Source organism: Ruditapes philippinarum, unplaced genomic scaffold (assembly GCF_026571515.1).
Source record: "Ruditapes philippinarum isolate M1 unplaced genomic scaffold, ASM2657151v2 ctg9_1_1_1_1, whole genome shotgun sequence".
NCBI classification, from domain to species: domain Eukaryota; kingdom Metazoa; phylum Mollusca; class Bivalvia; order Venerida; family Veneridae; genus Ruditapes; species Ruditapes philippinarum.
Window position 1 is genome coordinate 7,568 of NW_026865571.1, and position 72,089 is coordinate 79,656.

General features: G+C 33.6%; 6 protein-coding genes across 6 annotated transcripts in view; 5 read left to right on the forward strand and 1 right to left on the reverse strand.

Moving 5' to 3' along the window:
- LOC132729564 (tetratricopeptide repeat protein 13-like) overlaps positions 1-4,983 on the reverse strand; it is a gene marked incomplete at its 3' end in the record, with an annotated part of 12,549 nt that extends 7,566 nt beyond the window's left edge. The window contains 5 exon segments of the mRNA XM_060715346.1: positions 430-522; positions 1,147-1,283; positions 2,263-2,338; positions 3,478-3,578; positions 4,665-4,983. Of these exon segments, the coding sequence (XP_060571329.1) occupies positions 430-522; positions 1,147-1,283; positions 2,263-2,338; positions 3,478-3,578; positions 4,665-4,941 (684 nt within the window).
- A 411-nt stretch (positions 4,984-5,394) lies between these two features.
- Positions 5,395-7,989, forward strand: LOC132729589 (jerky protein homolog-like). The gene is made up of 2 exons (XM_060715371.1): positions 5,395-5,552; positions 5,800-7,989. The coding sequence occupies exons 1-2, from the start codon at positions 5,433-5,435 to the stop codon at positions 7,594-7,596; spliced, it is 1,917 nt and encodes a 638-aa protein (XP_060571354.1). The 5' UTR covers positions 5,395-5,432; the 3' UTR covers positions 7,597-7,989.
- Positions 7,990-14,990: 7,001 nt separating this feature from the next.
- Positions 14,991-17,194, forward strand: LOC132729567 (carboxylesterase 5A-like). Its single transcript, XM_060715348.1, has 2 exons — positions 14,991-16,670; positions 16,984-17,194. Exons 1-2 carry the CDS (start codon positions 15,472-15,474, stop codon positions 17,192-17,194), a joined length of 1,410 nt encoding a protein of 469 aa, XP_060571331.1. The 5' UTR covers positions 14,991-15,471.
- Positions 17,195-18,672: 1,478 nt separating this feature from the next.
- On the forward strand, positions 18,673-33,875 carry LOC132729573 (peripherin-2-like). The gene is made up of 4 exons (XM_060715356.1): positions 18,673-19,318; positions 20,051-20,285; positions 32,554-32,671; positions 33,248-33,875. The coding sequence occupies exons 1-4, from the start codon at positions 18,756-18,758 to the stop codon at positions 33,796-33,798; spliced, it is 1,467 nt and encodes a 488-aa protein (XP_060571339.1). The 5' UTR covers positions 18,673-18,755; the 3' UTR covers positions 33,799-33,875.
- Positions 33,876-37,052: 3,177 nt separating this feature from the next.
- LOC132729574 (uncharacterized) lies at positions 37,053-47,516 on the forward strand. The gene is made up of 4 exons (XM_060715357.1): positions 37,053-37,733; positions 38,529-38,760; positions 39,348-39,462; positions 45,280-47,516. Exons 1-4 carry the CDS (start codon positions 37,174-37,176, stop codon positions 46,215-46,217), a joined length of 1,845 nt encoding a protein of 614 aa, XP_060571340.1. The 5' UTR covers positions 37,053-37,173; the 3' UTR covers positions 46,218-47,516.
- Positions 47,517-51,409: 3,893 nt separating this feature from the next.
- LOC132729568 (hematopoietically-expressed homeobox protein HHEX homolog) lies at positions 51,410-58,364 on the forward strand. The gene is made up of 4 exons (XM_060715349.1): positions 51,410-52,212; positions 53,937-54,122; positions 56,897-57,084; positions 57,820-58,364. Exons 1-4 carry the CDS (start codon positions 51,687-51,689, stop codon positions 58,132-58,134), a joined length of 1,215 nt encoding a protein of 404 aa, XP_060571332.1. The 5' UTR covers positions 51,410-51,686; the 3' UTR covers positions 58,135-58,364.
- Positions 58,365-72,089: the final 13,725 nt, after the last annotated feature.

The following is a 72,089-nucleotide window of genomic DNA, read 5'->3' on the forward strand; positions in this document are numbered from 1 at the left end:
CCTGTGAAGTTTGGATGAAATTGGCTTAGTGGTTTATGAGGAGATGTCATTTAAAGTAAAAGTTTACGGACGGACGGCCGGACGACGGACGGACGGACGCCGGGCGAAAAGCGATCACAAAAGCTCACCCTGTCACTTTGTGACAGGTGAGCAAAAAAAATCACTGCTTGAGGAGAACTTGGTAATCACTTTGGTTATCCAGGAAAGCCGGTCAGGTGGATCAACCACCGAGATATTACCAGAAAAGAGTTAAAATCATCACATAAAAACACAGAAAGAAAAACAAGCAAACACAGAAAATAGTGATGCACTACATTGCATATGTCTGCACATAAAAACCATTTTTACCAAACAATAAAATCTTTAAAAAAAAACCTTCATTATTAATATATAAATATTGACACTGTTAGCAGACGAAGGATGGCTTACCTCTGCTCTTCTTTCATAGGCTTGTATAAATTTGTTATCTCTTTCTATTGTTTCTGTAAAGTCATCTATTGCTTTGTCAGCATTATTCTGGTCCTGTGTTAAAATGGAAATGAAATTTACATTATCAAAACAACAACAACAACAAAACCTAAAATACTAGCATACACACAAAAAAAAAAATGTACAATACAATAGCTATCATGTTACTTAGTGTCATCAATGGACCATGGTCCCATTCTAACACTGTTTGTTAATAACATTGCTTATTCCATTTTGACTGCTTTTGCTGAAGTTTATGTTACTCCAAAACTAATAGTAGTACTCGTATAATTGCTTTCTGGCTAAAGAAGACCTCGCAGAATTATTCTATGCATTATTTAAGGCACAAATGGACACCAGATTAAAACAGGAGACTGTCAGACTAGCTGGACAGCTTTCTGACATGAAAGAAGTTAAAATTCCCGTGCATGATTCCAACCCAAAACTATATAATGAAACATTGCAGTACTTTTTTTGGTTTATATAGAATTTATTTTAGTTTGATTGTGTAGGAAGTTATAAGCTTATTGACACTCCTTCGAATTTGGAACCAACCAGCACTGAGCAATGAGTGAAGTTTCTTGCTCAAGAAAACAACAACTTGCCCTTGCTAACATATTGACTTAAATATCTCATTTTAAAAGAAAATATCATAATAAAGTTATACTGTAAGATTACCTTTAAACCTTTTCGTGAATAAGCCACACCTCTCATGAAATAAGCAGCAAGTGTATTTGGTCTGTTACCTATTAGGCCATCATAGGTATCAATTGCTGCATCAATATTACCAGAGTTCAGTAACACAAGACCTAACCCTGAAATAAGAAACATATTTTATTAAAAATCATTTAAACAAAACATCTGTAAGTTTTAAATTAAGATTTCATTCCAAGATAAATCACAACAAAAGTGTAATCTATAGGGGACTGGAGGTCTTGGGTTTAGAAATTTTGTGTTTAGAATAAATCAAAAGGGGAATTTAGCCTGTCACCAATGATACTAATAATTCTATGTAGTATATATTTCATTTTGCAAAACACAGATTAAATTAGCATTTAAAGGGTTTCATGCTAAAATTAAACAAGAGCTGTCGGTAGGACAGCAACGCTCGACTATTCTTAGTGCTTGATAGTAAAAGAGCCTTGATAATGTAAAATTTTCTATGTTAACAAAAGGGCCAAATTTTCCTTTAAATCAATGTTACTGTTATAGGCTTTGAAGAGAGTCCTATTATGCTCTAAAATAAGAGTATAAAATTTCAACTTGTTTCAAAGCCAGATGTCAATAGTATATGAAAAAATCTGAGGTGGTATGCAAACTTTAACGTAAATTGTAAGTCAGAAAAGGGGTACAATTCTGTCAAAATACTTGATACAGTTATCTCCTCCTGTCTACAGGATAGGGTCATGATTGTGAACAAGTGTGCAAAGTTTCAAAGCCATATGTCAATTGACTTTGAAAATATTTGAGGTATTACAAAAACTTTAACATAAGTGGTTACGCCGACGCTCAGGTGACTACAATAGCTCTACTTATTCTTATCGAATAGTCGGGCTAAAAAATATAGTGAGGGGAACTTTTTCAAAAAATAGGAGAAAAACATATATTCAATGGTAAGAGGTATGGACACAAATTACAGGCTCATAAACATGAAATGAGGGCCCAGTATCTTTTGTATAAAATCCTACAAATCTCATACTTTTCTTTTTCATAATATTCAACATGGCACTAAAATAATCATATCATCTAATATAGACATAAATGAATTCTTAAAATAGTACAATTCAACTTTACCTAATGTTTTGTCAATGTCATCATCTCCAGTTGCAAAAGGGAGCACTTTTCTTTGAACCAAATCTTCTCCAAAATTCTAATGAAAACAAAGAAATAAATATATTCATATTAGTTACAAATGACATCTAAAATCTATGCCTTTTTCTTTCATCAAGTTATTCATAGGTTTCTAATCGAAGATTAAAAAATAATCATTTAATTATTTGGTAAATACAGTAGAACTTCTGTAAGTCGAAGTTGAACGGACTTGCGTAAAAACTTCGACACATCGGGACTTCGACTCATGAATCGCTGTCAATTCCATGACACAATTTTGACCCGCGACTAGTCCTAATTATAAGATCTATAACGAAACCTATTTCATGTTTTTCCATCATTAATCTGATATTTTCATTTTACAATGATAAATATAGCATGTTAAATAACGTTTTTCACGGCTAATTATTTGGATTACCCCTAGACGTATACAATAGAGTTACAAAAGGCGTAACAATACGAAAGGGCGATAACTAAACCAGGTTATAGTAAAAATTTTGTGTGTTATTCTCACGCGACACCGGGTCAAGGATGTTTTCAAATGAAAGTAGTTCCAAATACCACTACAGCAATTAAAATTGTAACGATTAAAGCATTTTATCACACATTTTATCGCAAACAAAGGCTGTTTGAACACACAGCTGTGTCACAATAGTTGAATGGAAATCGTCTTCACAACAAGATAAGGTGTGAAAAATGTCTCGACGGATCGAAGGTGTCAAATAATCGAACGACTTCGATTTACTTGTGGTAAATTGCACTAGATTTACTTGATACGGACAACGGAAAAACTTCGACACATCGAAAAATTTGACACATAAATTCTCGTCTCATAAATAGGTTTTTATAAGGAATATATAGGGAGAAAAGTTGGGACTTTCATTTTTTTTCAACACATCGAGGAAATCGACTAATCGAGGTTCGACTCAAAGAAGTTCTACTGTAAATTAACAAATTTTAGTTTCATATGATTAGTAGCTCAAAATGACATTAAATGAAACATTTTTATTTGTTATCACAAACTTGATTTCATAGAAGCCAAAGCTTGTTGCTGTCTCTTTTATATGGTCATGACTCATCAAGCACAACCATTACATATCCCTTACTTCTGCAATGTCATTTGCTTCAAATTCATATTTTGTATTCTTTTAGGTTATCTTGTAATATGATGTCCAATACCTCTGATATTTGGTAACAATGATCCAGTTCATGTTTCTGACATGTACTCAAATCTGAATGGAATGTACAGAGACCCAATGGCAAGTCATCTCTCACAGGATCTGAAAGATAATAATAATTAAAGTGCCTATCAAAATATGTCACAGAAATACGAAGACCTATGGATAATTTACTGAACAAACTTACATGAAGAAAGAAGGGCTGATCAGAACCAAGTGCCACACTGAGCAATTTATCAAGACCTTAAAAAGCCATTCCGAAGTTGTATGTTTATACGGGGAAGTCAAAGACCGGGCCCGCTAAGCGGGTCCGGGCTTTGGCTTGCCCGGCTATAGACTACACGTGTATATTTAAAAGAAAATCAAATAAAAAAACAATAAAAAAATATGTAAAATTATATACCTGTCAATGAAATTTTCAGTGTCAGTTCAAGTCGGGTGCCGCCATTTACAATGTAACTCAATGATAATAGGCGGGGTATTCCGATAACGGAACAAATCTCAACTTTTCGGATTAATAATAATCGCCGAGTGTTCCGAGTGTAAACGGAAGCGATCCATTAAATACCGAATGATACCTTTAAAACGGAAAGAATGAAAATATTTTTTTAACGGCTTCCCCGTTCACAGGCTTTGCCTAATTTCATATTAGCTTAGGTAATTTTCAACCATCTACTTTCTCTGCAAAACTTTCTCTTCAGAATAGTGTGACACATGGAGGTATCATCATTTTGAGCATGCAACCTATGCCGGTAGTGAAATGCTACAATAGTGAATCACTAAATGAAATTCTATTGCTAATTTACTTAAACATGTGGCCGCAAGTGGATAACGACTCGGACTAGTGATTGCTAGCTGCATTGGTTCAAACCCTGTCAGGGGCAAGTTGTTGTTTCCTTAAGCAAGAAACTTTACACTCATATCTCAGTACTGGTTGGTTCCAGGAATGGATTCAAGTGTGCCTATAAGCTTAAAGCTTCCTACACAATCGAACTAAAATAAATTTTGTATAAATCAATAAATCAAACTATGAGCATTTTCAATATAAAGTTGCTTTGCCAAGAAGTAAAAATATTTTAAAGCAACCTCATAAATTTTATAGGAATAGGCCCTTGCCTGATAAGAACAGATTAATTCTAAAAATTAATGAACGAGTTTATACATTCTCAAAATCAAAATTTTGTTCACCACAATCAGGAGAAAGTTCTTTCTCAGATATATAGAGGGTCAACTGTGACTTTAAAGCTGACAGTTCAGGTGCATTGTTGACAGCGGGGAATGCGCATAGAGAGCAAGCCTCCCCCTTTACTGATTCAAGTCTCTTCATCTCAAACGTCTGCGTCCTGCCATCTTCACTTTCCACTTTAACATTTGCAACTTCGCACATTAGTTCCACCTGTGATGTTAAAGCGAATGCATAGTTTAAAAGTATAAAAAGAGTTGTTAAGCGTTTGACCCGCGCCATGTCATCGTCTGTAACCGTTTTCTACCTCCGAGATAGAAGAGTATTCCCAGATAACCTCCCTTAGTAAAGGGAAATAATCAAGAGGCCCGTCCGCAAACGACTAAACTGCTCTGGGGTAGGGAGTATGGCTACTGGTTCCAGTGGTATACCGTCCTAGGAAAGAATGAGTATTTATAATAGTCTGAGGTTGCTGTGAATAACCTATAACATAAGGGATGGCCATGGCGTGATGTTCGGGAGAGGGGTGTCAAATATTCTTCTATGGGGACCCAGCAGTGTTGGGATAGTGTAAAAAAGTAGAAAAAAATATATACTGTATATATAATATATAGAAAGTAATTCTAGAAAAATATATACTGTATATATAATATATAGACTATATATTATGTATACAGTATATATATATTTTTTTCTAGAATTACTTTTCTAATGAAGCTAAATTTGTTTATATCCTACCGTGACCCAAATTCGGCGTTCTCCTAAATTCGGCGATGTTTTGTTTTTCGTCATTCACGCGAGATTTCAGAGGTGAAGGTCAATCATGTTTATTTCCCACGGTCAATTTTTACAACTCGAGTGATTTTTCTGCGCTAAAGATGGAGATACGGCAGGTAAACATTAAAAATTGTATGACATGGAGAAAAATGTGTGTTTTACCTGATTCAATTTCAAGTTTATCTATACCTTCCTTTATTTGATTGATATTGTTGCTTAAAATAATTTGACAGTCGTCGTCTGTTACCTTACTATTTTTACTGCCGATCTAGGTCAACATACTACGTCACACTCCCGCCAAAATGAAAAAGTACGGAAGCGTAAAAGAGACATCATATTAAAATTATTTTTTTTTTATTTCAGAAACATGATTCAAAAAGAGGTCCATATCGAACGGGCTATGACCAGACATCCATTGAGAATGCTTTTATTGAAGTAAAATTAAACAAAGTATCTATTCAAAGAGCAGCCAAGTCTTATGGTATCCCTGTATCAACTTTGAAGGACAGAGTATATGGTAATGTTCCTGTCCATAATGCAAAGTCTGGTCGAACCCAGCTGTTTTCAAAAGAGCAAGAATCTTTACTTGCTAATCATCTTAATACAATGGCTGAGATTGGGTATGGATATTCCCGAACAGAGACTATAAATCTGGCATCTGATTATGCTGTCCATTTGGGACTCAGAGACAGAGAACACCCACTAAGTTTGCGTTGGCTTTACAAATTTTTGAATAGATTTCCTGAACTGTCTGTCAAAAAGCCAAGAAGTCTTGAAGCAGCTAGAGCTAGAAGTGCTACAAGACAAGCTATCACAAATTACTTCAAAGAGCTGAATAAAATCATAGTTGATAATAATCTTCTTAAAAGACCTGAGGCCATATATAATGTGGATGAAAAGGGACTATCAACTAACCACAAACCCCCTAAAATTGTAACTGGTGCAGTATATAAAGCTCAAGCTGTAACTTCTGGTAAATCACAAACTGTAACTGTTATAGGCGGGGTAAATGCTATGGGGAATCAAGTGCCACCATTTTTCATATTTCCAGGCAAGAGAATGCTACCTGAATTACTGGAAGGGGCTTCTGCAGGGGCAACTGGAGTTGTTTCAGAATCAGGATGGTCCAACACTGATATATTCACCCAGTACATGAAAGAACATCTTGTAAAATACTTACCAGAACACAGTGCAACAGACCCAGTTCTTGTTCTATATGATGGACATAAGAGTCATATCTCATTAACACTTATTGATTGGGCAAAAGAAAATCATATAATCCTATTTGTTTTACCACCACACTGTAGTCATTTGCTACAGCCTTTAGATATCAGTTGCTTCGGACCCTTTGAAGTTTCGTGGAACTCAACATGCCACAACTACATGAGGGAATCTGGTGGAAGAGTAATAAGTAGGTATGATGTTTGTAAACTTGCATGCAAGGTATACTCAAGCACACTGACACCAGCAAATATCCAGGCAGCTTTCAAGAAGAGTGGTATATACCCTTTTAATCAAGATGTAGTGAATGATTCTGATATTGCACCATCTTTGAGTTTCCCTGCCAGAACAGTTGAAAAGCAATGCATGTCTTCTCCACCAGAAAAAGCCTCTAGTAAAGAGAATTCTGGTTCTTCTGTAAAATTCCTTGAATGCAGAGGTGGTGAAGTTTTGAAAAATGTTCAAACAGCTAAAATTAGAAACACATTAAGCAAAGTTGTTGGTGGCAAAGCTATAACAAATGAAGATGTTAGTGAAAAAATAAAAGATCACATTGAAAAGCAGACAAGCTCCAAAAAACGAAAATTCATCCCACCTCTAAAAGTAAAGGTACCTGAAACACAAAACATACCTGAAAAACAAAACAAAGGACAGTCAAAATTAAACAGTTCAAAATGCAAACAACCAAAAGTTAAATCAAAGCAACCTAGACTTGAACTTTCTGAAGATGTCTCTGATGAAGATTCTGAAACAGAAGAAGAAAAATGCAGTGTTTGTGGAAAATTTTTCCCAGACAAACAGATTTGTGATGAAATTAGAATTGTTCAGTGGGGTCAATGTGACAAATGTGACCTATGGGTTCACCTCAAATTCTGCTCCCCAGTGAAAGTGTTGCGCAGAGGTGACAGTTTTCTCTGTCCAACCTGTAGCCAGTCATAAATTAAAACAAACAAAAAACAATTTGTAAATATGTTATCAGTTTAAACAGTTTAAAATGTTCCAGTTAAATACTTTCTTGTCAGTTTGGAATTCAAGTAACATTTACATTATTATGACACTTTTAAGACACCATACTTAATGATATTTGTGATGATTTACTGCAACCAATCAAATCGCCGAATTTAGGTGACGTGTTCAGATCGAGGTAAGATTTTACATCCGCCATATTTGTTTATGTTTGGCAACTCTGAACGATAACATTGTTTGAAATTAACTTAAAGTAACTTTTAAATAGTTGTAGTAAAATTATATCAAGTATAATTATAGATTACTGTAGTTTATTGAAAATGCCATTGACATTTGTTCTTATATCGCCGAATTTGGGTTACACCGGGATATATCTGTGCTTTTTTACACTATCCCAACACAGTGCTGGGCCCCTGTAGGGATAACAACCAGACCATGGTGAATCTTATAGAAAAGGGATAACCTAGCATCTGTACCTCTGAAGGGAGTGAAACATGTCCGTGACGCTATCTAGAGGTCTGACCATAATCTAGCTTAATCCATCGGGCTGCTCTTCTTTGGACATTTTCGATTTGATCTATTTGTGTTTTGGTGTGGGGAGACCTTACTTCAGAACCATATTCAAGCTGGGGTAAGCAATAGACTGGTAAGCATTGGACTTAATGGATTTGGATTTAACCTTTATGTTTCTACGCAGGAATCCTAAGGTTTTGTTTGCTTTCTTGGATGTCCAGTCTATATATGGGCACCCCACGTGAGGTTGCGTTCATTGAACGCCGCCTTTCCTTGTTGATCTTGTTTATCATACTTTCTGATATATCCACGCCTAGGTATTTAGCTGAGGTAACCAATTCTAATTGAACTCCATGAAGGTATATTTTGTTGGGATAGGATGTTTCCTTTTTGCGACGTGGATAACTTGACACTTGGATGGGTTAAATTCCATATCCCACTCCAACTCCCACTCTTCTAACCGATTGACGGACCAAGTGGGAGACTCTATGTACATTTAATCAATGATGTTATATTTTTGATCCTTGAAGATCGTTCAGCACGACATTATTGTTGTGCTTGTGGTATTTTTAGTTTCAACTTTTCGGCATTTTCTAGTTGGGTGGTTCCAATATTCCTACTTGAATAATGTTGAATCACCCTTAGGATATGTTGCCTGCTTTTTAAATTTGTCTTTTGACGTCTTATCTGTGATACGCAGGCTTCATAACCTCTGATCCCCTTTCAAAATTCCATTTTATTTAGTTCCGCCCATTGTTTTCTCGTTTAGGGCACACGCTTTTTATTACTTGGGGACCTTACGCCGCTTTTCATGGAATGGCACGGAAGTGTCACATTGAAGGTTCCATGATAACCGCCGTATGACCACATCTGCGGATGTTTCTAAATTCAAAATTTTACTATTTCATGTTTAAATGTTGAATTCTGCTTAAGCCGGTGCTAGGGGGCGTGGACGGTAACTTGCACTTTTCAGTACCGTCCATGAACAGGCTCAATCAAACCGAGCCTGCAACATTTTCAATTTTGCCGTGTTGGGCTTTCTTTAGGGATTCTGTATTTATCTATTTGAAGATCACATCCGTGTTATTTGTGCCGTGTGGCGGCTGTAAAAAGTCTCCCCGTACATTTAATCAATGATGTTATATTTTTGATCCTTGACGATCGTTCAGCACGACATTATTGTTGTGCTTGTGGTATTTTTAGTTTCAACTTTTCGGTTTCGGCATTTTCTAGTTGGGTGGTTCCAATATTCCTACTTGAATAATGTTGAATCACCCTTAGGATATGTTGCCTGCTTTTTAAATTTGTCTTTTGACGTCTTATCTGTGATACGCAGGCTTCATAACCTCTGATCCCCCGTTCAAAATTCCTTTTTATTTAGTTCCGCCCATTGTTTTCTCGTTTAGGGCACACGCTTTTTATTACTTGGGGACCTTACGCCGCTTTTCATGGAATGGCACGGAAGTGTCACATTGAAGGTTCCTAGGGGGCGTGGACGATAACTTGCACTTTCCAGTACCGTCCATGAACAGGCTCAATCAAACCGAGCCTGCAACATTTTCAATTTTGCCGTGTTGGGCTTTCTTTAGGGATTCTGTATTTATCTATTCTATGATGGACAGTTCTTAAAGCCCTTTGAGATTGAATTGCCTTAATGTTCGTCTTCTGTCTTGCTTCGTCGGGCCCTTGTAGGTGATCTTCTTGTTGCTCTGCCTTCCTTTAAGACATTGAGTACTTTTGTTATGGTCATTGGGTTTTCTTTTGTATGTTTCTACATGAGCATTTCGATGTTTTACTTATTTCACCTTTTGTAACCATGACAACTGTTTGAATTTCACTTGGCGGGGATTCATTTTATTTACACTGTCTCGTTTATAGGAACAAGGTCGGGCTAAGTGTGAGGTTTGGTGCACCATTAAACTCCCCAGCAGTATTTATGCTGCTGACCGTTCCAAGGCAGCGCCCCTCTGTGTGCCTCAGATGTATGTCTATGTTGTGTCATACTGTTTTGGTGACACTTTTGTGTCCCTTGTTGTTTTCTCGTCTACGGCAAGTAATTTCCCCTTCGCCCCTAGTTTTTATTTATTTTATTTATTACCCCCCCCCCCCCTTCCCCGGGTCTCATTTCCCCTTCCCCTGTGCCCCTTGAGTTTATGGGCGTATTATTCAATCATTTGTTTTGTTTTTTTAGTTCCTTATCAGTTACATGTACTAATTATTTATTCTTATGTATGGTTTTAGTGGTTAGCCTGCCCATGCTCTTCCTTGTGTCCTGTCCTGTTTTTGTTTGGGGTCCTCCTGGGCTCCTTGCCACTGGCTCTTGTTACTGGGTCGGGTAGGGTTTGCGTTCATTGAACGCCGCCTTTCCTGGTTGATCTTGTTTATCATATATTAGGTCATTTTGGAGGGTGACTGGTTTGCAGATGTCAGAGCAATGTATGTAGCAGTGTCGTCTGCAAACAAGATTATGAGAAATGCATATCATATATGTCCGTGTTACCATATATGTATCCCCAGTATGACTAAATGATTCTGGATTGAGATTTTCTATCATCTGTTTTAATTTCATGTTTAGTTTATATAATAATTTGTATTTTTCTATTCTGTTTTCAGAGAAAGTTGACAAATATAAATCTTTGATAAGCTATGAGTCATAAGGATATATATAATATACGACATAGCACTTAAGTTCAAAAGGTCGGTGTAAAAATGAATTTAATAAATATAACGTGTATGAATGTTAGAAGAAAAAACATAAATTTATACAAGGTTTAAGTTATCCGACTGCATTTTTTCAAAAATCCCTTATATAGTGCCTTCATTTTATATTTCCCTAAGTGCCTTTAAATTCCTAAAGTAGTGATTTGTGTTTTTACATATTACGTTAAAGATGAAGATAAGATCCCCCGAAGCCGGAAGGGCCTCTTAATCTAGCTGACTTATTGATTTCATTTTTTGAAGAATAAGATCACAATAACTTCAATAAGGCTTTTTCATTGATTTTTTTTGTCCTTATATAATTATTGATTTCAGACCATTTATATAGTTTAGTTTACCATGAACATTGCGAAGTAAACACGTCTTAAGTAATCATTTTACATTAACTCTATATTTGCAATCTCTTAAACAAATACACTCTGTGTCCTCGTGTATTATTGATTTCAGAAGGTATTTGATAACTATGTTGAATGAAAGAAAACTGTACAATTTAGCTCGATTTCTGAAATGTAGCACTGATAGAATTTTGTTTTAAAATATGGAGATTCAGTAAGACATATCCTCTTTTTCAGGAATTCTGTTGAAGATTAGTTATAAAGAGACAACATAATAACTTAACTGGAGATTTATATTTTTCATATAACAGTTCGTAACCCATTAATTTTGTATTGTCTTTATGCAATGATTCACATGTCCAATGTCCAGTTTTTACATTCGACGTTTAAACAATCCCTCTATAGATTATGTAGCAACCAATTAAACTCCGAAAAAATAGTACGCCAATCACAGTTAAAAGGAATTACTATATATTAGTGTAGGTCTACATGTATTTGATATATAAAGTATGATTTACTAAAGTCCTCAACATGCAAAGTTGCGCAATGTTTTAATTCTTTTTCACGAAAAACATGTACTATACACCGGAATTGTGAATGTGTACAGCAAGCTAGATGTCAGGGTATGTAAATATTAATTATTAATACGCCCATGATGGTGTAAGACTGGAGATCTACTTTGCACGTAGAGTGACCATTACACTAGATAAACATAGTGATTACATAGTGACTGTATATCACCGAGTCCAATCGTTCACTATGTTTCCCAGGCGGAGAACGCATGAAGAGATCAATTTTACAGGTGGAAAACCGATACTGTGGTAAAAAAATTGTCTTCAATTTCTTTGAAAATGCATATTTCACAAAACTTTATAGCCTATTCTGATCTCGTATGATAACTTTATCCGACAGGCATCTCAAACTCGCCAAATCTTTGTTAACTTATTAGATCATTATCGACAACTGCACAAGAATAATCACAAAATTGGTAAAATCGCTCTTTGATAGCCAATAACTTGACATCCAAGCAAACTTCTAAACATTTGTTACGCTCTAAAGGTTCTTTATTAACATATCCTCATCCACCAAAAGCCTGTTCTATTTCTATTCCGTATTTTTGGAGTATAATATCGTTTAAGGGAATTTTCAAAATGAACGCATGAGCCGAACTTTTCATGTGGTTTCATAGGTTTGCAAAGTAAACGCATGAGCAGGTGGTATTTTTAAAACTCCGGTTTTTCCTAATTATCTAACAAATTTAACATATTCAAACTTTAAAAATTTCAAATTTTATTCCAAATAAGTGAGAGACACTTCTTTTTTTAAAAATTAAAATATACTTTGTACGCTGTATATATATATATATATATATATATATATATATATATATATATATATATATATATATATATATATATATATATACATGCTAATAAGCAAAAGTACGAGGTCTGTTGGGAAAGATCGTGTGAAATTGAAGTAATTCCTCGTTTTTAATATTTGCAAAAGCAGTGGTTAAGACGACAAAGAAAAGCATAATAGTTCCTCGAAAACTTGTAAACGATTGTAGCATTGATGTAATTTCTTGAATTTCTCCAATACATGTTATTTTGTACAATTATTTCTTCCCTGTTTTTATAGTATGAGCATATGAAAATATATTATACACGAATCACGTTTAAATATTCAACATTCGATATAAATTTCCCTTTTTAAACGACGAATTACAAGTTTTTAGAATATGTTTATGTAAGCCCAGTAAATCTTGGTAGTGTATGGTGCTATATGCCGTCCAATGCAAAGCAATTGGTAAAGGTACAAATAATTAATAACCAAATTAAAGCCATTTTAATGCGAAATTTATGTAGCATGTCGACATGCTTATGATTGGTAAAAAATAATAATTGCACTGTGCAAATTGTCTTGTATACTTAATATATACGGAATTGCTGTTGTACTTGTTAAACAAATAAAAAAATTGCGTAGAAGAGAGCTGATCCATTTCACCTAAGAACACAAAAATTATCACTTAGAATGAAGTGTATTTTTATCAATATTACAGAATATGGAAGAATACGACGCCATAATACCCGTGGAGGAACAACCTCTTATTGAATAACTTAAACAAATGAATATTGTTTAATACATAAAACGGAGAGATAACTAAGTCTTGTCATTTTGAATAAAATCAACAACTGACGACATTAAGCTGATTTACATAATAATCTTACATGACACTTTGGAATAGTCCTTGATTTTTGCACGCATTGTAAATGATTGTTTTACAAAATATGTACTTTGATAACTAAATCATGAATCCTGAATAATTGTATACAATTACTATCATACATGCATAATATTAAACAACAAATACAACGAAGGACAAATGACAAATAATAGCGTATGTATACTCTTTTAAAGTCCCTAGACCTCGAAACTTTAATAGTCTAATATAATAAACCTGATACTCAAATAAAGAATTACCAATATTACAAATCTTACATAGATATTATCGAATTTAACAAGTTCTGTAAATAAAGGGAGGTAATTAGAAACACACTTTGCCTATTCTTCATTAAAATAAACAGTGTATTATTTCTAAAAGAAAAACTTATAATGAACCTAAAAAATATGTGTTATTTCAACATTTTCTTGTATGTTCATTTTGTTGTAAGGAAGGTGATATATATTCTTGCTTAAAGATCCTGTATGTTATAAATAAGGATGTAACATCCTTGCGAAATATAAAGTCAGTTCTTATGAAAAACATATACTTAAGAAGTTGACATTATTAAACACATTATATGATATTTCTTGAGGAAAAAAGGTTGTGAAATTTTTATTTGAATGCAAAACTGATTTTTTTTACCAAAAACAGATTTCTAATTATCTCCTTTTATTATCGGAAATTTTAAATTTTGGCAATATCCTTATCAAAAAGGGTTTCTGTAACTTTTAACATTGTTAATTCTTTATTTAAGCCAAAGATTTTTCATATAAGAACATAAAATTTTGAGTCACAGGATCTTTAAGTGTATGTTACATCTTTAATTATTACATACAGGAAATTTAAGTCCCATCAACCGATGATGTTGTATTTTGCAAATATTTTACTCAAAGTTTTAGCAATCAGGATTTATTATATTTTCACAGAATCGAACAGACCTTCATCTATTGCTTATAAGCAATTCGTCATAAGGTATGAAAATAGGGACTTCTGTTTGCTCAAACATTTGAAACGAAAATTTTGGAATTTAAAGGTTCTGTGATCGATAACATGTGAGATATCCATGAAAACTGGAGTATCCAAAAATTCCGCCTGCTCATGCGTTCATTTTGCAATCTGATGAAACCACATGAAAAGTTCGGCTCATGCGTTCATTTTGAAAATTCGCTTAAACAATATTATACTCCAAAAATACGGAATAGAAAAAGAACAGGCTTTTGGTGGATGAGGATATGTTAATAAAGAACCTTTAGAGCGATACAAATGTTTAGAAGTTTGCTTGGATGTCAAGTTATTGGCTATCAAAGAGCGATTTTACCAATTTTGTGACTTTTCTTGCGCAGTTGTCGATAATGATCTAATAAGTTAACAAAGATTTGGCGAGTTTGAGATGCCTGTCGGATAAAGTAATCATACGAGATCAGAATAGGCTATAAAGTTATGTGAAATATGCATTTTCAAAGAAATTGAAGACAATTTTTTTACCACAGTATCGGTTTTCCACCTGTAAAATTGATCTCTTCATGCGTTCTCCGCCTGGGAAACATAGTGAACGATTGGACTCGGTGGTATATGCTATATACATGTATGAACACCGTGTGTGGCTAGAGGCTTAGTCTTAGCGTTCTATATATTGACAGTTATTTCAGTTTTAGAAAAAAATTTGTTTAAAAACTTGGGACTTAAAGACGGTCACTATAGCTGTCGATGCAAAATGCATTATTTATTTGTTGCATATTGGGTGTTTCTTGTCGGATATGTGTGCCTTGAACATGCACCAAGTGTGTCAACCAAACTTGGAGTTATAAATGGAGTTTTTAGTGAAGTATCATTTAAAAATGAAGCATATACAGTAAAGAGATTCTTAGGAGTACCATACGCCAAGCCGCCTGTTGGAGAACTTAGATTTAATTAAGAAACCGGAAGCCGCTGGGAAATTATTACCGGATCCATTTCCAGCTGACAAATTCGGATCACCATGCGCCCAAATTGACATTATGGGTGAAAAGTTTTCAGAAAATACTAATACAGAAGATTGTTTATTCTTAAACATCTATGTCCCGGACCAGAAACCAGAAAGCACGACAGGTCATGCAGTCATGGTATTCATCCACGGCGGAGGCTACAATCTTGGCACGGGAAATCGGTACATTGCCGATCGTTTGGCGTCCGTTGGTAACGTTATTGTCATCACGATCAACTACAGGCTCTGGATATGGGGTTTTCTTGATTTCAATGATGAAAGGGCGCAAGGAAATATGGGATTATGGGACCAACCAATGGCATTTAGATGGGTACAAGAACACATTAGTTCTTTCGGAGGAGATAAGGGTGACGATATTTGGAAAATCTGCCGGGGCAGTAAGTGTCGGGTTACACTCCTTACATCCGGAAAATAAAGGACTGTTTACAAATGTTATTTCTGAGAGTGGTTCACCATCGTTCACGCATGTCTTCCAAACTGACAATAACATTCAAGCTGCAACATTTCTTGCTGAGTTACTCAACTGTTCTACAGACAATCCAGATCCAGTGTATGAATGTATTAAAAACAGTGACAGTGCAGCAATGCTAGATGCTTTTAAAAGCGCTTTAAACGATCCGGCTAAGTTATGGCAAATTGTTTTCACCCCAACGGTTGATAACGACTTTGTCAAGCAGCCACCATTAGACTTAATAAATCTTGCTAAAACCACTGTTCCACCTGAAGTAGAATTTCTTAGATCTTTGAATTTGATAAACGGATTGAATGGGGCAGAGGGCGCCATGTGGCTTTTTATGGTGGAAGGACCGAAGGATAACTACGATGATTTACTGCTGTCAAAAGAAGACATGGATAACAGGATTATCCCGACAGTTCTCCCAACAGCTCCTGAATTGCTAAAGTCACTCGTTAGATCGAGGTATACAGACTGGAGGAATCCGAATGATCCCAAATTGGTACGAAAACAATTCGTCAAACTGTTAGGTGACCTTTATTTTAACGTTCCGGGAATAGAATTCAGTCGTCTGCATGCTAATGGATCAAATCCAGGGAGTTACATGTACAGGTTTACTCCTCTCGTGGAGCAACACTTTGTTAGAACACCAGCATGGTCGGAGTCTGCAAATCATGCAGACGAACTTGGACCCGTGTTTGGCTATAACTTTGACTATGAATGGGCAGCCGACATGAAAGGATATACACCACCTGACTGGGAATTGAACATGTCCGAGCGTATGATGGTGTCGTGGACAAATTTTGCGAAAACTGGGTAGGTCTATTAATTCTGTTATAGAAACCTAAACAAGAAATATGCAATTCAATGTGAATATTTTTCATTCTTTTCAAATAGTCAAGTCAACCTGAGTTATTGTTATTATATTTTGTTATTATTAACTGATAACCAGATGATGAAATGAAATTTTATTGAAGAAAAAAGGTTTGCATACTTTTTGAAAGAAACTCATTCTGTCTTACTTTACTTGAAGGTATAAATATGAAAATTAGCACTTTTGAAATGAAGTTTTTTAAGATGCATGTGTAGAGAACTAAAATTCAATACTAAACAAATGCTTATATTTTAGAAATCCGAACAGGGAAGGGGAAACACAATGGCCTAAATATAGCATCGATGATGAATATTATTTAAATATAGATAAAGAAGACACCGTAGGTCAATTTTTACACGCAGCCGATATGAACTTTTGGCGGGAAATTGAGCTAAAGTCAGCTAAGGTTAAAGGGACTCCACTGATTATTTTTGACATGACAGAAATACCATTTGAAACAGGATGAATAACTTGTGTACAAAATTTCAGATCATTCGCTTTATCTGTTTTCTAGAATAAAATATATTGTGCAAAATGACACAAAAAAAGGAAAAGCGTTTTAATGATTTTTTCTCGCATCGGGAAATGTTGGTTTTATTTTTAATTTTCATTGCTTAGTATAATTATGTTGTTGTTGTTGTTGTTGTTGTTTTTCATTATCTTTTGCCGCTTCATTTGCAGGATATCTTAAATGTAGGAAGGAGCCAATCCTTGTATTGATTTAAATACTACTTATGCAATATAATACGTGCATCAATAATTTTAAATACGTTTGTCTAATCAAAGTAATAACCATAGGGGCAAATCTGGTATTTTAATATTTAGGAACTTTCCAAAATGAGATAATAAGACGATTTTCTTTCCACTCTCTCCATGCGTTCTCCACCTTCGATCTGTGTTGAACGATTGGACTCGGTGAAACCTACCAACCAAACAAACAAAAAATATTTTTTTCTTATAGATCTACAAACTCATTAATTTCAAACGCCCGTTCGAAATGATATCCAGAATGCATGACGTGGCAATAATGATACATGTTATCGTACAAATAACACACAAATTTGACGGAATTGATTTGTAAATTGGTGCACATGATGTTCTCCAATTCTTTAATATTTAAACGGAGACAATGGTATACATACATTTATTTTTAGAATACGCTCTAGATCTCAAACTTAATTAACTATCTATAATATGGTGGCGAAAAACTTATCATTCGAAACTGCCTCGGCTATTATCTATAATAACCTCGGAAACAATACGGATTGAAAGTAGTTCTACCACGTGGTTTACAGATGTAAACAGAAACAAAGATAATGTAAAACGAATGTATATATTTGACATCTAATGTCTGTTCCGGTACTCTTATGCTTGAAAATATGTCTGACAACAATTTGTAATTTAAATATGCCCACCGATGTTCAATTTTAAAACAAATCCGACTAAATGTCAACAGGTTTGTTTTTTGTACTTTCGGTTTCTACGGCCATATTAATAAATATATAAAATAATGTATTGTTTGCTTTTTTGCCAATGAATTCACTTATTTTAGGTGAACTTTTACTACATATATTGGAAAAAAGCTTGTCAACAACTCCCGGGATTAAATTACTATTTGTTTACATGTTTAGTTTCTTAGCGTAGGTTAGACCGGGATACCGCATCCGTTCTGTGTATTCATACTATTGTGTTCGAGGTCCTTATCCGAAGACTGACGGAAAGGGCCGAGTAGTTGCGATTGAAAACGTATATAACTTTCTATAAGTCTATGCGTATTTATGCCTATAACTTGATTTTTCTAATTTGTTGTATTGTAAAGTGGTTTAATATAATGTATAAGTCCTAAAATGAAATATGACAGTCTAGATTTATATAATGATATTTTTACGTGTAAATTATACGATACATTGACGTTAATTTTAACGGGAAACATATAGCCAACGTGACGTCATTTCCGATAACAAATCAAACAAAATGGCCGCGTAATAATGTATTTTTTAATTAAACATGTGAACATTGTATAAAATATGGCCCTGTTAGCCTTAAAATTCAGCGAAGAGAAGCGCAGAAATCTTGCAATATTTATTGCAATATCACACTGGATGTGCATGCTACCAGCTTCCGTTTGTTTGCTTTTAGGAATATTAATTTACATAGATATATCGAACAAAATTTCGTTCATTGAAGACCACATTGGCAATGTGGTACCATTCTTTATTGCATTTTCAGGATTTTTTGGACTATTTTGTCACATATTTTGTGGGACAGTGGCATTTTCTAATAGAACATCTGTGAAGCAGGATAAATGGAAGAAATTATTGCTGCCTGCATTAATCGCAACTGTTTTGCTCTTTCTTTTGGAACTCATCACTGGTATAATGTGTATAGTGCATTTCCAAGGTATGAAAGATTCCTTCATTACTGGCATAAAACGTGCAATGTCTTCCTACAAGGATCGCGTAACGGTCAAAGCAGAAGTTGACACGATGCAGATTTCATTTGAATGTTGCGGTATAAGGTCATATAAAGATTGGTTCTATGTCACATGGATGCAGCCAGAGTTTGTTAGTTCGAAAAAGTCGCATGCAAGGTAATAGCAAAAAGATTCGTTTGATAATATCATGATATCATAATTAAAAATTTCTTTATAGCGAGACAAACGCACTTTACCGGCCGTAAATTCCTTTAGCTAGCAATCTCTAATCTGGGCTATTCATTTTTGTTTATCATTTTATTGCTTATCTACTTCATATCATGGACTACTGTCCCTGAACCCCCGTTTTACTCTCACTAAATCTACTTGTTTCAATAAAAAAATGGCCGCCATATTTTTATTTCAGACATGCGCAATAAGCACCTCTACCGGTAAAATAAATGTTATCAAAGTCGTCCAGCTTGATTGCGTAATGAGCATGTAACTTCGTTATGATTTTTTATCTTATTTGTCTAAAAAAATAATGCAGTATTAGATATTTGCCATAAGGACATTTATAAATGATTACTATTCGCAATACAAAATTCACTTACTGGCCAGCTTACAACAGAGACCTATCCTGCCAAAATCTTTAAAACTCGTAATTTTACGAAAATAAGTTACCATTCATCGAACTAAAATATGTAAAATAAAATGTAAATTACATCATCGTTTTTCAAAGAAACTTATTCGGTACACTTCCACAAAACGTATTCAAAAATAATTTCATGTTTTTGGGTTATTGATAAATTATTGTTGTACTTAATAGTTAAACATGAGAAAGTAATGCAAAAAAACGTGTTGTGTAATACATATATACAGGTGTAACTTTAGTTTCTATTTCTTTAGAATAGATTCCAGTGACATAATTATAGACGATGTGCCATTCAGCTGCTGCACCTCTCACGTGCTCCGCCCGTGCATTAATCATCACGTGCATGACAACGCTCTTCACTTTAATTATGACTACCACGACAGTACTACATTATACAAGCACGGGTGCACGAACAAGCTGGTAGGGTTTTATGGGAACCTTATATTGAAACGGACTGGAGCGCTGATGCTATTCTTGTCAGATATCCAGGTACCTGAACTTACTTCAACATTTACCATCTTTCTTTAAATAGTGTTTATTTACACAAGTCAATAAAAACTCCGAAATGCATTAATACTACCTTTAATATATTATATCTCATCGGACTGAGAATAGCACAAACATATGATTTTCAATGTATTTCTTGTATATTTCTTTGTTATATTTTATTTATATTTCTATTTTAAGTGCTCATGTTTATCTATGTAAATAATTAAAATTTTATGTTTTTAGGTTTTGTAACACCGCACTTTGGGGTCAAACGCACTTTGGGGTCCAACCCCAAAGTGCGTTAAACTTCGCACCGCACTTTGGGGTCCAACGCACTTTGGGGTCAAAATCGAGAAATTGACCCCAAAGTGCGTTAATATGCTACATATCAACGCACTTTGGGTTCAAGAGGTCTAAAGGTGTCATCTGAGTTCTGCTTAAATACTGAGTACTGACTTATTTTCTATCTGCGATATTGGAATATTTGGATGGAGTTCAAGATGGCGGTCAATACTTTATGATGCTTAAGTGATAAAAGTTTCATTAATTTTACCACTTGAAATATCTAAAAATTGTGTTCATATAACAAAATTACGATGGCATAAAAGTGACATTTGCATTTTTTTGTTTTTAGTTTTGTATACATATTTTATTTTAGTTTTGCATACATATTTTTCAGTTTTGCATACATATTTTTTTAGTCTTGCATTCATATTTTTTTTTGTTTTTCGTACATGTTTAATTTTTGTTTTTCATACATATTTTAGCCAGTCAAAACAGCCTTCAAATCTCATAACAGCCCATAGTTGAGTATAAAACTAGCACAGTGGTTTGGTCACATTTCGGCCCATTTTTGGAATCAGCCCAGTCGTTTTCGGCCGGGCAAGTCTGGTTTCGGCCGACCCTTTTCGGCCCATTTTTTTATATTATATGTATTTTATATAATTATTGTTTTTATGATTATACTATTATATTAGTGTCTATTTGGAAAGGGCTGTTGATTGGTGATCAGTTATTATTCTATGAATATGCACCACTCAACCCCACCCCCTGAGAATTGAGAATTATAAAACTTAGGTGAATTCTTTAGCACATCCAGATAATGTGCAGAACTTATATGCCAGGTGTGCCGGCTCAAGATCGGGGTCACACCTACAGGTCAAGGATAAAGACTTGGGTTCCATGTCCGCTCCTTATCTCCGAAACCCCATGAAGGATTTTAAGGCACCTTGTGACAAATGTTAACCACATCGAGACCATATGCAAAACCTTTCTTTGTGTTACCGCGGACTATATATATACTATTTTTTTGATACCTCCAAAAATGAAAACGTTGGTACAAATGTATTTGCAAATGGCAAATGGCATGTAATTTACAGACGGCGAAGTGTTTGAAAATGGTGTTTTACAAATGGTGTAATTATCCAAACCTCTACTTTGCAAATGGCGTCATGTAAGAATATGTACGAAAAAACAAAAATAAAATATGTACAAAAAAAACTAAAATAAAATATGTATGCAAACTAAAAAAGAATATGTATGCAAAACTAAAAAAAGGTATATATTCAAAACTAAAAAAAATATGTACGACAAACAAACAAAAAATATGTACAAAAAACAAAACAAAAAGTATCAAAAAAATACAAATGTCACTTTTATGCCACCGTTCAAAATACTCTAGAACAGAAATTGTGTATTCCTAGAATTAAAAGATACTGCTAAAATATTCCGTTCTGTCGGTCATTTACTTGATAACTTTTGGTGCCATATTGAGCCCCATTTTAAATATGTTGGGAATGAAATAAAATTCAGTTAATATTTTTTCCAAAGAACTATAAATAAATTATATTGCAATGTTCTGGTGAAACATCAAGTTTTTCGATCGGACTATAAATAGTGATTTTTACAAATACATTATTAAGCTTATCAACAAAACTTAAGGGTTTTTTGTAAGCTCCGTAACAACTGTTCGCCAGAGGCTTTTTTATGGAAAATCTTACATACTTCTTTAGAAAGAGCAAACATGAATTTTATAATGTTACAATAATGGTATCAGAAAAATGTAAGATGCTTGTTACCTGAATAAAGTAGCGATAAATGTGAAATTATTTGTCATAAAAGAAGTCAAAACACTGTAGTATTTGACTTCCATATAAAATACTAATTCACTATAACTGTACTCATCATTGCCAAAAAGCAACAGATGAAAAATATGGTTCAGGTAATTGGCTAATGTGTATTTTTTTAATAATATAGAAGAACATCAAAATAAAAAAGCTTTTAAGAAAAACAAATAAAAGCATAATGGGCCTTTAAAACATTATTTTTAACCCTGGGGGGTAGATACCCCACAATTCCCTCTATATCCCCAGTGAGAATTTTACATTATTCCGCTCTTAATGTGCGACTACTTAAACAGTTGATATAGTTAGAGTCCATCCGAGGGTAAAATACAAGAATCGTTCAGATAATTCTACAAGCAAACCACTTTGTATGTTAATAGTCTGATATCTTACCCATCAAATTTCATCGAGACCCCAAGCTCAAAATCAATGTGGTTCCCAAAATTCAAAATGGCCGCCAAGATGGCGGCTGAATTTTCTTAAATATTCACATATTCTTTTTTCTATGTTTAAACTACCAAACTAGGATATTCTAATCTCTTTTGTTGAATATAAATATTGAACATAGAATGTTTTTTGTAAAATTCTTGATTTTTTATAAAAAAGAATTACATACAAAATTTTAAGCCATTTTTTAGTTGAAAAAAATATAAAAAAAATGATTTTTTATAACAAAAACAAAGTTTCAATTTTCCTTGTGCTTCAAATGAGCCTTCAAGTATATCAAACAACCATTAGTAAACTAGATTATAGTGTATTTTGCCATTTTAACAAAAGTTTGCTACACCTATCTCTATTTTCTTGTCTTCCTGGACGCGAATAGTGGGTGGGGTAAACAGACAAAAACTAATGACAAAAACTACTTTTGTTAACACAATAACTATATACATATATCTACATACTAATAGTGAAAATACATGACTAACAAACACAGTTTGAAACCCTACTGATGCTTGGTGACATTGCAGATTTATTTATGTAAGTACAATTTTTCATTGTTACATATTTTCAAATAAGATAAAACATAGCCACCCCACCCCATCCCCCCACCCTTTCATTGGTACCTGTGACATCATTTTCTAAAGTTAATCAAATTTTATTTGAGGTTTTGTTGCATTGTTACTATAGTTCAATTGTTTTTTTTAATATTCTGGCTTTATATGAAGACCACTATAGTTTTCAATGCAATATTTTTGCTATACAGTAATATTAAAATCTTAGTTGTTTCCCTTTGTTACAAATACGCCATGAAATGTGCAGAAGAATACAAAATCTGAATGACAAACTAACATTATGTGATTGTTTCCCAATTTATTAAACCCTTGTAAGTTTGGTAAACAAACCATGTCAACCTTTTTTAAAGATTTAAATACAGTTTATCCCTATATATTTATCCCTAAAGGCTTACATCATCATTGCTTTGAACTTGCATAAAAGTCGGATGAAGATAGTTCGGATGCATTTTTTTTCATTATCAATACAACATTTTTTTTTCAATAAACTCAATTTGAATTTAAATCAGGGATGTCTGTGTTAACAACAAATAATGGCAAATTCTTTTTATTCCAGGATTTGAGCTTTGATGTGTGTCACATACTAACCAAATCTAACAAGATGTAACCTTGCAAATACTAACATTATTTACTAATACCATGTCATCGAAAAAGTTAAATTTGGTCCCCGTTGAAAGAAGTTGTTTACTCCCGTGCCAATCAGCAAGTTCTAAGGAAATTGACATAGACTGGGAAAAATGCATCCTGTGTCAACAGGAATCTGAAGATGCACTAGTTTGTCCGTTAATGAGTACAAAGAAAAATACAGATACACCTGTTGGTTATAAAACTATAGCTCATGATATTGAACGATTTGTTAAATCAGACATTTGCCCATTTAGACTTCACAGTTCACTTACAGATGATGAAGAGATTGTTGTAAACTTACTTACTCAAAATAGTGCTAAATGGCACAAACTATGTAGAAATAAAATAGATTGTTACAAATATGATAGAGCCATAAAGCGTCAAGCATCTAGCTGCGCTTCTGGTGGAATACCTAAAAATTAACACGTTTAAGTAGTGGTGATGCTGCTGCCAAAATAGTTTATTTGTGTTTGTTTTGCAACAGTAACAATGGAAAATTGCGTAAGGTGTCCACACTAGAAATTGATCAGAAAATACGAACATGCGCTCTTGAAGTTCATGAAACGGTGCTTCAAGCAAAATTAAGTGCTGGAGATCTGATATCACAGGAAGCACAATGTCATTTAGAATGTTTATCTGCCCTGTATTACAAAGCATCTTCTATGAAGAAAGGATCTTCTGCAAATACTGATTATTCACAGGCACACGGAATAGCTTTTGGTGAACTTGTGGCTTACATAGAAGAAACACAAAAAGTTACTGACTTTAAAGATATTCCCATCTTAAAACTGTTCGATCTAGCGAAATCATACAGTGTCTTGTATTACAAATGACATAACTTATAAAAAGGTCAATTCACCATATGTGAAAGAGCGTATTCACACAAGACTTCCATTTCTCGAGGCACATCGACATGGTAAGGAAGTTTTGCTGGTTCACAGGGAAAACATTGGTGAAATGATCAAAAGTGCATCTGAATATTCATATGATGAAGAGGGTATGTTGCTGACTAAAGCTGCAAATATAGTGCGAAGGGATATTCTTAAGAATGCAACAAAACCATTTCAGGGTGAATTTAATCAAACAGTGACGATTCCCCAGTCACTAGTAACTCTTATTGCGACAATATTAGCCGGTTCAAGCATAGTTAATAAAGCAGATGATACATTGTTACAATCACAGAAAGTCACGAGTGTTTCTCAAATCATTGTTTATAATGTATCTGAAAGTAAAAATGCCCTTTCAAGTACATCTCATCATCTGAAAACAAGAGAAACTCATTTACCAGTTTATTTGGGACTACTGATACATGCCGAAACGAGGAAGAGATCAATTATTGATAAATTCCATGCTCTAGGTGTTTGTATATCATACAAAAGACTGCTTGAAATTTCCACTAATATTGGCAATTATGTATCTGAGTGTTATGAGTCTGAGGGTATAGTGTGTCCACATTCATTGAAAATTGGTCTCTTCACTACATCTGCAGTCGACAATATTGACCACAATCCAACGTCTGTTACTGCAAAAGGGTCCTTCCATGGAACGGGTATATCAATATTTCAACACACCGAACATGATAAGCCCGGTATAAAGCGGCGTCTACATCCCTGGAATGAAATGAACTCCTCCTCAAAGTTCAAAATTAAAGAGCTTCCTGACTATTACTGCAGAGTTCCAAATGTTTCTGCAAAGCTGAAGGCAGATTGTCCTGAGCCGTGTGAGCCATTGACTACTCACAGTGACATTGAAAATGCTCTTGCCATAGAAAACAGGTACGCTAACGTAGATCTTCATAAATTAATGCAGTCAGCTTAACAGACATAAGCATGCCTCCAGATTAAAGCTGATTTTTATGAAAATTTATAAAATGTAATAAAAAGTAAAGTATTTTCCAGTGAACAAAGAAAGTAATATATACATTGATATGATACTTAAAATCTACCAATATAGGCCTAATTGCGTTATTCGCGCATTTAAAATATGATGATGTATAATCAGAAACAGTCATTTATTGCGTATCACATGTAATTTTTTTCCCGAATTGTGAATATTTTAATCTCTCTTAAGATCTAAATTCTTTTTTTTTTAAAGATGATTTTCTTGAAATGTTTAAGCTCATCTAGAGAAAGGCAGCTTTAACTTTTATTTAGTATTTTAACAATCTTACTGTCAGTTTGATTAAGAATCTCTGATTAAAATACTCACTGGCAAAAAAAAGATATTCAACCATATCAAAAAGTTATTTTTGATAAAATAATATATTAAACTCAAATGATTTTAACTGTTGATACTTTGAACATGCATTGTAAGCAGTAATGTGCTGTCTTTTTTAAAATACTTAAGATAATACAGATTTAAAAGGATTCAAAGAAATACACTGTTTGATTATTTTCATTTATCTATCTGTCTTCAGTTGGTTAGACCATGTCAATTCTGTTGTAAAAGAAGATACAGAAGATAATAATATGTCATGGCCAGCGTTCCATGCAAATCGCATTGCGGAAACTTGTTCACCAATCAATCCTGGCATCAGTGCACTACTTCCACTATTCCCTGATCAAGCCAAGTCTGCTGCAATGATTCGCCATTCTATGACAGTTGTACAGAAAACAGTTCATTACTTAAATCCAGGTCAGATTCCTGTCATTGCAGCTGATCAGCCTTTATTTGCTTTAGCTAAGCAAATACAGTGGACATGGCCAAATGAATTTGATGAGGAGATGTTTGTCGTTATGTTTGGAGGCTTACACATCGAACTAGCTGCCCTGAAAACTATCGGAGACCTGCTTGAAGATAGTGGTTGGAGTTCAGCACTCACACAGGCCAATATTGCTACTCCTGGTAGTGCAGATGCATTTGTGAAGGCAACCAATATAGCAAGAACTAGGCATGCACACCAGATTACAGCAGCTGCCCTATATATGCTTCTAAAACAGCCATATAATGAGTATCTTGAATCATCCAGAGAACAAATTGGTCCTGAAATGTGTCTTGAAATTTGGAGTGAAATGCGAAAGCAGGAAAACCCAATGTTCTTATTTTGGTCGTTAATTTTGAAACTAGAGCTGATCATTTTTACTTTTGTTAGGTCACTTAGAGAAGGAAATTTTAATCTTTACATAAATTCTTTAAAGGCGTTGGTTCCCTGGTTCTTTGCCCTTGACCACAATCATTATGCCAGATGGATTCCAATACATATCAAGGACATGCTCCTTCTTAGCAAAACCGCACCTGAGGTTGCTTCAGAGTTTGAAAAAGGGCACTTCTGTCTGAAGAAAACAGAGAGTAGATTTTCCTCAATACCGCTTGATCATGCCCATGAGCAAAATAATAAGTTGATTAAAGATGACGGCGGCGCAGTTGGCTTGACAGAGAATCCAACGCAACTTCTACGTTGGATGCTGTGTGGTCCTGAAATAGCAAGGTTAGTTCATGAGTTTGAAGACCTAACAATCACCCCTACTACTGAAAACAGTTTTAAACACCACGAGCAAACAAAAAGCGTGCAGGCTACTTTTAGGCAACAAGTGAATGACCTTGTTTCTGTTATTCAAAACTTAGGGAATCCATTTTCAGAGTATTCTAAAGATTTGCTTGTTCTAGATACAAGAGATATTGTAGATTCCGGCGTATCAGACAGCATTCGAAGTATGAGTACTTTAGGTAAACAGCAGTATGAGACATATGTGCATGAAAGACTTGAAACCAAGTCCAAATCAGTGATGGACACAATAAAACAGAACAAATTACCTTTATTTAGCAGACCTAAAAAACGCAAACTTACAAGGCAAAAACTTGAAGTCTCATCCTTAAAAGAGAACTGTGCCCTTTTCTCACGCCTGTATGTGTCCTGCCAGGTTAGAAATGGTGACCTTAGTGAATTTTTCTCACATGAAAATAGCAGCTATCCACCATCTTTGTCCATGTTTGGAGATTTACGCTCTGGGAAAAAATCAGATTTGCTGATGTGTTTGGAAAATTACTGCAATGTAACAGCTTATGAAAAACCTGTTGTTGATGCACTACTGATTGATGGTGCGGCTATCATCAACATGCTGAAACCTCAAGAATCTAAAACATTTGCCGATTACGCTGAACATGTGTTTCTCCCATACCTTCAGATACTACTAAGTCATGTCCGTAGGGTTGATGTTATTTGGGATAGATATGTTCAAAACAGCCTAAAAGAAGGAGCAAGACAGAAACGTGGTGTTGGAGTGCGCCGAAGAGTGTCACCCGAGACAATGATTCCATCCAACTGGGAATCATTTCTTAGACATGATGACAACAAGTCTGAGTTATTTGAATTTTTAGCCACTAGGATTAGTAACTTAAGTATAACAGATGAAAAGTATGTTATATCAACAAAGGGTGTTGATGTAATAGCAACATCTGAAATTAGTAATGTATCATCCATTGCTCCTTATTCACATGAGGAAGCTGACACAAGGCTCATTCTTCATACAGCTCATGTTGGAAAGTCTGGAATAAAAAGCGCAATGATTAAAACAGTTGACACTGATGTAGTTATTCTTGCTGTGGGGATGTTCCAGGAGTGTGAAGTTGATAAATTGTGGGTTGAATTTGGCACCGGAAGAACCCTTCGATATATTCCAATTCATACACTAGTTGAAAAAATTGGTCAAGACAAAGCAAAGGCCTTACCAGGGTTCCATGCATTTACTGGCTGCGACCAGGTATCAGCATTTAGTGGCAGAGGGAAGCAGACAGCATGGAAAACTTTAGAATCTATGCCTGAATCAATACAGACATTCAAGACTTTAGGGAGCATGCCAAGTGACACTGACATTGCTGAAAACATGACAACTGTTGAACGATTTGTTGTTCTTTTGTATGATCGGTCAAGCGAATGCCAAACAACAAATGATGCTCGACAGGAACTTTTCACACATAAAGGCCGCTCCATTGATTCTATTCCACCAACATCAGCGGCTCTCTATCAGCACACACGACGTGCTGTGTATCAAGCAGGTTATTGCTGGGGACAATCTCTTAATCCCTCGCCAACACTGCCCTCTCCATCTGAGTACGGCTGGACAAAAAAAGCTGATGAGATGTGTCCTTGGCAGCCTCTGTGGACAAATTTGTTGCCAGCAGCAAAATCGTGCATGGAACTATTAAAGTGTAGCTGTAACAAGGAGAAGGGCTGTCGCGGAAGATGTAAATGTGTAAAAGCTGACCTGCCCTGCACAGCGTTATGTAAATGTAACGGCTGCTGTGACAGGCTATGAAATGTTAAAAAGTTTGTTAAATATCATTAATTGATCTTAAAATGTTACATTGTATTTTGTTGAATATACGTATTAAACCGAGAAACTGACCCTATTTATAGTTGAAATTTGTCATTTTATTGACGTTTATAGTAAAAATTTGTCATAAAATTGTCTCTTCTTGAACAAGTCTTTAGTGGTCACAGTATAAAATATTGATTATTAACTATTAAGATTAATCTTTTAAACTTGGTTTTATTCAGGGTACTAAGGTTAAGTCCAAAATGTCGTAAAATTTGTGAATGAGTCATTAAATGCAAAACCATAAAAATCCTACACTTGTGACCATTTAACCGCAATTTCTTTAGTCAAAAATTATGTACAACTCTTCCTTTTGTTTAAAACACATAAGAATAATATTTTAATCTAGGTTTTGCATTATATTTAAAGCTAATGTATATATACTTAAGGATATTTCAAAATACCGGATTTTGGCGGCCATCTTGGCGGCCATTTTGAATTTTGGCCGCCATTTTGATTTTTAGGCTGGGGTCTCGATCCATATCAGCTACAAAGACATCAAACTAGAATAATCCAAAGTGGTTTGCTTGTAGAATGAATAGAACGATTATATGTACTTTGACTCTAACTAATATCTTTAGTATTGCCTGTACGGACTACTACTTAAAGCCGCATCTACACCTAGTCAAGTTTCTTATATGTCACATTTAGCTAAATAAATGGCTCTTTCAACATATTATTAGGCACATTTTTTACTGAATTGTCTTACTAAGATTTCCCAGAATTTATCCCTTTGTCTATGCTAAGACTATCATATTTCTATAAAATGTGTAAATAAATTAATGAAAGGTGTACATTCTTTTAAAATAAATGGAACATTTGAGAAAAAAATATTTTAAGCTTAATAATTGATACAAATTCTTTATTTGGTGATTTATTTGGTGAAAGTTCTTCACTTACTTATCAAGACCATTTAAATCCCTATTGATTCTACTATAATTCAGGGCACATGTTTGTGTCTATTTAATACCCTGACTTTTTGTTTACCATTGGCTTTGACTACAATATATTATTTAAAACATAATGAACATTAATTTTCTATGACCCCAAAGTGCGGTCGTTTGCCTGATGTTAAAAAATGCATATGTACCTGTTTAACGCACTTTGGGGTCGAAATTGGACCCCAAAGTGCGTAACGCACTCTGGGGTCGGACCCCAAAGTACGTAACGCACTTTGGGGTCGGACCCCAAAGTGCGTTTGACCCTAAAGTGCGGTGTTACAAGGCTTATAAACCTTAGTTGTGTTCCTTTAAAGGGAGACACAGTCAAAATTTTCATTTCTTCCTTTTAAATGTTTCATTCATTATTCTGTAAATGTACTAAAAATCAATACACTATAGGCAGTCACAGGAACAAAACTTTTCTCCTTATAAAGAATAAAATGGTGGTTTCCTAACTTGATCCATGTGGGTTAGGTTAGAGCGTTAATATTTCACAATAGTTGTCACAGTGAACTCTGAAAACGTTAACATGTCAAATGAATGACTTAGACTTGTTTCAATCATATAATATCCACAATATATGTTATTGTAACTTCAAGTCACATGCTACTCGGTGATTCAGTTGGCGTCTAAATTTCGTTCAAAATATTAAGAGGATATTTTTTTATTTAAAAAAAAAAATAACCTTTTTATTTAATCTCATTATCAAAGAAAATGGTTACGAACCCCCTTGCTTGCTACGCAACTGCAATTGTACAGCGCGCAGTAATAAAATTATTGTCTTGTTTTGCGCGCGATATTTAGCGCTACATTGTGACGTCACGTAAACAACTCTTTAAACGTCTGTACAGCGTTAATGACTGAATTAAAGATATTGGTGTTCGGATTTATTTTCTTAGTTAGACCATTTTCTATCATTCTAGATAGTTTTCAAAACAAAATTCAACAAAAAGTTGTTTTGTATTTTCAGATTTTGCAAACAGAATGTCAAAAGAAGTCCGTTAAAATAAATATGAGTTTTGACTCCGCCTACTTTCATATTTATATTTCATATTTATTTTTAAAAAATATGAAATATATTTGACTGATATAGCACCATATTTCATGGGTAAAATTAAATAATAAGAGGATAATTTTTCGTTTGAGTTAAATATGGAATATATTTTCACGAAACATGATAAAATGCCACATATTTTCACGAGCCGGGACGGCGAGTGAAAATATGTGGCATTTTATCATGTTGAGTGAAAATATATACCATATTTCACGAAAAACGAAAAAATAACCTTTTTATTTAATCTCATTATCAAAGAAAATGGTTACGAACCCCCTTGCTTGCTACGCAACTGCAATTGTACAGCGCGCAGTAATAAAATTATTGTCTTGTTTTGCGCGCGATATTTAGCGCTACATTGTGACGTCACGTAAACAACTCTTTAAACGTCTGTACAGCGTTAATGACTGAATTAAAGATATTGGTGTTCGGATTTATTTTCTTAGTTAGACCATTTTCTATCATTCTAGATAGTTTTCAAAACAAAATTCAACAAAAAGTTGTTTTGTATTTTCAGATTTTGCAAACAGAATGTCAAAAGAAGTCCGTTAAAATAAATATGAGTTTTGACTCCGCCTACTTTCATATTTATATTTCATATTTATTTTTAAAAAATATGAAATATATTTGACTGATATAGCACCATATTTCATGGGTAAAATTAAATAAATAGATATATTTACGCTTCGAACTCAATATACATGTACAGTGTATATAGAATTTAAACAGAAATTCATGCTGGGACTTTAAAAATGTCGTTTTTACGTGATTTGAGTACATAAGATCATTTTGATATTTGAGCCGCGTCATGACAAAACCAACCTAATGGGTTTGCGACCAGCATGAATCCAGACCAGCCTGCGCATCCGCGCAGTCTGGTCAGGATCCATGCTGTTCGCTATCAGTTTCTCTACTTGTAAATTACAAGTTGTAATAGGGTTTATAAATAATCAGTTTTTTTGTAATAGGGTTTGTAAGCGAACAGCATGGATCCTGATCAGACTGCGTGGATGCGCAGACTGGTCTTGATCCATGCTGGTCGCAAACGCACTATGTTGGTTTTGTCGTGACGCGGCTCATTTGTGTCTTTAATTTGCCTGAGTATCCCTTTAAACAACATCAACTTTGTTGAACTATATCACAACCGGATGATATACTTAAAGTATAATATTGAGACATTTGCTTTTCATTTAAGTTCATGGTGATGATATGCACACGGTTTTTGCAGACATCTATAGTTTCAATGACGTCACAGGATAGAGGAAAAGGAGCATCCACCGGATATCTATTTACTGCTCCAAAAGAAGCTTCCGGTATATTTCGTTTAAGATAAATACACACAATAGTTATTCATGAAGTTAACATTTGTTATATTTTCGAAAGAGAACTTTTTATAAATGTTTACGAAAAATATTAAAATGATACTTTTCCGTTTAAGTGAAATACGAAATTATTTTTTCTCGAGACTTTATAAGCGTTCATATATTTTAAAGTTTAAGGATTTAGAAAAAATGTTGGGCAAAAATCCAATGTTATCTAGAGAACTTAGCTCTTTATAAAAGATTCATTTAGTTACTAACAATAATAAATGTTTTGAATTTTCCTCAGTAAATCTTAAACAGAATCGTCCAGAATAATAATAAATTTGCAAAAGATATATTTATTTACCAACATTTAAATTGTTTTTATTTTTTCTAAAGAAATGTGTAACAAAGTCGTCTAAGTTCATTGGGCAATGGACAAGTAAGATTAAACGGTCATTTATTCTTTGACCATTTGTTTCAAACTGAGAACTTCGTTTTCTGTAAATAAAAAGAGATAATGACCAATTTGTACAAAAACCGTAAAGAATTTAAAAATTATAAGATTTATTTATATTTTTAATTCAGATTTCGACGTCAAAACAATTTGCAATAAATTGTCATTGGACTCATCTGTTAACAACACTGATGAGGCAAACATCAGTGGGAGTGCGAGCACACATTCTGGTGTAAAACGAGATAGAAATACGGACAAAGTTTATAATTTCGATCAAGAGTTTGAATTAGATGATCCTGTAGATCGTGTTATAAAATTTAAAAAGAGTAGGGCGGATGCTAAAAAACAAAGACTGAGACTTCAAAGACACCGCAGCAACAGAAAACCAACTCCGAAAACTGAAAATTCTATTTCTACAACAGAGTATAGTGCAACGACAGATATAGCGAAGAATGTGTTCAATGACAATTTTCCCAGCCTTGACAGAAAACCAACTTCGAAATATAATAGTTCATTTCCGACATTAAGTGACCATAATGCAAAAACTTCAACACCGTTAAAAGCGTATGGTTCGGTTCGCAAGATAGCCGAAGAAATAGGCCCAGTAATGATGCGGTCATTTACTAGATACTCAGATATTGAGCTTGTAAGACTGGTACACCAAAAAGCTTCCGGCAAATAGAAAACTGTCTACGAGCAAAGGAATATACATTAATAAAAATGATTTTTGTATCAGAAAATGTATTTATTCTTTCTTGCTTATTACGAAAGTAAGGTCATTTTTTCACACTTAATCCCTGTCCTATTGCCATTCAAAGAGGGAAACCATTCTCTGTAATTGTGGACGCCTGAACCTCTCCTTTTCATGTCGAGCAATGATATGTAAATGTCACGACAAAACCAACATAATGGATTTGCGACCAGCATGGATCCAGACCAGCCTGCGCATCCGCGCATTCTGATCAGGATCCATGCTGTTCGCTATCAGTTTCTCTACTTGTAGTAACCGTTAATCAACCGAAATCACTGTAATGACGTAATAAAATTAGAATATTGAGTTATTTTATTATCAACATTAATTGTACGCATTTGCTAGCAGTGATGTATTTAAGTCATTTAATATAATTAATAAAACAGTCAAAATTGTTGATACATTCCTACCATATGATACAAATCACTTTATTGAAGCTACCTCAAATTATGAAAGAAAATAAAATGTGTCGATGCAAAGCCCAAACCTGAGCAGGATGTAGCAAAAAAGCTTTGATTGTAAGGTTAAACAGGTCCACGGTTTATACAGAACGTATTTTTAAACTTTCCTGTGACTTAATTTGTTTATCAACAAAGCGCTTTGTAAATAAGTATATATTCTTCGACATAGAACAATTATTTCGGTATATGTATTTATATAGATATTCTGACAATATTTATTTTCTGTAGAATATATGCGTGAAATTGAGCTAAATCTCTAAATTTTGCATCTTTTGTAGGGCATTTTGAAAAAAAACTGCTAGCTTCTAAAAGTATTAAATTCATGTAAAACTTGTCAGGGGAGTTTAACTTTGTTCATTGTTCATTGTTTCATTTCTAACTGGGCTGAAATTGACATTAGTCTGTAATTGAAAATGGCAGATTTCAGTTAAAACTAGGTAAATTTGTCAGAAATCTTTCCCCAAATTTAAAACTTGCCATTCATATACACATTTTATTATTAAAGATTAAGGTCTAATAATTTGGTTCACTGTTACACCTCACTTTGGGGTCCAACGCACTTTGGGGTACAATTTCGACCCCAAAGTGCGTTAAACAGGTACATATGTATTTTTTAACATCAGACAAACGACCGCACTTTGGGGTCATAAAAAATTAATTTTCATTATGTTTTAGATAATATATTATAGTCAAAGCCAATAGTAAACAAAAATCAAGGTTCATGCATTAAATAGACGCAAAACATGTGCCCTGAATTATAGTAGAATCCATAGGGATTTAAATGATCTTGATCAGTAAGTGAAGAACTTTCATCAAATAAAGAATTTGTATCAATTAATGAGCTCAAAATGTATTTTTTCTCAAACTTTCCATTTATTTTAAAAGATTATCTCCATTGTTTTTAGATTATTGCATCATTTTCCCGTTTTTTATTTATACAGATAGTCTTAGCATAGACAAAGGTAAAAAATGTGCCTGATTATATGTTGAAAGAGTAATTTATTTAGCTTATCTAAATGTGACATTATAAGGAACTGGACTAGGTGTAGATGCGGCTTCAAGTACTAGTCCGTACATACAGGCTACAGTACTAGAAATATCATAAACTATTTAAGTAGTCACACATTAAGAGGGTAGCTTCATAATAATGTAAAGTTCTCAGTGGGGGTCTACAGGGGGTAGTGGGGTATCGATCCCCCAAGGGTTAAAATAACATTTTAAAGGCCCATTAAGCTTTTATTTGTTTTTCTTAAAAGCTTTTTTATTTTGATGTTCTTCTATAATATCCAAAATTACTCACTGGCCAATTATCTAAACCATCTTTTTCATCTGTTTGTTTTGGCAATGATGAGTACAGTTATAGTGAATTAGTATGAAGTCAAATATTTCATTGTTTTAACTACTTTTATGACAAATAATTTCACATTGTAACAAGTATCTTACGTTTCTCTGATCGAGAAACTTACGTTTCTCTGATCGAGAAACTTGATATTTCACCAGAACATTGCAATAGAGTATATTGATAGTTCTCTGGAAAAAATATATATGAACTGCATTTTATTTCATTCCCATCATATATAAAATGGGGCTCAATATAGCACTAAAGGTTATCAAGTAAATGACTGACAGAACGGGATATTTTTCGCAGCATCTTTTAATTTTAGGAATACATCAGTACTTTGTTATATAAACACAATTTTTAGATATTTCAAGTGGTAAAATTAATGAAACTGGCTATAATAATGGCTATAAATGTGAATAACACGGGCTGTTTTTTTTTCAAAAAAAGGCGGACAAATCCTGTTGGTATGTAATCTTGAAAAATCATAGTATAGGTACAAAAGTAATACCTTTAGAAGCGGAATTTATTTTGGAAAAAATGATATATACTACAAGTTATTTGGAGTGTATGTAAGACCGTAAGTTATGATTAAACTGTGTTATTTAGTACCAGGAATACATGTTAACATATTAGACAGTGCTAATTGTGAGATATTCTACATGTATATGTATATAGATTTATAATCTAACAACTTTTTCCTTGAATCGCTTTGGTGTATTTCAGCAATAACAAATTGAAAATGCATTTGTATTCAAGATACTTAAAGGAGACACAGCCAAAATTTTTATTTCTTCGTTTTGATTTTTTCATAGATTATTCAGTAAATATCCTCAAAATAAATGCACTATAGGTAGTCACAAGAACAAAACTTTTCTCCTTTAAAAGAAGAAAATGGTGGTTTCTTAACTTGACCCACGTGGTTCAGGCTAGATTGTTAAGATTTTACAATAGTTGTCACAGTGAACTCGTTAAAACTCGAGAAACGTTAAAGAACATATCAAATAAATGACTTAGACTTGTTTCAATCATACAATTGCCACACTTTCTGCTTTTGTAACTTCCAGGGTTTGTTCAAGTCAAATGGCTTGTTTTTAAACTCCTCGGTGATTTTGTCGGCGTCTATATTTCGTTCGATATATCTAGATATATTTACGCTTCAAACCTAAACTATATAGAATTTATACAGAAATTCATGCTGGAACTTAAAAAAAATGTCATTTTAGTGTGATTTGAGTACATTAAATCATTTTAATATTTTTGTCATTTATTTGCCCGAGTATCCTTATAAAAAGAGACCAGTCCCCGTTTTTTTTAGGAAAAGTTGGCAACGTCTTTATCAGATCCGCTCATCTAATTATGGCTGACGTCGGATTTTACGCGAAATATCTCGATGTAATTTGACGTCATATCCGCAATCGATGAAACAAAATGGATCTTTTAAGAAAAAATGTTAACCAACATGATATTTAACAACAAAGGGCTTTGCTTTTGAGATGGATTGTCATGGCAGGACCAGTTATTAAATTTACGGAACGAAAGCGTGAAAAGTTTGCAAAATTTGTTGGATTTACGCAGTGGGTTTGCATTTTACCATCTTTTATGTGTCTGGTGTTAGCATTATATGTACAGTTAGTGATAGAAGCTAAAATAAATTTCATTGAAGACTACAACGGCACGATACTTCCTGGATTCCTTCTATTTTGTGGATTTTTCGGATTGTTTTCGCACATTTTATGTGGTAAAGTAGCTTATACCAACAGGTTACCTGAAAAAAGGGAGAAATGGATGAAATTTTTGCTTCCTGCGCTAATTGTAACATTCGTCATATTCTTAGCTGAATTAATTTCTGGAGTAATGTGTTTTGCGCATATTCAAAATTTGGAGGAATCATTTCAATCCGGCATTAAGGCTGCGATGTCTGCTTACAAGGATGATGCGACAACTAAGGAGGAACTTGACATATTGCAGTTCGAGTATGAATGTTGTGGTAGCAAGGATTATATGGATTGGTTTTCTGTTGCCTGGATTCATCCCGACTTCAGGAGTACAAAGTCACGAACAAGGTATACATGTATTTTTATGAAAACAGTGCATTTGTTTCCAAATACCGTAGGTGTATGTGTAGGCAAGATTTTAGTTTATGTAATATTCGACTTAAAAGTAGCCTTATATTGAATTATAAAATATCTATCTATCGATCGATCGATCGATCTCTATCGATCGATCTATAAAATATAAAATGACAAATGATCTTAATTGGCAAACCCTTGAACAGCGTCGAAACATCATTGCTTTAACCTACTTGTATAAAATCCAAAACAACATTGTTTTTGTTGACCACCAACACCTTACTCAAACTACTCGAGGACACAATATCATCAAAATTCTTTCTTTCCTAGGAGATACGTCTTTGGAATAGCCTTCCTGTCTAGCCCCAGTTTAAACATCTTTACTGAGAGGCTTGACCCATTCTATGAATTCTAAATCGCACACTATGTCTTTTAAATTAATAGTCTTGTAGAACTTTTATTTTTTTAACTTTTTAAATTTGCATATCAATAATTTCTTTTATTAACAAATCAGAATTTATTGTTAAGCAGTATGATGAATATGTAGATGTACATGCAACAAAATATCGACATTAATTGTAACAATATAGAAAAAATATCGAGATGAATCAGTACTGTAAACAAACAGTCGCCAATAAAATATATAAATAAAATAGTTTACATAAATATATTATAATTAACTATAGAAAATGATAATAATTATGCTGAGCGCTATTGGCTGAAACAAAGTTTTTGCCCATAAAGACAGTGTGTTTTATTAAGATTACATGATCTTTACTCATTATTCAGCGACTTAAACAAGACGGTACTTGACAGCGTCCCATTTAGCTGTTGTAATCCACAAACTTTGCGCCCGTGCATTCAACATCACGTGCACGACAATAACCTACACTTCAACTACGACTATCGAAAGGAAACAACACTGTATAGCAACGGATGTACGGAAAAACTGATGTCGTTTTACAAACATTCAGTTCTGATGGTAGCTGGTGGACTGGTTTTTATCCTGTCAAGTATAGAGGTAGGTACCAAACGTTTATCCTGTCAAGTATAGAGGTAGGTACCAAACATTTTTCTTATATATACTAACAGGATATTTTTAATAACAAATATAATATATAATTGACTGATATAGCACCATATTTCAGAGGCAACATTAAATAATAAGAGTTAAATATATGGAATTTTATCATGTGAAGTGGTAATGATATCCATATTAAAAAAAAAGAAACACACACCTTTTTATTTAATTTTGCTACGCAGTTGCAATTGTACAGCGCGCAGCAATACATTAATTAAAATTAGGTGCGGGACACAGTTAGAATCCAATACACAATTCATTACAGTCATCTTGAACTTTCTTTTAAAAACATAACCAGACAATTTCCGATGGTGAAATGCATTGCTGAAGCTACTGTCTGCAACAGAGAAACATCTGAGAAAGAAGTTCAAAAGAGAAATAGAGGATATTCAAGTTTTTTCTATAAATGCAATATTGCCGCTGGATAACAATTGTATATTAATGTTTATTTCACGTGAATAATTTGTATAAAGAACTGCATGTTCGTCTTTTTTTAAACATGAATTGCATGTGACTTTTCTTTACAGTTTGAGCTGATTATATGTATGCGGTTACTTCAAACGGCAGTGGCGTCATCGCTAGAGTCCTATGATCAAGAAGGTCCATCATATGGGTATCTGTTCGGTAATCCGCAGAAAACAGGTAAATAAAAAAATAGAATCTACTATCCTTTTTTAAATTCTTAATTCGACAAACCTATTTGAGCTAAACTTTGATTAGAACTGAAATTGCAAGTTGGAGTTTGAGACGATATTTGTTTTGAGTGAATATATTATATACACATGTATCTCACAGAGAAGTGGGGAAAATTGTAACATTGTGAAAACAATAAGCGCGGGAAACATAAACTTGTTAATAAGATGACGTCAGACGATCAACGTTGCGGGAACAAAAATACAATTTTAGTGCTTATATATGAATCATTCTTGCATATTAGACAGAGCCGCGTTACCGCGGTAAACAGTTACCCTCGAGCTAGATATTCTGGTCTGTACCAACAGCCCCGGTATAAGATATTTAACAAATAATACATGGCCTTAAGGGCAATATGCAAGTTTACGGACTGATTGGTCAGACTGAGGAAGGTATATGACCCGAAGCGCAGCTGAGGGACATATACCTTCCGAGGTCTGTCCAACACACAGGCGCTAGTCACATAATCAAATATTTTACATAATCGGTCTATATATGTATATAAAGATATATCTTTATATACATATATAGACCGATTATGTAAAATATTTGATTATGTGACTAGCGCCTGTGGTCCAACATGTCCGTAAACTTGCATTTAGCCCGAAAGGCCATGTTTTATTGTCCCCCGCCTTTTCGAAGAAAAAAGGGGGATATAGTAATAGGCTCCGTCCGTCCGTCACACTTTCGTGTCCGGTCAATAACTTTGTCATTCATCAAAGGAATCTGAAATAACTTGGCACAAATGTTTGTTATAATAAGACGATGTGTCATGCGCATCAACCAGACCCCTTCCTCCAGGGTCAAGGTCGCACTTGCTCATTCAACGTCAACATTGTCCATTTGATGGTATACTTTGTGTCCGGTCCATAAATTTTTCATGGATCAAAGGATTTTGTAAATACTTGCCACAAATAGTCACTATAATAAGACAATGTGTCGTGCGCAACACCTGCATCCCTACCTCCAAGTTCAAGGTCACACTTAGAGGTCAAAAGTTAACATAGTCTGTTTTAGGGTATATTTATTGTCTGATCTAGAACTTCTTCGGTTTTTGAAATAACTAGGCACAAATAGTCACAATAAATAAGACAATATGTCAGGTACAACACCTGCACCCCTACCTCCAAGGTCAGGGTCACACTTAGAGGTCAAAGGTTAACAGTCTGTTATATGGTATATTTTGTGTTCAGTCCATAACCTTTTCATAGATCAAGGGATTTTAAAAATACTTTGCACAAATAATCACATTAATAAGATGATATGTCAGGCGCAAAACATGGGTCCCTACCTCAAAGGTCACACTTAGAGGTCAAAGATTGACATAGTCTGTTATAGGGTATATTTTTATGTCCGATCTATAACTTCTTCATAGTTCAAGGGATTTTGAAAATACTTGGCACAAATAGTAATAATAATAAGACGATATGTCATGCACAACACATGCACCCCTACCTCCAAGGTCAAGGTCACACTTAGAGGTCAAAGGTTAACATGATAGATTTTTAAATTCTGTGTTTCATTTTACTAGTTTTCTTTAATAAATTTATTGTTGCACTTGCAGATCTAGCATTGAAATAATTTTGGACTGAAAGTCCTGAGATTCATACCTCAATCTTTTGAAATAGCACAATTTTATGCTTCATATAAAACTTCCCCGAGGCGGGGGACGTTGGTAACTCTGTTACAAATTCTTATTTGTTATATTATACCGAATCTAAATCATTTTATCCCTTTTGTTGCTGACATTTTAACTATAATTTGCTTTCAAATAATAATTTATTTGTTAAGTGTGTGAAATATCTCAAACCCTAGTCGGATTTATTATTATTATTTTCAAGCGATACAGAAAAAAAATCATGCTCTTCTTTTGTTATTCATTTTTTGTTAATCAAATTGAACAGGCAAAAAAACCCGAAATTTAAGATTTTAAATGACGTCATCCAGGCAATATAAGAATTATGGACCGCCCCGGTCTTAATGCGGTTTATGTACCGGGTGGTGGCATACTAAATATAGAAAGACGTATGCAAATGAAATGTAATATATAGAGGATATTGAATGAGTGTAAGTTCAATACTGAATTTATTGCACGAGTTGAATAAAATTATATTATGCGAGCCTCTGGCGAGCATACTATTATTTCATTCCACGAGTGCAATAAATTCAGTAATGAACTTACACGAATTTAATATTCTACTTATCACACACCCAAAATAAAGATCGTTTAAAGTGAAATAAGAGTCATTTTTCATTGACGCGCCTATAGTATAACGCTAACATTTAGCGCGTCTTTACACTATGTTTGCATAACGCTAATGACGTCACGTCAAAATATATGCTCTGCCGTGCAATACCCTATTTACGGAGTCGCAAAATCGGCACGGATGTTTGATAAATAAGATTTATCACGTACACGTGCCGCTTTTGCGAATCCGTAAAAATGGTATTGCACGGCCGTGCATATATTTTGACGTTATGTCATTTGCGTTATACAAACCTACGTAATTGTTAGTTACATTATAAGCGCGTCAATGATAATACGATTTTTTTCGCTTTCAACGGTAAATTTATTGTGGGTATATGATAAATAGATAGAGAATATTCAAGTTTTTCTATAAATACAGTATTTATTTTCATCGAGTTGTATGAAAATAAATATTTCATGAGTGGCGGTAGCCACGAGTGAAATATTATAATTTTCATACTACAAGATGAAAATAAATCCTTGAAAACTTGATTTTTCTGTTTATTATATACATAGAGGATATTTGTTAAGTTCAGTGTAAGGTCGGAATATATTTCACCGAGTGAGCACCAAAAGGTATATTGAGCGAAATGTGAACTTTTGGTGTTCACGAGGTGAAATATATTTCGATCTTACACTAAACTAAACAAATTTTCTTTTTATTACATGCAATCAAACGTTAAAAAGGACATTTTTACCTATTAATACACTTGTTACTATATATAGTAACAAATTGCCTATGATTTCAACTGATTATGAGTGTCACGTGACCTATTATGAGTTTGCGGCCCGGGGCCGAGAACTAGTTATCAGCCCGCAGAACATGTGCACGTGCACAAACTGAAACAATGACGTCATATTTTACGTCATGAAACAGTTAACTGTAAAAGTGAAAGTAGACTGACAGCACATCGTATTTAGTACAAACACATTTTTGTTACTGTTGAAATTTGAAGAAATAATACGACAAATTCAATCCGAAAAAAAAAGAAAATAAAACTTGCTTCTTTGAACACACAAACAGTAAACATCTCCGTACAGAACACAAGAATTTCAACCAAAGAACTTCAAAGTAGATTTCTATTTGTTGTTGTTGTTTTTTTTTCTTTTTTAAAAATGCTACTATTAGATCTACCAAGTGTCAGAGTAGGGCCGGAAGGTGATAATCGGCCCTGAATGAATAATGGCCCTCGGGCTAAAGCCCTCGGGTCCATTATTCATTTTGCGGGCCGATTATCACCTTCCTGCCCTCTCCTGCCGTGTATTAACCTCTTATTAATACACTTGTTACTATATATAGTAACAAAATCGCCTATGATTTCAACTGATTATGAGTGTCACGTGACCTATTATGAGTTTGCGGCCCGGGGCCGAGAACTAGTTATCAGCCCGCAGAACATGTGCACGTGCACAAACTGAAACACTGACGTCATATTTTACGTCATCAAACAGTTAACTGTAAAAGTGAAAGTAGGTTGTCAGCACGAATCGCTTTATTTCTATTATGAGAGCTTAAGCGTATTTAGTACAAACACAATTTTGTTACTATTGAAAATTGAAGAAATAATACGACAAATTCATTCCGAAAAAAATGAAAATAAAACTTGCTTCTTGATTCTACTGCTTTGAACACACAAACAGTAGATTCTAAACGTCTCTGTACAGAACAGTAGAAGAGTAGACAAGAATTTCAACGAAAGAACTTCAAAGTATTTGTTGTTGTTGTTTTTTTTTTTTTTTTTTTTTTTTTTAAAGATGCTACTTTTATATAGATCTACCAAGTGTATTAAAGACATTAATACACGTCAGAGTAGGGCCGGAAGGTGATAATCGGCCCTGAATGAATAATGGCCCTCGGGCTAAAGCCCTCGGGTCCATTATTCATTTTGCGGGCCGATTATCACCCTCCGGCCCTCTCCTGCCGTGTATTAACCTCTTAATAATAAATGAATAGCGCGCCAAATAATTATACAACGTGACGTCATTTACGACGTCACGTTATTAAGTTGGTTTCCAGTACTGTGTACGCTGGTATTTCACTGAAACAACGTGAGGGGCTTAAATTCAAAACAAATTGATAATTTCACTGTTTCAAACAGTGAAATTATCAGTTTTAATTCACTGATATATTTCTATAAACCATCGAAAAGCATGTAATAAATTTTTCTCTTCTTTTTTTTAACATCTCATTTTTGTATATTGGCTGAATATTTAGCAGAAAGTAGTCCGGCAAGACACCAGTGAAAATACGGCAAATGAAAATACGCATTTTATTTCATCAACATTTCTCAATATTTCATTGATATAAAATAAATAGAGGATTTCTGGTGTTCACGAATGAAATATTTTAATCTTACATGCAAAACAAATAAATTATGCTATTTAAGTGATTTTAAGTATTTTTTTACTGATTTTGTCGCGTAACATCGCGCATTCTCCTTTGTGGCGTCATCACATCATGACGTCACATCATCAATTTTGAAATATAGTTCTGTTAAACTTTCTTTATTTCATGCTTTCCAGTGTTTTATTGTAATATATCAGATGATTATATTCTGAAAAACCACTAGTGAAATTTATAAAATATAATTTTCACTGTAGCCGGACTATATCTGAATGCGGATGAAAAGAAAATCATAACTAAATGGAATAACAGGCAAAAATAAATGCCGTCGTACGTAAATTTTGCTTCTTTAGGAAAAGTAAGTCGAACTCACCATAAATCATGTTAAAAATGTAACAAAATTAGAGAAATTTAACAGAACTGTATTTCAAAATTGATGACGTGACGTCATGATATGATGACGTCACAAAAGAGAATGCGCGACGTTACGCGGTAAAATCAGTAAAAAAAATACTTAAAATCACTTAAAAAACATTAAATAAATAGAAAATTTATTTGTTTTACATATAAGATTGAAATATATTTCATTCGTGAGCACCAGCTATTATATTTTCACTCGTGGCTACGCCACTCGTGAAAATATTGCATCTGGTGTTCACTCAGTGAAATTATATTTCAATCTTACATGCAAAACAAACAAATATCCTCTATATATTTTTTTTTTACATTTTTAACATGATGTATGATGACATGACTTTCTTTTCCTAAAGAAGCAAAATTTACGTAATGCGGCTTCTTTTTCTGCCTGTTATTCCATTTAGTTATGATTTTCTTTTCATCCGCATTCAGATATAGTCCGGCTACAGTGAAAATTATATTTTATAAATTTCACTAGTGGTTTATCAGAATATAATCATCTGATATATGACAGTAAAACACTGGAAAGCATTAAATAAAAAAATATATTCGTGTAGGTTCATTTCTGCATTTATTGAACGAGTTGAATAAAAATATATTGTTCGAGCCTTTGACTTACACTAATTAAACATCCTCTATATAAGCAACAACACATTAATCAATTAATATGCAAACTTACTTTATTTAATTACGTCATAAAAATAATGTTAATACTATTAATACATTTATTATTTTTATCATGTTTGTGAAACTTTAGGCGCAGATTCAACTGGAGGAACGACGCTGCTTGATACGACAGGGGAGACCACTACAGCGGATATCACGTTTAGTATGGAGGACGGAGAGTTTGACGAAGAACGTTACGTTAATTTGGATCCAGTTTACGAAAACGTTGGGCAGTTCGAAGTTGGAGCTGACGATGAACATATCTATAACGAAGGAGCTGTTGAAGGTTATCTTGCCGGAAAGTTTGCTCGATCAAAGGAAAGGTTTGAGCATCTTCAGGAAGGCGGATATGAGGCTCTACATCCAGCATACATGGCTCCAGGCATCCCTGTTGCCCCGCCGCCGCCACCGCTTCCTAATGTTAATTTCAACAGATCACCAACAAATCTTCATGAAGTCCGGTCTAACTATGGAAGTTATTTGGCCATGGATTTTTCGAATTCGTCATGGGCAAAATATCTCCCCGCGACAGAGAAAGTACCAAAAAGATATAGAAAACACAACAAAGTTCGCGTAAAAAGGCATCCGTTTCCGAGCCCTAAACGTATGTCAAGCAGTCCAAAAGATACATCCGTTATAAATATGCGCCAAAGTAAATCACCATCTATATCTGGATCAGGTACTAGACAAAGGCATACAGAACCTGAACGCAGACGACTTTTAGATAGCAGTCCGCCTGATTTGCTATATAGATCTCCAAATAGATATCCAAATAGAGAGGAACATTTGCAAGAGCCACGACGTTCCCTTTTTGAACCTCATTGTTCATATAAACACAGTGCCACTCAAATCTCTCCTAACAAGATCCTACCTTACGACCGGAATTCCAACATTTTCCCGAGCATGTTTAATTCCGTATATGGAAAACGAAAGTCTCCGCAAAAGAAGTCTCCAGATCGGCGCATTTCTCCTCAGAAAACAAGCTTCAAGTCCGGCGTTTCTTATAAATGTAATCATGCATATGATTAGAGTATATGAACCGTGTCATGACAAAACCAACATAATGGGTTTGCGACCAGCATGGATCCAGACCAGCCTGCGCATCCGCGCAGTTTGATCAGGATCCATGCTTTTCGCTTACAAACCCTATAACAAGTAGAGAAACTGATAGCGAACAGCATTGATCCTGATCAGACTGCTCGGATGCGCAGGCTGGTCTGGATCCATGCTGGTCGCAAACCCATTATGTTGGTTTTGTCGTGACACGGCTCAATTATATTAAAGTGATATATTTTATGCCTTATATAAAAAATAATATTTATAGTGTCCAGAATATGACATTTTGTAGTACAAATATTGATAAAAATGCAAGAGTATTTTGAGTGGAAAGCGTCATTTGTATGAATATATCCGACTTTATGATCTGCTACATATATTTTACTGTGTTCTAACACGTGTATTTAGGACATTCTAACGTGCATGCTTACGGTCGGAATAAGACATAATAATGGGACATGTCAACGCAAAAATGCATTGCACGTAAATTAAATTGTTCAAATCTGTCATAGTATATTTGATATCTTTTTACAAAGGCCAAGGAAGGATTTAAAAACTAGCACAGAAAATTTTCTTAAACTTTGCACGACTTAAGAGAATCAGTTTTTAAACTACCCTGGAAAGTGTTGTTTTTTTCTCTCTGTCTCTCTCTCATGTATAGATTACTCAATGCTACATGACAAGCAACACCTTATTTGATTTTACATGTATATACATGTATGTGTTTCTTAGTTTACTCCCCACCATGGGGCAAAATTTCGACAAATTTTATTCTATGGTTGCTTATGTCAAATGTTAGAAATATTCTTGGAGAAATGCCCCCTTTTGAAGAAAAATGCAGTATGTTTAGTCATTGAAGCATTGCAACATATATTTCCTAATTGAATAGTTTTAAACTTAGCATAGAAATTGAAAATGAAGATTGAAATAAAATGAAATACCGGTTTGCTTGATTTTAAAAGTTATCTGCTCCTGAATGTGACCAAAGTAAAGAAACTCACTTTTATCGGCAGATAGCTCAAAGAATCCCTATTTTTCCGAAACAATTTGTTTTAATCATGACTCTCTTTAATCATGCTTAGTTTGAGAAAAAAAATAATTGCTAGTTTAAAGTTTGTAAAAATATTATAGTAACATTTCCTATACGGGGCATTTTACCTTAGAAATTATTGGCTTAACAAATTCTGTGTATAAAGTTGGAAATCAAACAGTAGTGTCTTTACTATTTGTTTCCGTCTTGTTTTTTGAAAAATAAAACATGTATGGTCCTTCTTTTTTTTTAATTGCAATGCAAAATTTCTTTCAGCTCACATACATTATGAGTTAAACATTCGCTGACGGAAAAGAACACGCACAAATCTGAAATGTTTCACAAAGCAAAAATCCGTACATGTTTCTATTTCTTTACCTTATTGCAAAATATTTGCAAAACAAAATTCTTACATCTTATCAATACAAATAAAACTAATTATGCATGCATTACCGTATTTTCATACAAGTGTGGTCCAAAGGTCGTCTGCGTGGAGTACACATATCTAAATTTTATCTATTGCGAACAAGTATCATAGATAATTTCTAAAATTGCATGCAGATGGCTGGTCGTATGATATACTCTAAAGCACCGGATAGGACGAATATAAATCCTTCACAGAAGTTGATTGCTGTGTTTTTTCGTGATTCGGCGCGCAAATGTTGCATTAGACAGCTTTACGTTTATGGCTCATAAACTACATGGAGTGCCAGAAATTAGATTTTATAAGAAATTATCAAGTAATAAGGATGCAATTAAAATGTCAATCTCTTTAAAAGGTATCGTATTATCGCAAACTGTGATAATTTTACATTAGAAATTAATGTCTGGGGCAAATTGGATTGAAACCGTATACGTGCGGAACACACGAATAGCAGATATAACGGGTGTTCCGTGAAATGTGAAACCAATTAAAGACCCGTATATGCCCAGTATCTTTCTCTTCCCTAGTAAAGATACAAACAATCTGGAACTATTTACTGCGAAACAATGAGAAATCAAACGTCAAATTAACAGGAATGACTGTGTAAAATGTAATTTCAACCTAGTTTGTGGTGAATTATCTCCGTAACTTTCATCTTCGTCACACATGGCCTTGCTGATAAACCTCCTACATAAATATATAGGTTTTTTGCTTGTAGATTTATGTATTGAATTAATGGGAATGTCACGTTCTTTATCTCATTACTGGTCAATTCAATACGGTGCATTTCTATTATATTCAAACTCAGCCAAATGTTTCATTAGGAACATTATTATATTTAGCCATAAATGTATCTATGTCTCTAGTTACATGCATCATTTAACCAGAAAGAATAACCCCGGCCCAAAATCATTTTGAACTAAAAAATATTTATTTCCAGTACTCATAGTTCTCATACCAATTTATTTTCTCTAAACTTGTATCTTTGAGCACGAATAAACCAAAATGTCAAACTAGATATGAATGCAGGCGTTTTCAACTTGTCCTGTTATCAATATTAGCATCTTCATAGTTTTTTCGCAATTCCAAAGATAGACAGTAACTTGCTAAAGAGACAGGCCAGGCTGCTCACCCGTGCATTCTGAGTGCAAGGCTCTTTACTATTGGTAGCTATATTTTTGTATCGAAATTAATTCATCTTCAAATGTTCTAAATTAAAAGCAGGACAAATGTATTTCACAAATCAAGCAGGTTAAAAATTAAAAACGTTTCAATTATGCATTAGTGTCAGATCTTTACCGATTCCCAACAGTCCTCGGGACCGTTCAATGATGTGATGAAATGTCGCCCCAGGAGGAAGCATAAAGCGCGGGTTCTGTTTGTATAAGAGTGCCCGGATGGGAATTTAACGCCGGGTCTGAGATGCCTCTATGTCAGAAATGTTAGCATGCCAGGAATTATAACGGTATGTATAGCGCGATTGTACATTGGTACAGAATCACATCTTTAAATTTGACAATAAAAAGTCTTTTATAAATAAATTTAATGAAACCAGAGACTCTATGTCTCTGATCAAACTAGCAAAATTAGAAATTTTGAAGCATCATAATGAATTCAATTATTTCGATCATAGTGTATGCATGCTTTGGCAGAATTAATTAGTAAGTAAAGATAAAAGTAGTATTGAAAAAAACAAAACATATTAACTTTTAAATACTACTTTTATCTTAGTACAGTTATTTAAAATCCGTTCGTCGGAGACATTTTCGTCTTGATAATATGGTGTTAATAAAAATAAATGTATATTAGATTGAAATTGAAATTTATAAAATTCATGTATGCATAATATTATTTTCACACCAATACAGCAATACGAAAAGTATAATTGCTGCACAACACTTAAAGTGATCATACCAAATTGTCAATTTGAATTTTTTTTCCATTAGCCCTAGATCTACTTTTTCGTCCAATGAGAAAACGTAAATTTGAGAAATTCTGACAGTCTGTTTCGCATAAAATGTCTTCAATAGCGTTCATTTAACCGTCCATTTAAACGTTGTGTTGAGTCTACCCGTGCAATCATGCATACGAAAAGCGTTAACGTTAATAAGAAAAAAAAACAAAAAAAAACAATAAACGTCTTAAAACAGCTACAGTGGCTTCCACGTCTCTTTTTTGAGCATTTTCTTGATTTTTTTTTCTTATTAGAATCTTGATATTACTCAAACGAAAACATAACGAAAATAGATATATCATCTTATTATGTTTCCTTTATCATGCCCTAAATACGGCCATCGCATATATGGTCAAAATCATAGAATAACATAATATTAAATGTACGGAAATTTCTGTTCGAAAATACTGTAGAAAGTACCTTTTTTCATCAATACTAAATGTACAATGCAATTATTTATCTTCCTACATTCGCTTATTTTTTAAAACACGTAGAAATCCTTCTCTGAGAGAAAAAGAAAACGCAAAAAAAAAAACCACCAAAAAACGAAATCTGATAAGAAATAACCATAAAGATAACTCAAAATTCATAATCTTAAAACGTTTAAAGAAAACTTATTTTAAAAAAAAGTTATTTCTAAAACACCTGGAAAAAGCGGTTAAGGCTTATCGGGTCCATTAATTTATATGAACTGTCAGCGTAGTAAATATAACACGATTCAAAACTTAATATTTTCAGACTTTATTGAAGTCCACAGCTGTCCACAGTTTCAAGAACGCTATGAAAATGTGGTATATAAACATTAAATATGTACCTAGAACAGATAATGTCAGTATATTGAAGTAAAGCAAAACAATTTCATTGATAAATTAATATTTTCCTGTCATAAAAAATGCGCGAAGTGATGAGATATAAATGTAACACTACTTGGAAATTGCATTTATTTTCTTGTCAAATTGATTGACGGATTTTATAGAGTTGACGTACTTGCAATTTTCATTTCCGTAGAGTTTTATTTTACAAATGAACTTGATGATTACATGTATTTGTAAAACTGTCATGCGAAAAATAAACACGCTAAAAAATGACGTTTAAACACATTAAACATACCAAAATTGTTATAATTATAGACTTTAGGACTGGCAAATTATTTGGAAAAGTCCGCATTATTAGAAAGCCTAATAATTATATGGGTTAGTGTTTGTTAGTCAACATTGATAAGCACCATCTAATATGAAATAATGTACCTGTATATGCTAAAAAATCATTTCGATTTACAACTGTTAATAACTCCCCATACCAGGGTCAATCCACAACAAAATATTAAAATCGTGTTACCGAGGTTACATTATTCATTCTATTTTCAAAATATTGTAAATTTAAGCAGTTAATTCTTAGACTTTAATTAAATGACCTTGTTTAAAATATTAATCGTAGCTTATTTTGAGTGCAGTTCGTCGAAATATTTATTTTTTATGGAACTAATAGTACCACCAAAACAATCATAAATCGAAAAGATGTTCGTGAAATGTTTTCGTATCTATTTTGACTTTTTACAGCGAATCCACAGTGCCTAATTAAAGTGCTGCGGCCCCTCCTACTTTTGATAAGAAAACCTCCCAGTTCACGGCGGGGATATAATTATTCCTGTGTTTCACGCTTCTCACCTCATAAAATCCTAATGATATATCTGATGGACCAATCAGAGGGCTTATTAACACTAATAGTTTATACAAAGCAACATCTGTGTGGTAACAAAATTCCACCAGTATTCGTCTTGTCAAAATCTTCTAGTCAAAATTAATTGGAATCAGTTTCAGAAATACGATTTACATAGTCTGTAGACAGGTCGTGGAATCCAAGAAAATTTTAATCCGAAAAAGTGAGTTTCTTTACAGAAATTTTAGAAAGTTGATTAAATAAACCAATCTTTTAATCTTATTAAAAAAAAGAAAGAATAACATGTGTATGGAAATATAACTGATTTTCTATTGGAATTTTACTATTTGTGACTGTGAGCCGACCAAAATATTCATGAATTATAAAATGTTCTTAAGCACATGCTCCGGGTGCGTCGAGGTACCAACCCCGATTTACTACTGGAACCCGTATGTTGCACATGCGTATTCAAAAAGTTCAGCGTTTCAAATTGCAAATATTTTACAATTGTCGCAAAATACAGCCGACGTTTCAAAACATGACAAAAGAACGACTGCGGAAAACTTGCAACAGCGTCGTCAGGAAGCCAGGCAAAACTATTTGTACGAACGAAAAAAGGAGGACATAGAAACACGGAGAGATTTTCAGAGATTTGACGACTCTCTCTCTAGCCGCGTTTTAGACTTTTCAAGAAAGAAGGGTGATAAATGCACATTGCCATCTGCGCTCGAACCTCTTCAAGCATTGTGCAGCGAAGGGCCTCGTGGCTACAGAAGTTCATCTCCGAATACAACAAAAGGCTCGAACTGTACACAGGCATCGCCTACACCAACACGGGAACTTAAATTCGGTATCAGTCAAATATTGTCGGAGGACTTCGGAAAAGAAAAAACAGATAAAGGTATGTAAACAGAATATGCCCTAATTATTATCATATTTTCATATGTTGACAAACACATATTTAAGCCGAATACATTTTGACAGTAAAAATATGTATGTTGATTTTTTTATTACATATACAATGAAGTGGTGTTCTTCGTTTATATCATTGAATGTTTGCGGTGTCTATGTTGAAAGAATTGAGCTACATTAATGTCATTTTATGTGACATTGTTTCTTTAAATACATTTTTCTAAAACTATCGAATAATAATCAAACCCATATTCTAACTAAGATCTATGGCTTCTTCTACTTTTTTGTAAGAGTATGAAGTTTGTGTTAGACATGACGACAATATACCAATTGACATAAATTACTTCCCCGATGGTTTTCAACCTTTTTTTATGAGCATATAAAAACGGAAATATAATGAAATTTTCTCTTGCATTATCTATTCGTATACGTTCTGCAGTGCACTATACCGAATTGGAAACAAGTACATTATTGTTGTTCAGAATTGCAATTACACATTATATCATTTCAGAAAAGATTAACCATGATAAATATATTACCAGTATTTGAATATCATTGTTCTTCGTGATATTTTTTCTTCTTTGGCTTAACAGAAATGAAAGTATCACAAACAGTCCACGGACTAAGATCTGAACGTGCTGATGATTGCAGTATATTTAAGATGCCGAACATAACAAAACCGCGCCAAATGTATGACTTTTTTTAAAACGACATAATGCCATACAGAATTTAAATCATAATAAACTAAAACACATTAACTTATAAAATTCACCACTCAGTGACCAAAACATCATTTTGATGAAAAATGAATATTATTCAAATTGGACCTATCAAAGTAAAGAAGATAATTTGTTGTTAATCTAAAAATAAATACATGTATGACATGCAATTCTTGCACATTGGCTACATTTGCAGCCAATGTAGTTCTCAGCCTGAATAACCTTTCTGAGTAAAAATAAATGTGAAAAAAAGAAAATTTTTAGTAGGAAACAAAATTATAGTTAGTAAAAGTAAAAGAAAATCCGCATTTAAGACTATATAATAACAGTATCTAAATATATATTTTGATAAAGAACGATTACGAACTTCCACTATGATGCAGCTGGTTTTTCCCCTTATAAGTCTTCGGCTTCCTTTTCAATCCTGTTGTATCATAATTGTATATGTTGTCATTATATGAAATAAATACTCTTTAAACGTATATAAATATCCATTCTGAGTAACGTTAGGTTAATGTAACCGTTGTTGGTCCGAATGGGGTAATATAAATTATTGCTATTTATTTGAAAAATGTCCGGCCAGACAAAACTTAAAACTTGTCCGTCATTTTTAAATATTGTACAAACAATAGCTATGATCTCATCATATTGTGATGGATTGAATAATGTGATTTAGGTTTTGGTCCTAAAATATATTATACGAGCTGTAATATGTGTAAAATTTTCATTATATTTGTTAGATTTTGTAACATTATGTGATATTCCCATATTTTACTTTTTGCATTATACAAATGTAAAACATGTATATATTGTATCAGAACCAAATTCAACAAAAAAGCATTCAGTGAAAAATATTTGAATAAAAATGTTTAAATGCAATAAACATTTTGTATATCAATATTTCTTAGTACATTTTACTGTTGATAATTTTGACTGCACAGTCGCTTCATATTTTTAGTATGAAATGCATTATTGTTATCTCTTTAAATTGCAGAAAATTCTCCAGGCTATACTGAGACTGAGGATACTGTATACCGTCCTCGACGATGTGAATGCACGTATGATGGCTGTAACTTGTACCGAGAACATTCACGGTACCCAGCTCACGCGCTGTCCGCCGTGCACGCGCTTCAACCTCCCAAATATCCTACCTCACCACTCGGAACTGACGTCTTACCTGGTATGTTTTTTTTACCAATCTATTGATTTGTTGAATTGATCTCTTTCTTTTACAAAATGTATGATCCTGCATCAAATTTATGTTTATAGTTTCTGCACAATTTAAAGGCACATTATGCCAACTTTAATGCCACATTATACCCCAGAAACGAATAAATTTTTACTTCTTTAGAAAAGGCAAACATGAATTTTATGTAACATTTAAATAATAGTGTTTTATAGCATGTAAGATGCTTGTTACCTGAAAAAGTGGTGCTAAATATGAAATAAGTTGTCATAATTTTAAGTAGCAAAATGTAATCAAAGTAGAATTTTGACTTTCATTAAAATGCTAAATCCCTATAACTGAACTAATTGTGAAAAAACAATACAAAAAAAGCTTGTTTAGGTAATTGGCCAGTGCGTAACTTTTCTGAAACTGTAAAGAAACAACGTCAAAGATAAAAAACTTTCGAGAAATAAACATTAAAGCATTTCTGGGACACAATGGTCCTTTAAGAAGCTAGATATCTTGTATATCATGGGCATGTATATTTATGTACAAGAAGGGGTAAAAAATATCATACTTCAGTCTATAACACACTTTAATAAATATATTGCCCATTAATTATTAATTTAATCATTTTATTATTATATTGTTGTGGTTCTAAAAAATAATTCTTGTTTGCTGACAGGGGTCTCAAATATGTTTTTTGCAAGGACATAAAATTAGATTGCAATTTGAACTTTAAATTAAATACCAAATCCAAAAAGCGAAGTACAATGTCCAACAGTAAAAAAAATCAGTTTTATACAAGAAAACAACTTTTTTTTCAAACATGCAGCGACAATGCTATAACATTTGTATTTTGGATACATGTATGACGTAAGGGTAGTCAAAATATTTAGACGAAAACCACGGATTTGAAGTGGTCAAATTCCGTAAAGCCTAATTTTTATTGGGTGAATTAAATATAGAATTCAGCAGACATACTTCTACAAAAATAAAAAAAAATCTTTGCACAATAAAGGTTATGGTTTGTTTATAATTATATAAAATATGCATGTATAAGAGTAAGAAAATTAGCAAATATTGTTATATGCTCATTTTTTCCTTTTCTAAAGATTGACTGTTATAATGGGGATTGACCAACAGTAACTGTTTTTAATGGAAAAATGTAAAGGATAAATTTAAATCTATAAAAAACATCTGCCCCACTCTTTTAATTAATTGAAAGTTACAGGTATTTTCCAATGGATATTTACAGAAAATCCCATGGACCACACTGCACCGTAAATCATAAAATTGAAATGAATTATGGCACCATGTAAATTTATTTTGACTTTCACCTGTTCACTCAAAATATACCCTTTAATGGGCATTATATCGCTTTAATTTTAACACATTTTAGATGAACATGAATTATAAGCGTTGACTATAACCCTTTTCAGGAAATCCTCATACAATTGACATTTCTCCAACACATTATTGGCTAATTAGGCCTAAAACTGTATCATTTTTAAAGCTCTTTTCATTTGGTGTCCCGGTACAGTTTCAAGAAATGTTATTCATAATAGTGAGACATCTTATTTCTTTTCTCCATTTTGGCAATTAGTACACTTATAGTGAATTAGTATTTTGTATGGAGGCCAAAATACAACTTTGTTCATGTTGATATCATCACAGATCATTTCACATTCAGCGCTATTTCTTTGGGATGATAAAATCTCACATGTTCTAATTCCATTATTACATTTTAAAACACGTTTGTTCATTCTACAGAAAGAAATAAAATATTCATTTGTGAGGAATAATGTTTCTTTAAATATATACATTGTATTGTAATATATATGTTACTCAGCATGATTTTATATCCGAAAGTATATAGCAGACTAGTTTTTAAATGTTCCGCCAAAAACAAGTGGAGTTAATATTAAGAGTTTAAACGACATCATCAAAAAAGTACTTTAAAAAAAATAAATTTATTTTCATAAGGCAATATTACAATAACTTATCTACGAGTATGCATCAATTATTTCATTGCTATTTCTTTACATAAAAAGAAACATGAGAAATATCTGAACGAGTTTTTTTATTATTCTTTTACATAGGCCTGCTTTTATACATTAAGAGATGTGATCTCCTGAAATAAACATGTAACTTCGAATCAAAAGAGATATTCTCCGGCTTCAAGTCCAACTCATCAGTCCCCAGTCCCGTGTTTATTGTCCTTCAGATTTCTTCAATATTCCATAAGGCCATATGGTCCATGAGGAAATACACGATCCTGTTGCATGAAAGGTTTCGAACAGCAGCATGGACATGAAACACCACATAGATATCAAAAGTATTCCTAAACCCATGCCGCCATATCAACCCATAACTTCATCCGTTCCTTTGCTGCAATTCCTCGATAAATAATGTTGCGCAGTACCTCGTACATCGTTCTTTGACGAATCCATTTTCAGCATTTTCTTATTTAAACATGTATTCAATAATTTTCTACTTACAAGAATTCCTTTTAGCTTGTAAATCTCTATATAGTATACACGTAACACTACCTACCCTTATCTTGCATAACTCTCCAAAACAAGCCATCCAGGCTTATCAGTCTACAGTCGTGCATGATCCATATGTCAAATCGGCCTCAATTATATCATAAATATCCATTCCTGAAAGCTTTTATTTATCGGATTTTATCGCCATAAAACCCAAAACCTCAGGAACTAAAATGTTTCTTGGTCGAACACTGTAAAAGATGCCGTACGTTCATTTATATTTTCAATAAATTTCAGGCCCATATTCTGTGTTGAATACAGAGGTCAACGTTGGCCCACAATCAAAGAGGAAACGCTCGTGGTCACGTGCAGTGTTCTCAAATCTACAAAGGAAAGGTTTAGAGAAAAGATTTGAGGTACAGAAGTATGTCACCAAACCTGACAGACGACAACTTGCAGCTATGCTTGGTCTTACAGACGCACAGGTAAAACAATTTTACTTTCACTAGTGTTAACTTTCACATTTTCTTGGAACCAATTTCATGGAAACATATTTTTCAAAAATACTAACATTAAATGTAATAATTTGAATCTATATATTTAACTTTATTTTTCCCATTTCTATCATTACTTCGGAATAACTATAAGTAAATGACTGTTGACCAATATTGAGAAATATTTGGAGAAGAACCTAGGGATAAGCATTATATCAAACATCTGACATTTTATGCTCATTTAACTTAATATAACTGTTATATTCTTCGTGTTCTTGCTTCGCGTAGTTTAACATAAACTAGCCTTTTTCTTGCATTGAAATTCAAAATAAAACACGCGATCGGATGATGAATTCACATTCTTCACAAGATTCATGACAAATCATAAAGGATTTTTTCCCTCTAATTCACGATTTAAAATATTTTTCAACAGTTATTTTTATCTTATTTCTATCTTATAATGAGACCATATTTCAAAGTAATTTATGGCCATTTAAACAAAAAGAACATCAAAACTAAACTATCTATATTCAATGTCTAAAATTAAACAGATCTAAGGATTAACAATGTTTCTGCACCTTAAAATTAATTGCCCGAATAGTGAAAATCCAAATCAAATTTTAATTCAATTCTATTTCTTGGAAAGATGGATACTTGGGACTTAACATGATCATATTTTGTTAAAACTTTAATTTATAATTTATGATCATTCGAAATATTTTAAAGGTGAAGGTCTGGTTCCAAAATCGACGAATGAAATGGCGGCATGCTCAGCAGCAAATTAACGCGGAAGAAGAGTCAAACGACAATGTGGCAGACGACAAAATGCTTATATCCGATGAAGACCGGAACAACCCAAAAATTGTTCAAATGGCGGTTGGAAATGACAGTAATTTAGGAACTCATGAAGAAATTCTGGTTTCGGAAGATCTATCATCAGACGATGACGACGACGAAAATGAAAACATTTCTGTTACAGACATTAAAGAGGATATTTCTGTGAACACATGTCACCAAATGAACGTGGAAAATGGACTGTAGTATTCATGTATGTGTGGTGTTAATTCTTATAAAAACTATATCCTTCCGATTAGAAAATGATCTTATTAGTAATTGAGCATATAACAGCATTATACCAATGAACTTTTAACAATGAAAGCAAAGTAATGATTTACTTAGTGATGTTGTAAAAGCTTGTCATATATGATGAAAAAGAAGGGTGATAAATTTATTCTACATGTCAATTATAAGAAAATAAAAGTAGAGATATAGCAGTATTGTAATTATTTCTACCGTTAAACAATAATGGCGTTAATAGCAAAAACGAGCCATTGAGCATGTTACTTGTAAATGTAGCCAGAAAATCATCGTGTTCAATAAAGCTGAATGCAAATAGGAGAGAATTGTCCGGTTTTCACCAAATGCAGTTTATTTTACTTTTCAGTCATTTTTCAGCACAAAAATCCTTACTAAAATCATTATCATGTGTACAATGCAAATAGTAATTTTGTTAGGTAAAATGAAAGGTAAAATTGTCGCATAAAAAAGTGGCCGGAACAACAGAGATCGGTGCCTAACTTTGTTTTGTTATTCCTAAATGACAAAAATATGATCATTTTGACAAAAAAAAAAAACAAAAACGAATTTCTTATGTCTGAAATTTTTCATGGACTATAATAATTAGTATGACCCCGTTTTTGGACAACTTGACAGAGGAATTAACGATAACTGGTTTGTGATTAAACAAATGTAATGAATTGATATTCATTTATCCATTAAGTGCATGGGCCTGCTGGTAAGATAATCGCTCAATAATGTACATTTAAATGGGTCTCTGCGGGTCCACTCCTGACATAAAATCCCCAATATTATAATCATGGTGTTTATATAGCCAATACATGGCAGGTTCTGGTAAACGGTGACCAAACAATAAAAACTTGATGGTCATTACTCACAACATGTGGCTATGGCATTTACATGCAGATACAACACAAATAATTAGACTAGAATTACATAGATATTATTACACAACAAACCTTGAAATTGAAATAAGTTGGGTCGGGAACAGAGCATCATTTAGTCACAACAGATATCTTCATATAATGCATACACTATAATCTTGTCACAGTGAACAACGAGTAACATTGATTACAACACCGTGAGGTATAAATTATGTCAAGTGATCAATGACCATGCCAAAATCGCTTTAGCTTCTTCAATTATCAAATTTGATCCCTTGACATATATACATGTACGTGCTAAAAGGAAAATACAGTTTCTTTAAAACATTTTATCATATCCCTTTTCTTAAGGTGTATATTCAATTCACTGTTAAAACTCCTTTAACAAACAATGAAAATTTAAAAATTGACTATGTTTATGATAAAATAGAAAAGGGTTGAAGTATGATAAAAAGAACATAGAAATACTATTCATTTTCATTAATATTTTGACAAAATGTGATTTTCTTTTAAGTAAATATGCATTCACCGGGATACTTTATTCATTTTTATTATGTTAAATATCTTAACCTATAAATGACAGAAAAGTTAAAATTTGGTTATATGATTCTTTAAAATAATGCTGCGTCAGTTTGACAGACTCTGGAACTTCCTCTTGAAAGATTTCATGTTCCGACCAGCAACTTGTCCCCTTTCCGGAAATGAACGGAAAGTAACACGTAAATATGCAAAAGTATGGCGGAGTATTTACCGATAAGAAACGTTAGCACCGGTCTAATTAATAATATTCAAAAACAGCGGATCAGTCACGAATATCTTAAGAAGCTGATAAAATAAAAGACGGATCGCATAGAAGACAAATCACCCAGCTAATTGCTGGAGAATATCAGAACTTGAGAGTGAAGGCATTTAGCTATCACATCTGAGGAGTGAATTCACTTTGAAATCATGTAGTCACTTATCTATAGGGGAAACCATGACGATGGAAATATACTGCACGGGAAATATGGGGAAACAACAATCAAATAATGATAAATAAAAATATAAATAAATAAATACAAGAAAAAAAGTCAAACACTAAATTATTGCAAATATTATACATATGTTTGCGTGTTGGCGGAATTACTTGCATCTTTTACATCCATTTTTCCAAAAACAATCTTCGATTGTCTTATTGGTATTATCATGTACAAGATTTTTTTAACGTCATATTTACGCCAAAGTCATGGCAAATTCATATACCTTGCAATGTACACATATTAAACTAATGACATGGGAATAAAGTTAATAATATGAAACAAGTTGCTTATTGTTGATGGTGGGATCTGAAATTACAAACATTTGAGCACTACGTGTCCACGTTCACGGATTTAGTAACGCGACGTTAGCCGGAACCTATTTTTCGGACGTCACAAAATCGGAATCGTTGTCTTCCCGAACCAGCTCGTTCTTCATTCGCTATTTCAAATAAACAGAGATTTTCTCGTATGATCCGTATCTATTCACACAGGAAAATATTAACACAACAAAACTTGAACGGGGTGCAAGAGGTCGGAACAATTTAATAACTTATGATACACCTTCTCTGTGATCAGTTTTCAAAATGAGGAATTTCCCATGTAAATGTGCACATAAATACTCATATCTCATACTTATCTAGTAAATGCATAAAGTATATGATAACTGAATGGGTTTGTTTTGGCTAAACATATTACGTAATTTGTCAAGTTCTATTGATGCTCGGCTAAATAATCACCATGGCTGATGTGGCACGGATGTTTCGTACAGCGTGTGATTTTTGAAATTTTAACACCTGGCAGGCTCTAGCATACTTCATTCATTCAAGAAAATACATGTGCGTAAAATTCCACATTTTTGATAAATCGTCGTAAATATAACGTTAACGAAACTCGATCCCGAATCATCACAAAATCAAATGGTGTTCTGGCTCGACAACAGCAGGCCACATTTAAGTACTACCATTTGACAAAACTAGAAAACATCAGAAAAAGTTAATGAAAAAGTTAATGAAAGAGTTAATGTAATTTAAATAGTCACAGATATAGTTCATGAAAGAAATTATACATGCATTTATCATGAAAACATCAATGACTATCAGTGTTTGTTGTATTTCTTTGGCGAGAATGCCATGTAACGTGTGTGATGCATTATTACATAGCCCGATGTCAAACACTTTAGTTATGTTTATATATAAATAGTTAAAAATGAACTAATTATCTTGAATATTGAAAGAGCCATTTTCTCTGACCAATTAATCTGCAACATCATCCGTCGGTTAAAATAGTCAAATATTATAAGTGAGCAAAATACACGCCTATGGATTAATCTAATGTCTAACCTATATCAATTACTTACTATAATTTATCAAATCTACTTTCTGGATTAGGGAAGAAATAATTACATGTACAGATAAAAACAGAAAACGCATAAATTTTACAAACTTTAAATACTTTCTAAGTTTACCTCCAGGACGAAAACATTTGTATGGGACAAGATTCCATCTGAGGCGAAAGTTGGACACTTAAATACAAATAAAACGCCATCCAATTAGTTTCTAATCTTGCATTAAGACAATTGATCCGTCTTTAAGTATTTCCAAATCGTGATATATCGGATATTTTAGAATCATGATAATTATTGACACAGATCGGCACCATCAAAGAAACTGGAGACATGGAACAGACTAAACAACGAGGATGGAACATTAATTATGTCGTAATTAATTGATAAAACCCCCCATTATGATAGCGACATGAACATAGCTATCTTTACCGATTTTACATGTTGGAAACAAATCGCATGCTCATGAAAGATCCGAAACGATAATAAAAAGATCTGAGAAAACTTGAATAATATCTTGATTAAAGCGATGTCATAAATCCGCGGACTGTTAAAAGAAAGCATTTATTTAAGTCTTCTTAAATTGATCATATTGATTAAGGGCTCTCTTCATATCTCTTCATTTATTGTAATAAATTAATTTTACCAACGTTCTGTATGAATTTAAAATACTATTTCCTTTGAAATTCGACAAAATTAATTTTGAATTGGTATAGATATAAAATTTAAAAAGCAATTACATGTACCATAAAAAGTGTTTATTTCTAAATACCCATCCGTCAATACGGGATTATAAATATTAAATTACTTTAATTTTTTTTCCTTAAAACTACTGCCACATTTGAAAGCATTTTCATAGACCCCAACCTCCAGGTGTAGTTTCTCTAAACGTAGGTCTTTTAACCTTTTCAACTTGTAATTTAGTGATCTTCTGAGCAAGTGCGCAGGACGTCATGTTTTCGCGGTAGAATTCTAAAGTTCAATTTTTCAACTTCACATGGATAAACACAGTGGTGTTCAAAGTTCGTCCTTGAAATCGATCACGTGACATCTTGTTTCAATATTTTGGCCGCAAATTAATATTGAAATTATGAAAGTCAAAAGGTGCCACATACGTTTTTGCACGCTGTGGTAGTTAAAAGGATAGGGGAAATATTCTGACATTTATACAACATAATCAGTCCAATATTAATAGATAATTCATTATCCGACAAATACCAATAAAAGGTTTTGAAAATAAATATATTTAAACGTATTAAAACATAATAAAAGATTTCATAGAATAGATACGTTTATGATTTAACAATTAAAAATGTCACACGACGTATGATCAAAACTCGCCATTCCTCTTTCGACGGCACGGCGCATTCGGATATTTTTTAGTATTAATCTGGAAACACGTTTTTTTTGCATTTACTTAATGTAAGTTGACGTTTGAATTTTACTTTAGTAAAGGCAAAAATATGGTCATTTCATCAAGGTCAAAGCAAGAGAGCATTTTTTAATCTTTAGATAATTCACAAGCTGCCGTTTGTAAATACGAGATAACTAAACTGACCATTGACAGGATAGGTCAAAGGTTATGTCAGCAGCATGTGCAATGCATTTAATTACACTGCAATAACCGCTCCTAAAGCACGCACCTCCAGACTGACGTCAACTTGCGTTACACTGGAGGAGTTAATAGTGACAACTTAGTAGAATTAAAAAAGCAATATAATATAATTATCCTGATGAAGTTGTTTCACCATGAACCTAATGTTTGTGTAAATGAAAGTGGAACCGATTATTTGTGGGATTTTAATATTCAAAATACAAAAAAAATGAGCTACCAACAGCATAAAGCCTAGATGTATAGGCTGGTCTGGCTCTATATAAACCATTGGCAAATGCAAAATTGCGCTCAAATATAAATCACTTATATACGAGACCGTTGGTGACATTTCAACTTAAATTTTTTTTAAGTTTTGACTTTCATGAATTCACGATTTCAACATCGTGATGTAACGATTTTAACTTCATGAATTCACAATTTCAATTTCATGAAGTCACGCTGTCAACAAACAGAATTCAAGATTTCAACTTCATGAATTCAACATTTCAACTTATTTATGTTTTATGAATTCATGAAGTTGAATTCAGGATCTTAAAATCTTGAAGTTCAAAACATGAATTCATGGAGTTGAAATCGTGAAAATCGTATGTTAAATCCGTGAATTCATGAAGTTAATTGTGAATTCGAGAAGATGAACCCGAGAATTCAAGTTGAAATGTCTCCACCGATTTTTCGTACTTAATCAAATTCTGACTGTAAACTTTCTATACGCCCCAAAAGACCTATCTGGGTCATGAAAAGCATGACCCCCCCCCCCCCTCAAAAAAGGAAAAAAAATGTAACAACCTCAAGAGATAACGTCGAGAGTATTGACGAAACTCTTAGACTTCGCGCTAAAAGTCGGAGTGCCACGAAACCTTCAGTACTTCCAAAGGTGTTCCTATTTGTTTGGGTCGGCATCTAATTCATATGAAATTCCATGTACATAAATGCGACAAATAGTCCGCCATATATATTATCTAGGTATTTTAGTTCAAGATCATTGATATTGTCAATAGCGGCGAACAAATTTTAAAAGAGAACACAATTTGAAGTAATGTTCTGTTTTAACTGCTAGTGCGATATAAGGCAACCATGTCAATGGTGCGATAGAAAATTTCTATTTAAGATTTGTAATAGAATAAGATAGGCATGTGCAATGTATCTTAATGCACTATAAAGAATAAAGTTATATTTAAATATTATAAAGTCACAAAACTTAAGTGGATCTTTAGCAATTCAGATTTATTGTGGAATAGTCTTGATATTGAATTTTCAGCGCCTGAATAGCCTTCAAGTTTGGAAATAATGGATAAGAAAAAATTGTACATTGCATGTTTTGAAAACCCAAACAATCTCCTTCAACGCTATGTCTAAGTAAATATTACTTACCTGTTAATTTATAAAAGTATTTAAGTAAAAATGCTTGCAACAGCTCTTTCCGATTAACAACGCATAAAGAATTTACCAGACATGTGTACCATTAAGCAAACAGTTCTATCTCGGAAGAATCTATTTGCATTTTTCGGAATAAAACACATCATTTCTATTGTGGAAATATGGCATCTTTCGCCAGTTTGTACACGCAGTCCCCGCGTTAATGGCCCGTAATCACCAAGAAAACGTTTAACGCGCCGGCATATCATCAAAATGATACTCTTCACATGGCGATAAAATAAACTTTGTAACTAACTGAATAAATTGCTAATTCTACTCTGGGATTTTATTGCCGGCAGGATGGGGTGCGTCTTTCCACACTCCCGATACAGTATGGTATCTAATTTGATTTTGGAGACGGCGATTTGCCTGTAAATAGATAATAATCTCCCGGCTGATTATTGAAAATACGTAATGAAGGGTTGTGGTGGAAGGAATTGTTTATACGTACTCGGTAAGTAATTATCTATTAAGTGGTTGATGTTTAGCTTATCAGTAATTAGATTGTGACGAGTCTTTAATCGATTATGCGAGGAATGAAATAAAATAAAAGTTCCAAGAAGATGAAAAAATCTTGAAACAATTCTCGTTTCATTTGATATATTGTTGTGTTACTGAAATATGATTTTATTTCAGTATGGTACAAAGATGTTCACCATATGACTTGAAAATCATCATACTTTCTGGAATCCTCAATTCCTTTATTTCCGGAAGTCTCAGTTATGGAAAATAAACACACTTAATTCAATCATTTCAGTCAAATTAAGGATATCCATAAATATGAATCCACGTAACATATTGAAATTATTTTTAAATATCATCAAATCAGCGGAGTTTTAAAATATATAAATTGTACGTTTTTGTAAAGCTATACTTCTAAAAAAATCAAATCATTGTTAACATGCCTAAGACTCCCTTGAGAGGAAAATATTAAAACTTAAAAATACAGATATATGAACACGACATTCAATATTGTTTTAAAATTAAATATTGTTTTAAACGTTGTATCACTTTCACTGTAAAAGTTTCTTCTCACTAATTTTTTTTAGTTCGTATAACAATAATAAGACATGTTATAATTATGCAACAACGTGGATGGGCCTTTCCGTTTGGGATACATTTCGAAATAAATACGGGCATACTTATTAAATGTATTGTTTTCAAGTATCTAATACATCTTGGTTTCAATAATGACCCTCTCCCCGGGCTTCGAAAACATTAGCACTAATATGCGACTAATTCATTAATTTGATCGTTTGCAATATATATGAAAGTATTTGAAAACTGAATTACATAATACCAATCAATTATTTTCTAGTGTCAACTCCCTTGATGTTATTGACTATGTTAGACGCACAAAATAGTTCAAGGTAATAAAATTTTGTTTAATGTAGACCTGCGGTGAAATTTATACAAAATTATTCTGAAATGGATCGTATTACCACCATATTGCGCAAGACTCGCGTTCCAAACAAAACCGCCCGGTTTATTTATGATTAAGTATGATTATATAATAAAACTAGATCACGTTTCTTCAGCCCACCGTAAAGTAGAAATAGAATTAATATTCCAGTACCAACCGAATTTTCTTTTCGCGTTTCTGTGCGTCACATTTAAACAACTCATATTTCAAAGTCTCTGGCTTGCCAATAACACAGTGACATACATTTTTACATCTCTTTAAAAAAATGCTTTTTTAATGTGTATAACTATCTATCTATTACAAACACAGGAATAATATGCTTTCATATCTGATATCATCCCCCACCGCTACGCCCCCTCCCCCCGTCCCAGTTACAACCCCAAAAATATTATTAAAAGTCAATATACATATTTAGTATTCATAACAACAATAATATGACACTATTACACAATTTTCATTATACCTCTATAGTATTAGTCACAGGCAATCGGTGCGTGGCTTGGATAGTATACATGTACATGACCACGCCCACTTATTTTTTTATAATTTTTTTTTTCAGTAATAAAATATTTTTTTATTCAAAATGTTTTTAAAATATCTTATTTTCAATAAATCAACAAAGAAAATTTGTTTTTAAAAAATTTCATCCATATATACTATTAATATAGTAAAGGTAGAAAGGTTCGCCAGCGGACCTATCACCAGGCCTTATGTTACCTCCCAGATCTTTGTTATTTTTCAACCAATTTTCACCAAATAAAGTGCAATCTACGCAGAAATGATTTCTCTTTCAAAAAATGTACAATATTAGAACAGTTGGTACGACAAAAGATGGAATTTTAAAGCGAAAATGCACTTTTTGTCTAGGTCGGCCATCGCTTGACCGAGCCGAAAGTAGACGATTTTGAACATAAATCGATCTTTTTCTTAATAAAAAACTAATGTCAGTGCATGCAAACAGTTGAAACAGAAAGGGCAGCTATAATACTATCGCTTACCGGTTCAAAGTTAATCCAAAACGTCTGTAGGTACGCACTTTCGGTAGTTATTTGCACTAACTTTTTAAATTCCCTGACATTACATGTATACAAATGCTGACCCGGATGTACCTGATGCGTACCTCTTTTCGCATAATAAAAATAGAGCGAAGCTGGGTACCAGCGGGAACCGAGCATGCGTACCTTGAATATCCGGATCAGAATTTGTATACATGTACAATGTCAGGGAAATTTAAAAAGTTAGTGCAAATAACTACTGAAAGTGCGTACCTGCAGACGTTTTGGATTTACTTTGGACCGGTAAGCGATAGTATTATAGCTGCCTTTTCTGTTTCAACTGTTTGCATGCACTGACATTAGTTTTTTATTAAGAAAAAGATCGATTTATGTTCAAAATCGTCTACTTTCGGCTCGGTCAAGCGATGGCCGACCTAGACAAAAAGTGCATTTTCGCTTTAAAATTCCATCTTTTGTCGTACCAACTGTTCTAATATTGTACATTTTTTGAAAGAGAAATCATTTCTGCGTAGATTGCACTTTATTTGGTGAAAATTGGTTTACAATTAACAAAGATCTGGGAGGTAACATAAGGCCTGGTGGTAGGTCCGCTGGCGAACCTTTCTACCTTTACTATATTAATAGTATATATGGATGAAATTTTTTAAAAACAAATTTTCTTTGTTGATTTATTGAAAATAAGATATTTTAAAAACATTTTGAATAAAAAAATATTTTATTACTGAAAAAAAAAATTATAAAAAAATAAGTGGGCGTGGTCATGTACATGTATACTATCCAAGCCACGCACCGATTGCCTGTGGTATTAGTTATACTAATATATAACTAATACTATAGAGGTATAATGAAAATTGTGTAATAGTGTCATTTTATTGTTGTTATGAATACTAAATACATGTATGTATATTGACTTTAAATATATACTGGGTTGTAACTAGGACAGAAGGGAATGGGAAGGGGGCTGCGGCAGGGGATGATACTTGTAAAGGTATATATAGATGTAACTGTGTTATTGGAAAGTAGCGGTAGGGGATAATATCAGATCAAAGTATCTTATCCCTGTGATTGCAAACATATTTTTGCATCAACTGGTCCAAGTGACATAATTAATGCAAAACACTTAGTCTCTTACAATGTTCAATAGTATGTTCTTATCAAAAACAATCTATTTTTAGATCTATTAAATATCTTGTAGGTTACCAGGGGTTCGTTTCAGCTCGGATTTAATTTTATTAGTACACGGGGATAGAGCCGTGGTGGCCAATCAAGACACTCAGATGCTCTGCCTTACATGTGACACAGTGTATCATTATTGTGAACATATGAAAACAAATTAATATTTTCCATAGTGATAGTCCAATTAAATGCTCGTTGATGGTTGCGTCAAGAGCTTCGGTATTCATATTTAATTTCAAGGGAAAAAATATGACGATGGGGTGCTAAATGTCTTACAGGGGAACCAGTATACTGTAGACGGTGCCTTTGAAAACTTATGATATTTGGAAAAATGTAAACGTTCAATTCAAGTAAAAGAGTATAAGAATCTTACACCGGCTGCCGGTACAGACCGGAATATCTAGCTCGAGGGTAACTGTTTACAGCGGTAACGAGGCTCTGCCGAGTTTCCGCTAAACAGTTACCCGAGAGCTAGTTATTTCCGTATGTACCAATAACCGGTGTTTGATTCTTTTTCTTGCACATTACATGTCAATTATTTTCGGAACAGAAATTATAAAAACTGATATTCTCATTACGCACTTTTTTCTTATAGTAGCGTATGAACATACAACTTCATTCATAACGAAAAAATGACGTCATCCTAAGAACGCGATTCATTCATAAAAGGCGCGCGTCAATGACGTCATTTAAAGCACGCGACTTGAACAGGGATTCTGTTTTTATCTATTTTATGATCACATCCGTGTTATTTGTGCCGTGTGGCGGCTGTAAAACGTCTCCCGTACATTTAATCAATGATGTTATATTTTCGATCCTTGAGGATCGTTCAGCACGACATTATTGTTGTGCTTGTGGTATTTTTAGTTTCAAGTTTTCGGCATTTTCTAGTTGGGTGGTTCCAATATTCCTACTTGAATAATGTTGAATCACCCTTAGGATATGTTGCCTGCTTTTTAAATTTGTCTTTTGACGTCTTATCTGTGATACGCAGGCTTCATAACCTCTGATCCCCTTTCAAAATTCCATTTTATTTAGTTCCGCCCATTGTTTTCTCGTTTAGGGCACACGCTTTTTATTACTTGGGGACCATACGCCGCTTTTTATGGAACGGCACGGAAGTGTCACATTGAAGGTTCCATGATAACCGCCGTATGAACACATCTGCGGATGTTTCTAATTTCAAAATTTTACTATTTCATGTTTAAATGTTGAATTCTGCTTAAGCCGGTGCTAGGGGGCGTGGACGGTAACTTGCACTTTCCAGTACCGTCCGTGAACAGGCTTAATCAAACCGAGCCTGCAACATTTTCAATTTTGCCGTGTTGGGCTTTCTTTAGGGATTCTGTATTCATCTATTTTATCTTACATGAGGGGTGTAAGACAGAGTTTTCCAGCAGCACCGGTATAAACGGTTGATTATCCTGTCTGAGATGCAAGAGGATATAATCTGTTACCCATGTACACGAGGAGTACACTAAAAAGGTAAGGTCCTGTCTGTGTGTATGACCTATTCATCATTTCTCATTTCCAAATATTATAAATTAATGTTTTTTATCTCGTTAAATTTCTACATAAGACTAAACTGATGCAATAAACATGTGCGGCAATTGTCCAAGAGGTATTTTTGGATGGCACTGTATGTATATGACAAGCAAAATCTTTGTCCAAGCTTTATTTTTTCAGATGGAGTATTCCATAACAAGACTTATTGCTGCTGTCAACATTTTCCATATAACAAAATAATAAATTACTGTTATGCACCGATACATGTTCCATTTGCTGTGCACCGACACATTTTCATCAGCTGACAGATACATTTTCATCAGCTGTGCACCGATACATGTTAATCAGCTGTATCGATACATGTTCATCAACTGTGCACCTATACATGTTCATCAGCTGTGCACCTATACATGTTCATCAACTGTGCACCTATACATGTTCATCAGCTGCTATTATGTAAAGTCATTATCGTATATCTATATTGAATATTCACAAAGTCAATCAGTTTCCAAGTTGTTTACAGTGTTTCTACAGCAGCTGTTCTCATCGATTGAATATTTTAAGTTTTAACATTTGGGATGGCATACATCCATGGAAGAAGAATGTACATTTGGCTCAAAAGTTTCTGCAAAAACGTCCACAAAAGAACTTGTGCTATTTAATTCAAATTGCATTTTAATGTAACAACTTTACAAAATAACTGCAATTCTTTGCTTCTCCAATCTAAGTGTATTGTAAATAATATCCAACATTTTTGCAACACCTTCATTATTCAGCCACTGACTACCCCAAGCATACTCGACATTTGTCTCATGTTTTATGTTCTGTTTTTTTTTAAAATTTGTTTCATTTTCCGAAAGACCTTGCCATAAGTTCTGGCGTACAATGAAAGCATTAAACACATAATAGTTTGTGTGTAAATAATTCAGCAAGACCAACAGCTCTTTGTCGGCGGACAAGTCTGTGCTAGCCATTAAAATCGTTTTTATCGTTGAAATGTAAACAGTATCCGTATATATATAGCCGTTGACATCAAACTGTTTGCGTACAATGATACAGCGAAAACAAAATTGTTGAGACTCAGTATTTCTAAATACATGTGGTATTTAGGCGAGTTGCACAGACACCATTGGGCGTTCAGCAAAGAAACCGTTTGTGCTTCCATCAGCTGATGTTGTATACACAATAAATTAAATGCACTGTCATAAAATTTTTAATTAACATAATTGTTGTTCGTTACATTTTGCTCACTTAAGCTATTATCAAACATTTAAATCTTTTATTATATCTTGCCAGTTTTGTTTTAAACATTTATTAGCATGCTAGAACAGGTGCACGTAATTGTTTGTAAATGGTTTCCGTATTATTTCTCTCCTCCAATGCAAAACTGCATCTGTTATTGAGGACATCAAAAGAGTAATGTTATGTTGTTTCTACGTTCATACCGTGAAGATATCTACAACTTGGAGAAACCTTGTTGCGGACTTTCATCAAAATAGCTACCGACATGAGCTAAAGTAATGCACTACGGTCGCGTAACGTCGTGAAGATCCGGAGAAAGGAAACAAGTCCAAATATGCATAATGGTCAAATAGTTTTCAAAACCTTTTGTATGTTTCCGCCGAATAATCCAATTACACATGCTTTGTTATCTTTACATTAACTTACTTGTGTGCAGGAACACAGACGTGTTGGGTTTAATCTAATAACTGCAATAGACAACAAAATCGGGACATTGGGCTGTAGAATTCAGAAGGGACTTGCTGACTTTTGCGCTAAAGGGATGCAGAGCAATTTCAAAATGTTAACATACTCGTCCATTATGTACAAAGAATTACCGACATAGTCCTCTACAACTAAGACGGCTGCCGACCATCCTGATACACCTCCATGAAAAACTTGTTTAACCACCCTGCGGATATGTTGCTTGCTTTTTAAATTTAACTTTTTTAACGTCTTGTCTGTAATACGTAGGCTTCACAATCTTCCATTCTTTTTTTTTTCAAATATATAATTTGAAGTTAAATGCCTTTTAAGACCATACGCCGCTTTTCGTAGAATGACTAACGCGTAATATTGAAGATTCTGTTAACGACCGTGTTAACATAATGCGGATGTTTCTTCAGCTACAATGGGCATATTTTGTGTAGGTATTTCAAATATTGATATAAACAATAATAATGCATCGATTGGATAGTCTTATTTTTTTGAAAGAAAAAACAAACGGATATTGATAGAAATATCTTTTTTTAAGAAAAAAACAAACGGACATACGGATAGAAATATGGTATTTTGTTTTACAACAATTTTTCATCTGTTATATACAGATATGTAAAATCAGATCATGTATCATGCATCACATTTCCAACAACATCCATATGTTTTTCTTTCGTGGCTGGTTGTCATGTAAGATACTAAATACTATTAACATATTTATGTTTGGTATTACAGATTCTCCGTTATAGAATAACTCACTTTTACTCATACTTTCTAAATGTCCCTAAACAGGCTCAATGCAACAT

Bases quoted from the DNA above. Each gene is read 5' to 3' on its own strand.
- LOC132729589 (XM_060715371.1), top strand. From the start codon at position 5,433: ATGTTTTGTTTTTCGTCATTCACGCGAGATTTCAGAGGTGAAGGTCAA. The intron at 5,553-5,799 runs GTAAACATTAAA...TTTTTATTTCAG, and splicing joins TAAAGATGGAGATACGGCAG to AAACATGATTCAAAAAGAGG.
- LOC132729567 (XM_060715348.1), top strand. From the start codon at position 15,472: ATGTCCCGGACCAGAAACCAGAAAGCACGACAGGTCATGCAGTCATGG. The intron at 16,671-16,983 runs GTAGGTCTATTA...CTTATATTTTAG, and splicing joins ACAAATTTTGCGAAAACTGG to AAATCCGAACAGGGAAGGGG.
- LOC132729573 (XM_060715356.1), top strand. From the start codon at position 18,756: ATGGCCCTGTTAGCCTTAAAATTCAGCGAAGAGAAGCGCAGAAATCTT. The intron at 19,319-20,050 runs GTAATAGCAAAA...CTATTTCTTTAG, and splicing joins TCGAAAAAGTCGCATGCAAG to AATAGATTCCAGTGACATAA. The intron at 20,286-32,553 runs GTACCTGAACTT...TTTTCATTTAAG, and splicing joins TATTCTTGTCAGATATCCAG to TTCATGGTGATGATATGCAC.
- LOC132729574 (XM_060715357.1), top strand. From the start codon at position 37,174: ATGGCAGGACCAGTTATTAAATTTACGGAACGAAAGCGTGAAAAGTTT. The intron at 38,761-39,347 runs GTAGGTACCAAA...TTTTCTTTACAG, and splicing joins TTATCCTGTCAAGTATAGAG to TTTGAGCTGATTATATGTAT. The intron at 39,463-45,279 runs GTAAATAAAAAA...GTGAAACTTTAG, and splicing joins CGGTAATCCGCAGAAAACAG to GCGCAGATTCAACTGGAGGA.
- LOC132729568 (XM_060715349.1), top strand. From the start codon at position 51,687: ATGAATTATAAAATGTTCTTAAGCACATGCTCCGGGTGCGTCGAGGTA. The intron at 54,123-56,896 runs GTATGTTTTTTT...AATAAATTTCAG, and splicing joins CGGAACTGACGTCTTACCTG to GCCCATATTCTGTGTTGAAT. The intron at 57,085-57,819 runs GTAAAACAATTT...AATATTTTAAAG, and splicing joins TTGGTCTTACAGACGCACAG to GTGAAGGTCTGGTTCCAAAA.